The sequence below is a fragment of the Dasypus novemcinctus genome, chromosome 23 (genome assembly GCF_030445035.2).
Source record: "Dasypus novemcinctus isolate mDasNov1 chromosome 23, mDasNov1.1.hap2, whole genome shotgun sequence".
NCBI classification, from domain to species: Eukaryota; Metazoa; Chordata; class Mammalia; order Cingulata; family Dasypodidae; genus Dasypus; species Dasypus novemcinctus.
In genome coordinates this window covers 30334814-30395761 of record NC_080695.1, presented here as the reverse complement: position 1 = coordinate 30395761, position 60948 = coordinate 30334814, and the positions used below count along the sequence as shown (strand labels likewise).

Genomic DNA, 60948 nt, shown 5'->3' with positions numbered 1-60948 from the left:
TGGAATGCTCCCTCCTCCGGCTCTCACTGCCCTACCTCACCGCGCCTCCTTCCTGCCTCTCAGTCTACCGCACATCCCTACGTGCCTCTGAGCCTTTGCACACTCTGTTCTCCCTGCGGGTGATGCCCCACTCTTTAGCCCTCTGGAAACCTCAACCCACTCTCTGCAGCTCCTGTGTCCCTTTCTCCAGCAGCCGCTCCAGCTCTTGCCTCTGAGCATTCGCACCTGCTGGTCCCTCTTGCTGGAACATGCCCCCTCCAGACCTCTGGCTGGCTCCTCCTGGTCCCTCGGGTCTCAGCTCTAGAGTCACCTCCTTCGGGGGTTCCCTGAGCACGCCACCTCCCCACCTCCCCATCAGCCTTTCCCGCGCCTCTCGGTTTTATTTTCTTCATTCCACTTTTCACAGTCTGAACTCCATCTTCCTTTGTTTATTGTTGCCTCAAGGGCCGCTGTGCCTGTCGTGCCAGCCGCAGGGGAGGTGAGCGGGGTTTGAGCCCCAGCCTGCCGTCCCTGCTGCAGGCTGGCTCCCCTGCCTGCCGTCCCTGCTGCAGGCTGGCTCCCCTGCCTGGGGGCAGGCTCCTTTCTCTAATTCGTACAATGGCACCGGGTCCCACTTGCCTCTCCCCACCACGGCAGGAGGGGCAGCTGCCCAACACCGTGGGCCCAGCACCCAGCATAGGGGCTGGCACATAGCAGGAAACAGAGTCCACTTGGATCCCTCCACTGCCAGCTCTTCCCACCCTCCTCAGTAGATACATGGAGGGATGTATCTGCCTCGTCTCCAGGTCCCACAAGGGCTGCTGTGGCTCCTCTGGGCCCCACAGGGAATTCAAACGTGGAGCTGGGCCCAGAGTAGGAGAGGGGGCTGCTTGTTAGGGAATGAGGGTCTCCCCTAACAAAGAGGCGATGGGTGGACATAGGCGTGGATGTGCCCCACGGATGCTGCCTGGAGCACAGAGCCCTGCCATTCCCAGGGTGCTGCCCAGAGCCACCCAGCCCCGTTCTCCCTCCCCGGCTCCCTGGCGGTGCAGGTGAAGGGTGTAGGTGGCCAGGGCACCCCGACCAAGATGCTGTCATGCCCAGAGCCCAAGACCCCCTGGGCCCCGAAGCTGGATGGAGATGCGGGCAGGAGGTGGCATCCGAGGAGGGTCCTGCTGAGGCCAGGCCAGGCTCAGGGAGGGTCTGGCATCGCGGTGCCGCCCTTCCTGCTGTCCCTTTGGCTGCCTGGCCTCCCGGGCCCCACCAGCCGCCCTCAGCTCTGGCAGGGAAGGAGTTAACCTCCGGGCTTTTCAGCGTGAAAGTGGAGCTATTAATACCCACGGCCAAGCTGAGCCGCCAGAGCAGCCACCGGAGTCGCAGGGAAGGGAGCCGACAGAGCCAGCCTCCAGTCGGAGCCGGGCCCGGCTCCCCGGGCCAGCACTGTGGCCGGGGGCAGCGCCAGCGCCGTGCCAGCCTTCCCCGGGGCTGGCCCACCTCTTCGCTTCAGGTCCAGCCTTCTGTTCCGGAGTCCACCCGGGCCTGCTGCCCCAGCAGGGGAGCACAAACTTTCTCAAGGAACCCGCTGCCACCGTCGTGCTGGCTGGCCGAGGAAGACAGGTGGCAGGACAGGTGGCTGGACAGGTGGACAGATGAGCAGGCTGCCTGCGAGCCTGTCCTCCCAGTCCTGCCCCTGACAAGCGGCCGCAGAGCGGGCAGCCGCGGGGCCTAGGGCTCCGCGCGGAGCAGGGAGAGGTCCTGCCGGACCTTTGTCCACCGGCCAGTCACCTTTGTGGCTGGGAGCTGCTGCCTGAGGCCCAGCGCTGCGGCCGGAGCCCTCTGTGGGTCAGGACAGGCATCCCCAACAGCCAGAGCCGCGGGCTCTTCCACCCACCGGGGCGACGGGTAACCTGAGCGAGAAGGCACAGGTGGCAAGCAGGCAGGCACGGGGCCCCGAGGCCGGCAGGCTGCTGACCCTGGAGCGCGCCGGCTCGGGGACCCCCGCCCAGGCTGGGGACAATGCCGCCGCCGCCAGCCACCCCTGCCCTGTCCTGGAGCTGCCCCCGGTCTGGCCCACGGGCTGCGGCGTGGGCGATGTGCCCGCCTTCTGCTTCGTCTGCTTCCACAGGGAGGAGGAGGAGGAGCTGCTGGAAGAGGTCCCGCTGCGGAGGTCAGTGCTCACGGTGGGCCGCGGGTGGGCGGCGGGAGGGCAGGGCGAGAGCACAGGCTCAGACCGGGCCCCCGGGCCTCAAGCCCCGCCGCGCCTCCCCGTCCACCCGAGCTGGCCGCCCCACTCTCTCCTGACGTCCCCCTTCCTGCGGCAGGCACTCAGGCCTCTCACCTGGTCACTATGACCTCCTCCCCGGCTCTCGGCTCCCATGTGGTCACGCCCCTCCCTGCTCGGAGCCCTCCAAGGCTCCCCGCTCCCAGAGCACGACGCTGGGCCAGACGTTCAAGGCTTGCACGCGCCAGGCCCACGCTTCCCACCTGGTCTTGCTCTGCTCCTCCGTAGTCACCCCCTGGAACTGGTCACGTCGGCCTCTGCCCACACTTCCCTTCCTCTGGCTCTCCTCCATCCAGGCCCAGCTGAAATGCCACCTCCTCCTCCAGGAAGCCCTCAGGGAAGGCCCTACCCTTTGCCCTGCCCCACCCTGAGCAGAGAGGTGACTTTTCCTTCCTGCCCTGTGCTGGCTCCTATTAGGTGTCGAGGCTTTGTTGAATCACTAAAAGTGAATGTGTGCCTATGTGTATGCTTGTGTGTGTGAGAGAGAGAGAGAAGAAGGAAGCTAGGAAGGAGGGACTGAAGGATGGAGGGAGGGAGAAAAGAAAGAGAGAATACAGATTTGTGTGGCTGTGTGGCTGTATCTGGGGGTGAGTGTGTGTGAGTGTGAGTTCTAGGCACCTATATGGGGGGAGGGATGGGGGGGTCACGCTCTAGGAACCATGGTTCTTTTTGCCAGCTCTGCCCACCCCCACCTGCAAGGAAAGCCTGGCTCCAGCCAAGTGCATTACCCAAACTGTGACCACAGGTTCCAGGAATGGATGGCAAACCTGCAGGGGAGACGGGTCACTTCTGCTATGGCCTGGCCCCCCCAAACTTCCTGAGACAGCACTGTCCTGTCAGGGAGAACGGCAGGCCCAGGCGGAGCCAGGGGCCCCCTCCAGGCCCCTGGCGGGAGGATGGGGTGGGGGCTCCTGCAGTCCTCCCTTCGTCTCTCTACTGGACCCTGGGCCATTTATTTCCCCAGCATGGGCCTCCACCTCCTCATCTGTGAAATGGGAGGATGCCCGGGCCATGGCTGTTGGCTTCTCATTGGACAGGCAGGGACCGAGCAGCGACAGAGGGTCAGGCTCTGCGGCGGGGGAGCGATGGGCTCTCACAGAGTCACAGCCTGCACAGAGAGAGGCGAGAAAGCGGATCCTTTCAGCACGGGATCGGATGGCGGCGGGCACGTGGGCTCAGGAAGTCAGGGAGACACTGCCCTCCTGGGCTGCAGGGGCCCACGGAGACCCCACCGCAAAGCACGTGTCCTCTTCCAGGTGGTGGAGAGAGTTGAGGAAAGGGCAGCACGGGCAGCGGGTGTGGCAGAAGCAAAGGCCCAGGGGCATGGAAAAGACATTGTCGTGGGGATGGTAGCGATGCGGCTGGCGAGGGCAGCGGGGCCTGATCACACAGGGCCGGGACGCTGAGCTGCAGGAGCCGGGGCGAGCCCCGGGAGGGTGAGCGGCACAGCAGAGGCCAGTCAGCAGCCTCCAGGGAGATGGGGGGCGGCAGTGCTCTTCCAACTCCAAAGCAATGGGTTTGGGCTATTTTCACAGGAGGAGCTCAAAATGCTTGTTAAATGAATGAATGAATGATCAAATGAATTAATATGGCATAGGAAGATAGGACAGCAGAATCATCTGCGTTTACTCTTTAAAAATGCACATTCCCAGGCCCACCTGGGACACTCTTCAGCCTCAGGTCTCGGAGGGGCCGGATGTGTGATATTAACCAGTTCTGCGGGTGAGAGACTCATCCAAACGGGCATTTGGGAAACTCCAAAATGAGATGGCACAAGCCTTAGAGTCTGACAGCCATGAGATCCTGCTCTCCTCCTTCTCCCCCTAGCTCTCTCCTCCAACTTTGGGGACCCTCCCCCCCCTGCCAGAGGATGCCCTTTTGCCTCCTTCCCTGTGCAGGGGCTCTATTTGGGAGCCAGTCTCCTTTCTAGCCAGAGGGCAATGGCCCTTTAAGGCCTGGGGAGGGGGCACTGCCACGCCGGGCAGAGACAGTGACCACAGGTGCCAGGTGGTGGAGCTAAAAATACCGAGTGATGTGGACGCCCAGGCTGCGGGAGCCGGGAAGGCTGGTTGGGGAAGGTGGGAGGGAAGGCTCTGGAGGAAGGGCAGTGGGGCAGTGAGGCGGGGTGGGGTCACCTTGGGGGCAGTGCCCCCCCCGCACCCGGGCTTGGCCCAGACCTGCAAGGCACCAGCACTCCCCCCTGAACAGCCTGCCGCTCTGTTAGCAGCAGCGGGGCATGCCAGTTCTGCTAGTTCTGCCTGACCCTTGGGGAGCCCTTTCTTCTCTTTGGGGCTTTGTAAAATGAAGGGGTGAGACTTTCCCAGGCACTTTCAGGGACAGAGAAGCAGTGACCGTGAGGGTAACCAGCTCACTCACTGGTGTGTTTAACAAACTTCCCCTGAGGCCTCCTGGGGACCAGATGCTGAGACTCTAGGGGTGAACAAGGCAGAAGCTCTTCCCTGGGGGAGCGCTCCTTCTAGCGAGGACAAGACGGGCACTCCCTTGAACAAAGACACGCCGTGCAGTGGGCCGTAGGAGAGGTGCGAGCGCCCAGCCCTCGGCTTCTGTTGTGGAATGATGCAAGAAACAGCCCTGGGAAGAACACATCTGCAATCGATGACAAATTGTCAACCAAAGTATCACCCCGCCACCTACATAGGGTGCTTTGATGCATTCATTAAGGTGAGACTAGCTGTTGCAACAACAAAAAAAAAACCTTGAAATCTCAGTGGCTTCACAAAGCAGAGGCTGATGCCCTACTTATGCAAAGTCTAGAGGCTGGTTCTGCTCCACACAGTCTTTCAGGGACCCAGGCCTCTCCCGTCTGGTGACGTTTGCCACCCCAGGCCTCAGAATCCACTGCTGGATCCTCGGCATCCAGCTGGCAGATGATAAAGAAAGGAGTGGAGATCAGGCATGAATATTTATTTTAGCAGTTGTATTGAAATCTACTCACACTCACGCATGACTTTTTACGGGCCAAAGCTGGAAGCTCTCTCCCTCACTGCTGCCCACATTCATTGGTCAGAACACCTAATTGCAAGAGAAGCTGGGAAACAGTCAGCCTGTGACACAGGGTGCTTGTAAAAATGCAATAATTTGGTGTACCTGAAAGCACTGGCACATCACAGGTGCCCAATGTATTCATTCACTCATTCAACAAATTTAACAGCATCCCTGATCTCATGGGGCTTATAGCCTAATGGGAGAGTCAAACACAAAACAAGGAAACAAACAAATAAATAAGATCATTTAAGTCCAAAAGCCACTGATAAGGAACTAGAGAGGGATGGTGGGGAAGGCACTGTCTGAGACCTAAAGAATGGGAAGGAGCTGGCCTTTGGGAGTAGGGGGCACATTCCAGGCAAAGGGAACAGCAAGTGCAAAGGACTGGAGGAGGCTAGAGTTCAAGGAAGTGTCAGGTCAGGTGGCTAGGGGGATGTCGGGTGAGGAGAGAGGGGCAGCGAAGGGCAGAGCACATGGGCTCTTTGGCCACGGCGAGGAGGCTGGGTTTTATTCTGGATATGACCAGGAAGCCTTTGGGGGCTTTTAAGTGGGGGGAATGATAGAGCCTGATTGGCACTTTAGACAATCCCTCGGTTTGCTCTGGGGCCTGTCGACGGCAGTCAGGCCAGAGCGGTTGTGGGAAACCAGCGTGGAGCTCACTGTGATGGACCAGGGGCCCGGACCAAGGCAGGGCACCAGAGGTGGGGGAGTAGATGCCTCCTAATCACCCTTCGGGGACAGAACCCACGGAATTTGCTGATGGGTTAGAGAAAGAAAGGAAGGATCTGGGGTTTCTCGGATGGATGTCTACCCTCTCCCCCGACCCATGCAACCTATTGTTGCGTAGATGATGGGGAGACTCAAGGGGAGGGGAGAGGTCTAGTGAGAAACTCAAGAACTCTACCATGGACATTCTGAATTTGAGCAGCCTGTGAAGACATCAAGGGGGGAGGTAGTAATAAGAGTCTGGGGCTCAAAGGAGGGGTTTCTTGGCTGGCACTAGAAATATGGGTATCCTCAGCACAAAGGTGGCATTTAAAGCCATCCACTGGATGAGATCATCCCAGTAAGAGGGAGGCTCCCGGATCGAGGCCCGAGGCCAAGGATCGAGGCCAACATTGAAGAGGCTTTATAGGGAAGCCAACTAGGGTGGCAGAGAAGAAACAGCTGGTGAAGTAGGAGGAAACCAGGGGCATGTGGAGTTACAGAACAAGAGAAGAGACCCTCAAGAAGGAGCAAGGGAGGGGCTACCGGGCTCAAAAGCTGCGCAACAGTCAAGGAAAACGAGAACAGTCCCAGCAACACAAAGTCACAGGGCAACTTGGAGAACAGTTCAGGACGGGGTGGAGGCAAAATCAGATTTCAGTGGAGAGCTCTGGTTAAAGATGGCAGATTGGACACTCATCGAACTCCTCTATCTCCTGAAACCGCCCTCAAAAGGACAGTGAATGGATTTTTCTAAGGTGTGTGTGTCAGTCATCTCTTGCCTCCAGAACACAAGACCACACACTCGGCGGTTTATAACAGGCCACGCTTGTCACCGTCTAGTTCTACAGGTCGGAAGTCCGAGGCCGCTCTCCCTGGGCTAAGATGGAAGTGCTGGCTGGGAGGCCTCCCTTCTGGAAGCTCTAGGGGAGAATCCACTTCCTTACCTTTTCCCGGCTTCCAGAGGTCACTGTGGCCGTCCTTGGCTCTTAGGCCCCTTCCTCCAGCAGGGTCTACCCCTCAGGCCCGGCTTCCGTCATCACAGGCCCTTTCTCCGACCGCAGCTGGGGAAAGGTCTCTGCTCTGAGTGATTTATGTGATTAGAGACTCTCCACGTCTCAAGGTCTTTAACCTTAATCGCATTTGCTAAGTGCCATTTGCCTTAGGAAGTCACTTATTCACAATTACCAGGCACCAGGCCGTGGGCATCGGCGTGGGGGGGGCATTAGTCTGCTATCCACAGTATGAATCAGCAAGAGCAAATAAACTGAAGGAGGAGGCACGAGCGACCACGTTTAGGACCTGCGGGGCAGACGCCGGCTGGCTAACTGAGCAGACCCACGGGGCAGACGCGGGCTCGCTAACTGAGCAGACCCAGAGTTGCTCTGCAGTGAACTCTAACCTGAGATCAGAAAAGCCAAGGGACAGCAAAACTTACCCCCCCAGACTGTCTCCCCACCCCCCACCCCACAAGGTGCTGGTCTTAATGGACTAAGTATCTCTGGAAATGGGAGGAAAGCTGGGGCTTAAAAATAAGCACAGGAGGATTGGCTTAAGAAGGGCCTAAGCCTCATATTTTCTTCCCCATTCAGCTCCTCTGGGCCGCTGCCCCTCCCCCACCGCGACAGAGCCCAGAGGGGACAGGACCGAGGGTCTCTGGACCCGGGAACCTGGGCACCCATAGGGGGGTCACTGTACCCAACGCAGAGATGAGGTGAACGTCACGGGATGACCGTGGGAAGACCCCGCCCACCCCCACCCGGAGCCCCCCGTCCAGTCTTGGCTCCCAGACGCGGGAGTCAGGTCTAAACTCTCCAGGCAATGCCCCCCCCGCCCCTCCCCCGCCCGAGTTTGTTCGCTTCCATCTCTGAATATATTCATGATGGGTATTTTGTTATCGCTGTTTTGTTTCCCGTCTCTTTGTTTCTTTTCGTTTTCTTCTTGCATAGTTTCTGTTTCCTCCGAATTGCTTTTCTGATTTTACTGGTTCTGTCTTTTATCGTACAGTCCAACTAGCTGAGAGTACACCTGTGTGTGGACAAAGGGATTTCCCAGTGAACCGCCCCCGGAATTCTCTGTATTAAGCCCCTGAATCCACAAGCCCTACTCCACACACACACACCCCCACCCCAGGGCTTCCCTTAGGCTTGCTTTAATACATTTTATTCTTATTGTTTTAAAATAGGGCATAGTTTACCTACAGAGAAATGCAAAAAGCTTACGTGCTCAATTTGCTGAGTTTTGACAATTGTATATACCTGTGTGTTTCATGCTGCCATCAAGATAAACATTTTCCATCTCCCTAGAAAGCTCCACCCCACTCAATGACCCACCCCAAACACACACAGAGGCAGCCGATTTCTATCAGCTTTTCAACTCTCTTCTAATGAGCGGATAGCCAGGGATCATCCACATTTGAGAAGAGCCTCTAAGACATGAGGCAGAACAAAGACAGGAAAACACAATTTAGAGGGAACCAAGAATATGCAGGGAAAAGAAAACTTAAAAACAAAACTATGGTTAATATATTCAGAGATTCAAAAAAATATACTGCAATCATGAAATAAAAACTAGATGCTATTTAAAAAACTCAACTTCAAATAAAACAAAACAAAAAACCTCTTGTAAATGAAGACATCACAGCAGAAAGACTTAATTTTAAAAAAATGTATGAGTTAGAAAAGGGTTGACGAACTCTAGCCCATAATACCTGTTTTTATAAATAAAGTATTATTGGAATGTAGCCATTCCCATTGGGTTATATGCTGCCTATCTGCTTTTCACTGCAACGGCAGATATGAGTAGTTCTGACAGAAGCCATGTGGCCCACAAAGCTTAAAATATTTACTATTGTTTCCAGGAAAAAAAATTGCTGCTCCCTGGGTTAGAAGATAAAGTTGAGTTAATTTCCCAAAAAGTAGAGCAAAAACGTAAACACACTTGTCAGTTCAGGTCCTCCAATAAAACAGATGCTGAGATGGAGTTAGGAGTGCAAGAAACTTGTTTTGTTCTCTTTTTTTTGCGAGGAGAGGGAGATAATGCATGGGGAAAATAAAGAAAGCGAAAGCAGCCTTGGACCAGGAGAGTCATCAAGCCATAATGCAGATGTGACACCTGCGAAAGAAAGAGGGAAGGAAATAGAACTGCGCAGGGAGCACCTCAGAATGCCATGCAGATGTAGTGAAGTCCCAGCCAGCACCGTGAGGAGCTCCCCATCAGAGGCTGCCCACCAGAAGAGCTCCACACGGGACGGAAAGGGTCAGGTCCCGTGTCTCTGCCGTGCTCAGTCATTGGCTGGGGCTGTCCAAGAAGTCGCTGGTCCTGCCTCCAAAACCAGCAGGTCTTGAAGGCACAGCCATTGCAGGCTGTCAGCTACCTGCACTCCTTGCAGATGAATAAGTTCTTTCTCAAAGAGGGAACCAAACAGGGTAACTCCATGGCTGCCACAATGTGGAAGGTAGAAAAGAAAAGGCCAGAACATTAGAGGGCTGGTCTAACACCTGAACAAAAGAGTTTAGAAAGAGAGAACAGAGAAAGTAGAGGAGAGCACACAGTCGATGAGACATTTCAAAAATTTACCAGAACTGAAGGATCTGGGTTTCCAAATTGTTGAGTGCACAGCCAAAAGATAAAAATAGAACCATATCAAAGCTAATCACCGGTAAATTTCAGAACACAGGGACAAGAAGAGAATTCTGGACGAGTCTATGAAGTTTCAAGAATCATAATGGCATCAGGCTTCTCAACAACAAAACCAGAAGACTATGTTTATAAAAGTATGAAAGAAGCTTATTTCCAGTCTAGAATTCTAACCCTAGCCAAACTATTAATAAAGTGACAGTAGAAAAAAGATATTTTCAGTTTTGCAAAGGCTCCAAAAATTTACCTCCCAAGCATCTTTTCCTCAGAAAGCTACTAGAAGATCTGTTTCACTAAAACAAGGGAGTAAACAAAAAAAGAGTAAGGCCTGGGGTCCAGGAAACAGAGGATCCAACACAAGAGAGAGGTGATGGGACTCTCCAGGATGATGGTGAAAGAGAATCCCAGGATGATGGTGAAGAGAAAGGGCAGCTTCTCTGGGCAGCAGGCCTGGAGGTCAGGCCGTACCCACCGGAATAAGTCAGGAGGTTCTAGAGGCAATTTCTTCAAGGAAATGAAATTGATAGAATGCCTAATGCATTTGTACTTTTTAAAAATAATAGCCTTATTGAGATACAACTCACATGCCATAAAAAGTCACCCTTTTAAAGCACACAATTAACTTCTGGGAAGACGGCAGACTAGAGAGACATGGGACTCTCTTCTCTCCCAGAAAAATAGCTAGAGGACAGGCTGAAACAGCCTGGAAAATGATTTTCTAGGGTTTAGAACACCAGGCGAATGCTGGACACCACCCAGAAGAGAAAGGGACAAAGAAGGGGAAGCGCAATGGCAAAACTGTGAGTTGAAACCAGCAGCTGCTACTGCCGGCACCCTCCCCCACACTAAAGACACTTTAGAATTCTCAGGCCTCTGAGCCGACTACGGACAAAGGGGAATCCAGGGATCCACTGCCCCCAGAAAAGGAGGGACACAGCCTAAGGCTGATGCAGCTTTTGACCCACAAACTTAGTCTACTGTGTCCCACTAGCCCTTCCAGGCCGGTGGGGGCCACACCATTATTTGCCTTGTGGAACTAAAGAGATCCGGCCCACCCAGTCTCTCTCTCTACTAACCAGGACTGATTGTTGAGGATGCAGAGGGGAGTGGAATTATTTCCTACCCAGGAAAAGGGACAGGGCTGCGAGAGAAGGCTGGAGAACTGCCTCTGAGAAAGTCTGAATTACAAGGCTGCTAGCCTCCAGGAAGAAACCTCTATCACATTGATCCCGTCTGGGTTGCAGTAAACACACTCCAAGCAAGCGTTTAACTGAGAGGGCTGTCCAAGCTCGCCATCTGCTGGCAGACCAAGGAAGTGTGTGTGAGAAAATTAAAAGTTTAAGGCTTTTTCCAGCCTTTATAACCTCCCTCCTCAAGACCTTAGGAAGCAGATCTACAACCCATTACTGGGTCCAGAGCACAGTTTTGAGCAACTAACAAGGGACAATCCTAAGGATCCAGATTCAACCAAGAATCAAAGAGCAGCACTAACACACAGCTTCCCTCCACTAAATCCCTATGAAAGACAGAGAAATTGAGCATTTGAGTAAACTACCATCCTAATCAGATGCCTAGACATCAGCAAAAAATTATGAGCCATACTAAGAAACTGAAAGACATGGCCCAAGAAAAGGAATGCATCAAAGCCCCAGAAGAGACGCAGAATTTGAGACAATTAATTAACGAGAAGCACACAAATTTCCTAAATCAAATTGAGTTGAAAAGCAATATGGTAAAGAGATAAATGACATCAAGAAGACATTGAGCATCAAAGAAGAATTTGAAATCCTGAATAGAAAAATAACAGAGCACATGGGAATGGAAGACACAACGGGTGAGATCAAAAACACATTAGAGGTGTACAACAGCAGACTCGAACTGAGAGAAAAAAGTGTAAGTGATACCTAAGACAGACAGTTGAAATTAAAGAGAGAAAAGAAAAGAAAGAGAAAAAAAAGGAAAAATTGGGGCAGGGGATCAGGATGTTGAAGGACAACATGAAATGCAACAACGTAGGTGTCATAGGAGTTCCAGAAGGAGAAGAGAAGGGAAAGGAGGCAGAAAGAGTATTTGAGGAAATAATAGCTGAAAATTTCCCAACTCTCACAAAAGAAATGAGCTTACATGTCTAAGAAGTACACCGTATCTCAATCAGAATAAATCCAAATAAACCTAATCCAAGACACATACTTGGATACATACATGTCAAATGTCAAAGATAAAGAGAAGATCCTGAGAGCAGCAAGGGAGAAGCAAAGCATCACATATAAGGGACACCCAGTAAGACTTAGCATGGATTTCTCATCAGAAATTATAGAGGCAAAAAGACAGTGGTGTAATAAAGTTAGGACACTGGAAGAGGAAAACTGCCAGCCAAGAATTCTTTATCCAGTAAAATTGTCCTTCAAATATGAAGGAAGTATAAAATATTCGCAAACAGAAACTTAGAGAGTTAGTAAACAAGAATACATCTTTGCAGGAAATAGTAAAGGAAGCCTTAAAGTCTGAAAGAAAAAAACAGCAGAGAGAGGCTTGGAGGAGAGTATAAAAGAAAGAACAGTAGAAAGGATAGCCAAAAAGAGTAAAAAGACAGAAGAAAATATGACATATGAAAACCAAAGAATAAAATGGTAGAAGTAAATAATGCATTTACAGTAATATCATTGAATCTGAATTGATTAAACTCTCCAATCAAAAGATTTAAGCTGAGACAATGGATTAAAAAAAAATGAGCCATCCATATGCTGCTTACAAGAGACTCACCTTAAACCCAGGGGATACCAACTGGCTGAAAGTGAAAGGCTGGAAAAGATATTCCATGCAAAAAGTAACCAAAAAAGAGCAGGGGTAGCTATACTAATATCAGACAAAACAGAATTTAAATGCAAATAAGTTATAAGAGACACAGAAAGCCATTATATAGTATAAAAGGGACAATCCACCAGGAAGATATAACAGTCATAAACATCTATGCACCTAATCAGGTGCCCCAAAATATGTGAGACAAACTCTAGCAAAACTGAAGGGAGAAATAGACATTTCTACAATCGTCACTGGAGACTTCAATACCTAACTCACATCATTAAATACAACAACTAGACAGAATATCAACAAGGAAACAGAACTTGAACAATATGATAAACAACTTAGACCTAACAAGACGTGTTCGGAACATTGCATCCAAACTCAGCGGGTTAGACCGTCTTCTCAAGTGCCCATGGAACTTTCTCCAGGATAGACCACATGTTAGGGCACCATGCAGCTCTCAATAAATATAAAAAGACTGATATTATACAAAGCACCTTCTCAGATCATAATGGAATGAAACTGGAAATCAATAATAGACAGGAAAAAGGTAAATTCACAAATGTGTGGAGGCTAAACAACGCACTCCTAAATAATCACTGCGTCAAAGAAGAAATTGGAAGTGAAATCAGTAAATATATTGAGACAAATGAAAATGAGAACACAGCTTATCAAAACTTGTGGGATATAGTGAAGGCAGTCTTGAGAGGGAAATTTATAGCCCTAAACGCCTATATTAAAAAAGAAGAAAGAACTAAACTCAAAGATTTAACTGAACAACTAGAGAAACTAGAAAAAGAACAGCAAACCAATCCCAAAGCAAGAAGAAGGAAAGAAATAATAAAGATTAGAGCAGAAATAAATGAAATCGAAAACAAAACGAAACAATATAGAAAATCAACAAAACCAAAATGTAGTTCTTTGAGAAAATCAATAAAATAGACAAACCCCTAGCTAGACTAATAAAGAAAAAAAGAGAGAAGATGCAAATAAATACAATTAGAGATGAAAGGGGGGGTAGTTATGATTGACCTTACAGAAATAAAAAGGATCATAAGAGGATATTATGAGAAACTGTATGCCAACAAACTAGACAACCTAGATGAAATGGACAAATTCTTAGAAATGCACAAACAGGGAAGCGGCTGTGGCTTAATCATTAGGCTCCCGTCTACCATGTGGGAGGCCCTGGGTTCGCGTCCCAGGGCCTCCTTGTGAAAGCAGGCTCACCCGCATGCTGCGGAGGGCGGCTGGTCCGGGTGCCACGGTGTGCCGCTGGCCCACAAGCACACGGAGAGCCGACTCAGCAAGGTGACACAACAAAAAGGGAGACAAGCAAAAATGCAGAAGAATGTACAGCAAGCAAGCCGCAAGAGCGGGTGGGAATAATTAAATAAAAATTTTAAAAACCTACAGACACAGAAGAACGCACAGCAAATGGACACAGAAAGGAGACAGCAAGCAAAAAAGCGACAAAGGGGTGGGGATAAAAAAATTATTAAAAAAAAAAGAAAGAAAGGCACAAACAACTACACCAACACTACGAGAAATATAAAAACTTAACAAACCAATCACACATAAAGAGATTAAACACATCATCAAAAATCTCCCAACAAAGCAAAGTTCAGGACCAGATAACTTCACAGGTAAATTCTACCAAGCATTTCAAAAAGAACTAACACCAATCCTGCTAAAGTCTTCCAAAAAATTGAAGAGGAGGAAAAATTACCTAACACATTTTATGAAGCCAGTATCACCCTAATACCAAAGCCAGGTAAAGATACTACAAGAAAAGAGAATTACAGACCAGTCTCTCTAATGAACATAGATGCAAAAATTCTCAACAAAATACTTGCAAATTGAATCCAACAGCATATCAAAAGACTTATACATCACGACCAAGTGGGATTTATTCCTGGTACGCAAGCCTGGTTCAGCATAAGAAAATCAATCAATGTAATACAACACATTAACAAATTGAAGGACAAACACCACATGATCATCTCAATCGATGCAGAAAAGGCATTCCACAAAATCCAGCATCCTTTCTTGATAAAAACATTTCAAAAGATAGGAATAGAAGGAAAATTCCTCAATATGGTAAAAGGCATATATGAAAAACCCACAGCCAACATCGTACTCAATGGGGAAAGGTTAAAAGCTTTCCCTCTAAGATCAGGAACAAAACAAGGATGCTCACTGTCACCATTGTTATTCAATATTGTCCTAGAAGTTCTAGTAAGAGCAATTAGACAAGAACAAAAAAATTAAAAGCATTCAAATAGGAAAAGAGGAAGTGAAACTCTCACTATTTGCTTATTACATGATCCTATATTTAGAAAATTCTGAAATGTCTACAGCAAAGCTACTTGAGCTAATAAATGAGTTCAGCAAAGTGGCAGAACACAAGATCAACACACAAAAATCAGTACACTAGTACTAAACAATCTGAGGAGGAAATCGGGGGGAAATCCCATTTACAATAGCAACAAAAAGACTCAAATACTTAGGAATCAATTTAACCAAAGAAGTACAGAACCTGGGAAGTGGATGTGGCAAAAAGACTCAAATACTTAGGAATCAATTTAACCAAAGAAGTACAGAACCTGGGAAGTGGATGTGACTCAAGTGATAGAGCTTCCACCTACCATATGGGAGGACCTGGGTTCGATCCCTGGGGCCTCCTGGTGAAAGAGAAGAAGAGAAAGCGTGCCTGCACGGCGAGCCAGTGCCCACGCGAGTGCCCACACAAGCGCTCGCGTGGTGAGCCAGTGCCTGCGCACGTGAGTCACACAGCGAGATGATGATACATCAAAAGAGAGACAAAGGGAGAGTCAAGGTGAAGTACAGCAGAGACCAGGAACTGAGGTGGCGCAATTGACAGGGAACCTCTCTCCCCATCAGAGGTCTCCAGGATCGAATCTTGGTGAATCCTAGAGAAAAGAAAATGAGAAATGAAGACAACACAGACAACAAAAACAGCAGGCTGGGAGGATGGGAAGGGAGGAAAATAAATAAATAAATCTTTTTTTTTAAAAAAAGTATAGGACCTATATGCAGAAAATGACAAAACAATGCTAAAAGAAATCAATGGAGATCTAAACAAAAGGAAAGACATTTTGTGTTCATGGATTGGAAGACTAAACATTGTGAAGATGTCAAACCTATCCAAAGGGATTTATTGATTCAATGCAATGCTAATCAAAATTCCAACAGCTTCTTTACAGAATTAGAAAAGACAATTACCAAATTCATCTGGAAGGGAAAGTGCACCCAAATAGCCATAAGCATTCTAGAAAAGAACAACTTGGGAGGAATTTCACTGCCTTACTTTGAAACATATTACAAAGCTACAGCAGTCAAAACAGCATAGTACTGGCATAAAGAGAGACACACTGATCAGTGGAACAGAATTGAGAACCCAGAAATAAACCCTCACTTCTACAGTCAACTGGTTTTTGACCAACCTACCAAGACCATGTTAACGGGACAAAACAGTCTCTTCAACAAATGGTGCTGGGAGAACTAGATATATATAACCAAAAGAATGAAAGAGAACCCCTATCTCACTCCCTGTACAAGAATCAACTCAAAATGGATCGAAAACCTAAATATAAAAGCCTGGACCATAAAACTACTAGAAGAAAATGTAGGGAAACATCTTAAAGATCTTGTGGTAGGAGTAGTTTCTTGGAACTTATACCCAAAGCATGCACAAGAAAAGAAAAAATAGGTGAATGGTACCTCCTCAAAATTAAACACTTTTGCACCTCACAGGACTTTGTCAAAACGGTGAAAAGGCAGCAGACTCAATGGGAGAAAATATTTGGAAATCACATGTCCAATAAGGATTTAATATCCATGATATATAAAGAGATGTTGCAACTCAACAATAAAAAACACAACCCGATGAAAAAATGGGTAAAGGACTTGAATAGACATTTGTCTAAAGAATAAATAAAAAATGGCAAAAAAAAAAAACACCACATGAGAAAATGTTCAACATCACTAATGATTAGGGAAATGCAAATCAAAACTATAATGAGATATCATTCCACATCTATCAGAATGGCCACTACTGACAGACAGAACTACCAGAGCTGGAGAAGATGTGGAGAGATAGGAGCACTTATTCACTGTTGGTGGGAATGCAAAATGGCACAGCCACTGTGGAGGACTGTTTGGCAGTTCCTAAAGAAGTGGAATATACATTTGCCATGTGACCCTGCAATGACACTACTAGGTATAAAGTGTACAATTCATTGTTTTTTTTTTGTTATTCACAGAGTTGCTGTGTGTATTTGAATCTTTTGAGAGATTCACACAACTGAGAGAGAATGTGCAGTTGAATTAGGCATGAGCACATAGAAAACCAAGCACCCTCCTTGCCAAAAAAGTTATCAAACCCAGGAGAACAAAACTTTTGTGCAGATAAGGGAAAGGAATCATAGTATAACACACAGAGCTGTAAATAATGTTTCCACAATACGTAAACACTACTGAGCTCACCAATGCCGAGATGCACCTGTATTGGAAGGGTGGGGGGCAGGAGGAGAGGGTAGGAGAGGAAGCTGATGGAAGGCAGCTAAAAACAACTGTCATCTTCCAGAATCAGAAGTTGATAAATAATGCCTAAAACCGAAAAAGAAGCAATGTAGGCGTGTTTTGTAGGAGACACGGGGGTAAAAATGACGACTACTAATCAGCTAAAGAAGTTGAAATGGTTTATTTCTGAGAAGTGGAAAATGGGGTGAGGGCTGCCTATGTTTATTGCTTCTAAACTATGGGCATGCTTACCTTGAACAAAAATTAAAACTTTATTTTAAAGAGGAAAGTGAAGACCATCATAAGAACAAACAGCTACTGGGAGGTGACAGAACAGAGGATAATGAAGAAGTCTGTGCAGGAGACGGAAGATTTGGGTGGAGATATGGGGCCAAGGAGGAGGCCAGAGCTTGGGTGCCCAGTGGGATGCTCCTGGAGAAGGAGGCGAGGCTGACGGAGCTGGGGAGAGCGGCAAGTCCAGAAAACGCAAGTTTCCTGCCAACGGGGAGGGTGGGGTATTGGCCTCCCCAGGAGAAGGGGCTTCCCCCACGGCAGCAGCTGGAAGGAAGTCGAGGAGGAGCGGGGAGCTGGGTGGGCTCATGGTTTGATGCAGGCGAGCACCGGATCCATCTGTCATCTCGGTGAAGTGGAAGTCAGGGTTCAGGAGGGAGGAGAGGTGGGAAAAGAGCCCTCCAAGACCCTGTCGCTAAGAGTGGGGTCCACCGACCGGAGCGTTGGCACCACCTAGGAGCTGGTTAGACGCGCAGCGCCTCAGGCCCCACCGAGAGGCCTAGGAGAGTCAGGGCAGAGCCAGACTCGAGCAGCGCGGCTCAGAAAGAGGCGGGGAGCTCCTGGGAGACGGCGGGGCGGGGGGCGGCGAGGGGGGCCCCGACGAGACTCGCCGCCGTGAGTTAAAGGCGCACACCCGCCTGGTGCGTGGCTTTCCCGAGCAGCGCCGGCGGACGCCGGCGCCTTGCCAGGCAGGCACCGCACCGGGAGGTGGCACAGGAGTCGGGGGCCCCCAGGGCAGCGGCTGTGGTGGTCTGCAGAGCCCAAGCAGGACGAGGCGGGTGGTCCTGGCAGAAGGGGACTGACGAAGAGTGAGCAAGTGACGGGGGTAGTGGACTGGCAGTCCCAACGAGTACCAGGGCAAGTGACGAGGGGGACGGGGTGAGGGGAGCGGAGAGGAGGGTGGCCGGGGCCTCAGAGGGCCCGCGGGGTGCCCGGAGGGTGGCGCTGACGGAGGAAGTCAGGGAACCGAGAGGCCGCCGCAGGCTAGGGGACTCCAACGCCCGAGATCAACCCTGCCCTCCTCTCTGAGGCTCGTACCCCGCAATCGACGATGGCGAGAGAAGGGGCTCTGGCCCATCGTCGCTCCGGGGCGTGCCCTGGGCCCGGGGGGATTTGAAAGCTCTCCAGATGCTAATGAGCAACAGCGAGTGAGAACCCCGGGTGTAGACAAAGGGACCCAGGCTATGACAGAGAAACTGACAGGCATAGAGGGAGCCCGAGACAAAGGCACCAGCCGCGTAGAGAGATAGTAAACAGGTGTGAAGGGTGTGTGTGTGTGAGTGTGTGTGTGTGAGAGAGAGAGACAAAGAGCGCGCGCGCGCGGCGGTCCGGGGTCCCGCTCTCCTGCGCGGTCCTGTCGCAGACTGGCCACTAGAGGGAGCGCTGCGCCCACACATGCAGGGACCGGTCCAGCCCGCACCTGGTTCTGCGGCTTTGGCCTCTTTTTCTGATCGTTTCTGTTCAAAGTGCAGATTTTGCAGCCACTCATCCCTGGGTTCCACTCCAGGTCCGACCACTTACCGCCGTGTGACCGTGGCCAGATAACCCAGCAGCTCCGTGCCCCAGACAGTCCGTCAGGGGCACAGCGACAGGCAGCTTCGACCTCCTAAGGTTGCTCTGGCCGAGGTCCCCCCGAGAAGCGCAGCACCTCAGAGGGGAACGGCAACCCCGACGTGAGGGTGGAGGGGGTCTGGCCACGGCCTCTGTCTGTCTGCTTCTCCCGCAGCCCCTGGGCCCGGCTCTGTCCAGGCAGGATTCAGGGAGAGGTGGAGGTTGACTTCTGGGGCTGGGGGAGAGCGCGAGCTTGCGGGGAGCGGGGACCCACGGGACAGGGAAAGAGAACTTCAGGGGCCCGTCGTGCTCAGTCTTGCTGGTTCTCTTGTCTGGGAGCAAACCTGCCCTGGGCTCTTTCCTGGCCCTGGTCTCTCCTCTGGCCCTCAAGTCTCCTCCAGCTCCAGCGAGCCTTGCCTGGCAATCACAGCATCCCCGGAGCCGCACCTTCCCAGCCAGTCTCCCAACCCTCCCTCACCGCAGCCCCTGCCGCAGACCAGCCAGGAGCTCGTTGCTGCTCTCTGTCCTCTGGTCCTAGCAGGCCAGGGCCCCCTGATGGCCATGTCCCCGGGTTTGCAGCCAGCAGGGCTCAGAGACCCTAGGTTTGGAGGTGGCTGTGGACAGAGCACCAGAGGAGAAGCCCCTCTGTCCTCCATTTTAGAAACAATTTGCCAATGATTTAAAAATCAGAGTAGGGAAGTGGACTTGGCCCAGTGGTTAGGGTGTCCGTCTACCACATGGGAGGTCCACGGTTCAAACCTGAGGCCTCCTTGACCCGTGTGCAGCTGGCCCATACACAGGGCTGATGCGCACAAGGAGTGCCATACCACTCAGGGGTGTCCCCTGCGCAGGAGAATCCCACGTGCAAGGAGTGCACCCCGTAAGGAGAGCTGCCCAGTGTGAAAGAAAAAGTGCAGCCTGCCCAGAAATGGCGCCACACACAAGGAGAGCTGACACAACAAGATGACGCAACAAAAAGAAACACAGATTCCTGTGCCACTGACAACAACAGAGGCGGACAAAGAACACGCAGCAACTAGACACAGAGAACAGACAACTGGGGCGGGGGGAGAGAAATAAATAAATAAATCGTTAAAAAAAATAAAAAATGAAGCTGAGCCCACCTTCCCCCCTATAGCAGCAGTGGGCCACAGAGGGGAGGCGGCCCACCCAGAGGGACTGAGGTCTCCAGGTCACCACTGTCCCTGCATGGCCACACCACCCATTCACACTAACTGCCTGGCTATGGGCTTGAGGGGAGCTCCGTGCTCCCTTCCACACTGCCACTGGTCCAAGGCAGGAAATGCAATGCTTGAGGGGTGGGGAGAACCCCAGAATGGACAGCAGAACCCTCAGGGACAAAGGCATCCTGGAGGCCAGCCTGGAGGAGAGCTGCTCCACAGTAGAGGGAACTCCATGGTTCAGGAGCCCAGGGCAAAAACCCAGGGGCCTGACTCCTCGCAGCCTCTCAGCCCCTGTTATCCCGTCTTCCAGCAGATCCTGCTGGCTGTGCATCCCAAGAGATCCAGGATCCGGCCCTTCCCACCACCTCCACTCCTACTGCCCTAGTCCAAGCCATTGTCTTCTCTCCCTGGCCTGGCTCAGGAGCCTTCTCACTAGTCTCCCTGTTTCCACACGGTCTATTCTCCACATGGCAGCCAGAGCCTGTTAAAACATACCCACCCTTCCTCGGCTCAAAACCCTCCAATGGCTCCTACCAGAGGCCTGCGAATGGCCACAAGGCCCTGCGAGAACTGTCCCCCCCCCCATTATCTCTCTGTCCTCATGTCCTCCCATGCTCCCCCAGCCAGACCAACCTCCTTATTCTTCCTCAACATCCCAAGCACACTCCAGCCTCAGGGCCTTTGCACTGGCTGTTCCCTTGCCTGAACCCGCTCTTGTCCCCCGTATCTGCATGGCTTCCTCCCTCGCCTACTTCAAGTCTCTGCTCACATGTCACCTTCTCCATGACACCCCATCTGAACTCGCAACCCCTCACGCGACATACCCCCGGCCCCTTCCCTACTTTTTCTTCCATCACACAAAACCCTGGAAAAATGCAGTCATTTGTTTCTTTATCCTATCGGATGTTTTCTCCCATCACCAGGATGGAGGCTCCCTGAAGGCAGGGATTTTTCTGTTTATTGAGAACAGGGCTTGGCACACAGCAGGCGCTTGATAAATACTATAATTGGATGGATGGATGGATGGATGGATGGATGGAAGACAAATGTGTACAGTGAAGGGAATGACAGTACCAAGAGTGCAGGTGGCTGTGAGAGGCCAGTCAGACCAGGTGTGTGGTGCAGAGCCGGCTTTGTGGGCATGAGAGCAGCACATCCACACAGCCCCGCGCTCCCAAAGGCCCAGCGCTTGGGCTTGGGGCTCTGTGGCCGCCATCTTGAAACCCTCGACACTGCTGTCTTTGAATGTGTAAAGTGGTGGGACCGTGGAGCCTGCTGCCAGAGCTGAGGGCCTGCCTCGCCCTGGTGTGGTCATACCTCCTCTGGGCAGCCTCAGCCACCAGCTCCCCCCACCCATCCAGCCCCTACTGCTGCCCTCTGCCCCCAGCAGGGGTCCGAGCCCAGGAAGGACTGGGGCCCTGTGTGCAGTGGGTGACCCTGGGCTCTTACGGGGGTCTGCAGCCACCCTGCGAGTATCCCCGTGTCCAAGGGAGTGCCTCATTCACTACCAAATGAAAAACGCCAGGACTCGTTGAAAGAGAACGATGGCAGAAGAAAGGAAGAAGTTAATTTCCCGCTTTTTGAACAAGAGGTCCCCCATTTTCATTTTGCCCTGGGCACCCCACATTCTGGCACAGCCCTGGTGTCCACAAGAGCTGCTGCTGGGGGCCTCAGATTAGAACAGAGGCCCGGTGGGAGAAGGCCTCGGGGCTCGAGGGCGGGGTCCCTGTGGCCCTGCCTCCCGCGCTGTGGGCAGCAGGCTGAGGGCCAGCCAAGGTGAGCGCCTTCCTCCCTGGCCTCGGCGGACCCCACCGCGAACCTGGCCAGGCAGCTTCCCGTCCTGAGGGGACAGTGGGCGCGGCCAGGCTCTGCGAACTTGAACCTGACAGGAGGCGTGGGGGGCGGGGGTCCTGGTTCCCAGCCCTTCACAGGGATGTGGCGACCCCGCGTCAGGACTCGACTCCTGCCCCGCAACGTTCCCAGGGGGCCCCGGCTTTAACCCCCGCCTCGGTGGGCCTTTCAGGCGTTGATATCGTCCATGGGCCTGGGTGGCTGCGGCTCCTGCTGGTCACTGCAGACAGACCCTGGGGTGGCGGCGCGCACACCTGGGGACTCCCGGGAGGGGCCGGGCCTCTTTCCCCTCCCCCTCCAGCTAGTTAAGCCCCCGTCTCTCCTCCAGCCACTAGAATTCAGCCATTCTCCGGGATCCACTTAATTAGCCAAGCTCATTAACACCCACGAGGCTTCTCCTCCCCACCTAATTAACTGACTTAATTAGGGCTTGCAGGCCCGGCTCCACCCAGCCCCCTCCCGGCTCCTACCCCTGCCGCCTCCTCCAGGCCACTGGCTCGGCTGATCCTCCACCAGACCGGGACTGGGGAGCGGGCCGCCAACACCCAGGCCTCCACCCTGTGCTCGCCACCCCCACCCCCAGTGCAGGACACCAGGGTGGTGCCCAGCCCCCCACCCCCACCCGGCCGGAGCTCTCTGCAGCAGCCCACGTGCGGGAAGGGAATGCGAATAAAAGGGCAGGGGAAGAGGAGGAAGATGGAAATGAGACAGAATGGAATGAGGAATGAGGGAGGGGCCTGGGCGGTGCACAGCCCCTGGAGTCTGTCTGCTTCGAGTCCTGGCCAGTGTGTAAACGCCAGCAAATTCCCTAACCTCTCCGTGCCTCAGTCTCCCCATTTGTAAAATAGGGCTAACGATAGCACCCGCCTCCTAGGTTGTTGTGAGGTTTAAGTGAGTTAAAGTGTGTAAAATGTTTGGATCCTGGCCTGGCACAAACTGTGTGCTGGTTACGTAAGTGGGGAGCAGATGTAGCTTAGTGGGTAAGCACCTGTTTCCCATGTACAAGGTCCTGCGTTCAATCTCCAGGACCTCCTAAACATTTTCTTAATAAATAAAATAAAATAAAAAAGTGTGTGGGGATGAACAGAGGCTTCCCTAGGGTAAGGGACAGCCAGAGGGTGCCCGTCCCCAGTGGCCAGGGGACTAAGCTGGAACTGCACTGAAGGCTGCCACCCGGGAAGGGCCTTTGACCTGGAACAGACAGACAAGAGGGACTCTGGACAGGGTGGCCGGTCCCTCCTCCAGGCAGTGGAAGAGGCTGAGCTCGTTAGCTCAGGACCTCTGCTCTCCGGGCCTTGGTTCCCTTACCGGGGGCAGGCCCTAGCCTTATGACGTACCTGGCACACCTTTGGTGTCTAGAGACTCATCCCTGAGAAGGGAGCTGCTCAGAAAGGGTTTGGAGGGAGTTGCTCCATTCCAAGTCTGGTCATTCGCCGCAAACACTCTCAGTTTCCCGCCCCTGTCTCCTTGGACCCCCTCCCAAACTGGGCCTGTCAGTGTCTTCGTCTGTTTCCCTGAGGGCCTCTTCTGGTGTATAAATACTCCAGCTGCTTTGCCATCGGGTGGGTAACGCTGAATCGTCTCCGAAGGTTTCCCAGTGGGGCTCCCCTCGAGCTGCCCATAGCAATAGGTAGCTTGCCTGACCACCCACCCATCGGCTGCCTTCTTCTCTCGCTTTCCCACTCTCCTCCCCAGGTGTCCTGGGATCACCCACCAAATAAACGGTTTGGTCTTGAATCTCAATGTCTCCTTCTGGGAAACCCACACTAGCACGCGGTTAAAGCAGGACTCCTAGGGATGTGTACTTCCCGATGTGTACACCTCGGGGGGCGGCCTCAGCGACCCCACATGCTCGCCCTACGCAGGCATTCTGGACCAAGCTGGCAGTCTGTGTGGGTGGGAGGTGGTCCAGGGAAGCCAAACATACTGTTCATTCCTAGCGATTCTCAGAATGTGGCGGGTGAAGGAATTTTAGATAGTTCTTGGACCGGACTTAAAAAAACACAATATCAGAGTGAAAAAGTCCTTTTCTTTTCCCCCTAAGACATTTACAAAACACCTCCACTGAATGATTTTTGTTTTGAAAAAGAAAGAAAATATAGAAAAGTGTAAACCTGTGCATATCCACAGCTGGAATCAACGTTAACATTTCATCACAGTTGTATCAGATATTTTTAATTAAAAAAGAAAAACAACACGGCAAATCAAGATGAACCCTCGTTAGTCCCTTCGCCCAGTCTCATTTCCTGGATTCCATTCCTAAGGGCAGCCAACCCCCCTCGTGACCGGGGTGACATTCCTTTAATGGCAGTTGCCATTCTTTCAGCTGCAAGGAACAGAATTCCCAACTCCAAGTCGCTTCAAGTACAACTCTGTCGCCCTGCAGTATCCTAAAGAAACAGGTTCTTTCCTTCCTCTGCAATGCCAGCCCCATGGACAGTGTGGCACATACAGTGGACGTACAGTGGCATCCTGCTGGCCCCGATCACAGAGCTGTAGTTCGTGTGTTGGGGTGGGGGTGGGGCTCGCCAGCACTTGCTGGAACGCTGTGTTTCTCACTTCAGAATACAGTCTCCAAAAAGGCATGGAGAGATTCCAAGCTCCACTGCCTCCAGCTGCTGCACATCCTGGGTGCTGCGCGGTCTTCTCTCTGATCCAGTTTTCTGATCCGTCTTGGGTCAGGGTAGACCTCTTGGTTTTCCTTCCCAGCCATCACTTGACCTGTGTCTCCCAGTCAGCAGCTTCCGTGCTTTTGTCCCAAATACTATTACCTTCAGCATCCTAAACCTGGTCGGTCCTCTGAGCTACCCAGGGACCAATGCCACCAGGGTCCCTGATCATGCTGTCCGAGCAGGTCACCAGCTCCAATGTCTGGGGCATGCTGGGAGCCACCCTGGGGGAGGGAGTTCCTCCTGTACAAGACCCTTGTGTGATGCAGACCAACGAGGCCGGAAGCACCTCCTCTCTCTGCTTGCTGGGGACCCAAGCAACAAGGAGCCATCATCCCGAACACAGTGGAGAAATCCCCAAAAGTCATCATTCCCCCCAGCATGGAGACTACCAATGAGGCTGAGACAGCATCTTAACAGGTCACTTAGAGCACAGTTAGCAGAGTGACCCATATGCGGGCAGTTTGTCATTCTGGTGTGTTGAACCTAGAGGATGGGAACAGACTCTACTACAAATCCTTTCTCCCTCCCCCAGCAGGAGCCAAAACTTTTGACACACGGTGACAATAAACTGCAGCCAAAGGGCAGCATGGTAATCAGAAGTCCCTGGGGTTCCTGGGCTCACGGTGCTTCCTTGTGCCTGGAGCAGACACTAACTGCCCCAAGCAGGAAGACCTGCCTGCACTGGAAGGGTTGTAGGCTCCCGGCAGATCTCTGTCCCCAAGGTTTTCCGATGAGCCTGTCATCTGGGGCTGTGTCACTATGGAAATCATGGCCAAGTTTTGTTTGGGTTCTGCCATCCGAAGCCCACCCATTAAGACCCTCCCTGGGAAGCCGGCCTTGCTGTGGCTACAAACCTTTGAGCTGTGAGTAGGTGTCAAGGGGGAAAAAAAGAAAAGCAAACTGTAGCAGTACAAAACAGCCTCTTTCATTCTTTCTTCAGATAGGTTGTGTTGGCTCGAGTTCTCTGAGAAGCAGGCCAAGATGGGTGAGATAGGCCGGTGATGTACTGGGGAAATGCCTGGGCAGGGTATGTAGGGAAAGACCCAGAGGAGGCTGGGAGAGCCTTCAGCCTGCAACAGAGCTAACACACGGAAGAGAGAAAGGAAAGGGAGGTGGGGCAGGGCAAGCCATCAAGTCTCCGACTGCAGTGCAGTATTGAGAAAGTTTGGCAAAGCCGGCACGGAGGCCTTGATCCAAAATTGTCCATCAGAGAAGCCGCGCGTCTCCTAGGAACAGGCGTGCCTGAGCAGCTCTGCTGTGCTCCGCAGCTGGCTGGGCGCAGCTGGCGGGAAGGCGGGTGAGCCATCCATACACAGCTGCTGCCCTGGTCAGCGACTGTCCCTGAGGTCACAGAGCTGAGTGGGCATTTCCTAGCTGCTGCATTCCACTCCTCGTGCTGCACAGCTTCTCCGTGGGTCCACACCCTCAGCTATCACCTTGGCAAGTTTTGATGGGTTACCTGATGGTGGGACCCAACCTTTCAGTCCTTAGATTCCATCCTTCTCAGGCTGGGATTGCTGTACCTGTGCATTCACATCGGCAGTGGGGCACTCCGGTGGCTCCACGGATGTATTTCTCCCTGATCCCACTGGTGAAATCAGCCCTGCCTCCTTTGATTGATCAGGGCCAGTTACCCCTGCCAGGATGGTGACTCCTCTTCTTGCCAGCTAGTTCCAGGACGCATGGAGTTCAAAAGGCCCTAGCAGCAGTTTAGCTTAAATTTTAATGAGACCCCCTTGCTGTGTCCCCTGCCAAGAGGGTGCTCTCTTTGGGAACAAGGTCTTCCCACCCTGCAGTGCTCAGGGTGGGGAATTTAATTCCCCACAAGGCATTTTGGCAAACATTTCCTAATTGCATTGTGGAGAATCAAATTCCCCAGCTGGGGGATCAGGGAAGGCTGCTTGTAGAAGGTGGCATTGAACTGGGTTAACCTTGATAGACATGGCTGGGAGCATTTCACAGCCCCATTCAACTGCTGTCGCTCTACAGGCCGCTCTCCAGTTTCTTATGTAAAAAATAGGAAAATGCTCTTTAAAGCCCAATGTTCTGGGAGAGATGCAAGAAAACACTCCCACCCCCTTCTTCCCCCCTCTGTCTGCCAAATAACACAGATCCCTCCGTTAGTTTGTCTTGGGCACTAGGGCCTTACTTAGAGAGGATTAAGCAAAGCTAGGAGGAGCAGGTGTAGCTCAAGTGGTTGAGTGCCTGCTTCCTACGTACCAGGTCCCAGGTTCAGTCCTGGTACCTCCTAAAAAACAAACAAATGAAAAAACCAACACTCACTGGGGAGCAGATGTAGCTCAGTGGTTGAGTGCCTGCTTCCCATGTAAGAGGTCCAGGGTTCAATCCTTGCTGGTACAACTAAAAAAAATTTTTTAAATCAAGACTAGGGTGAAATTTGAAACTCCGGTACATTGGTCAGACAAGGAGGGGTGGCAGAGGGAGAGAGGGAGGGTAGACACAGAGGAGGTGTCGAGGATAACTTGTTTGGAAAACAAAGAAGAGGGGAATAGTGCTGTAGCCAGAGGGAACAGAATGTGCAAAGGCACAGAGGTGAGAAAGCAAATGTTCTAGGAGCAGCAGCTGAGGCGGGGGCTGAATGGGGAAGAGGTGGCCCAAGTAGGAGAAAGGTAGGCTCCCAGTGCTAAGACCTTTGATTGCCTTGATCAGGAGGAAGATTTTGCCCTAGAGGTCACAGGGAGTCATGGGCAGTTTTACATAAGGGAGCAACCCAAACCAGTTTGTATTTTTACAGAGTTGATGGATTCTAGAGAAAAAAAAAAGAGTCTAGATAGAGGCCGGACCAGAGGCAAAGTTCTCAAAGCAGAGGTTACAAACTGATAACCTGTGGGTCGCTGGCCCCAAAGCATGTTTCATTTGGCCCATGCAGTATTTCTGACTTTTGGGAATTAGTTCCAAACATTTAAAAGTTGGAGGATTTTTACATGAGAATAAAGATTTCCTGTTTCACCTGGTGGTGCTAGGTACGCCATGCTTTGTTTGCCTCATCTCCTCCACTCCCTATCGCTTTACACTTGACCCCAGCCACTATACCATGAGTTTGCAGTCCTCTGCTCTAAAAGTTCTAGAAACAGCCAGGGTGGTTGGGAAGGGCATGCTGAGAGGAAAAGCCTGGCTAAGGCTTAGAGAAAATAAGGAAGGAGCTGGATTGTTGGGACTTTCTCATTTGGGAAAGAGTGAGGCCAGGGCTGCAGGGATGAAATGAGAGGGGGGAATCCGGGCAGGGATCCTCATCCCCTCCCCCCTCCTTCCAGGCCACCAGTGTCCAGTTATCGGACAGTGCTCCTTCACACCCGGTGCCCGTCCCCCTGGGACCTCCTCTCCTTCCCTCCAGCTGGTGAGCGCCGTCCACTCCCGGCTGCAGCCTGTGACTTGTCAATGCTTACTTACATCTGGAGCCGCAAACACGTCCTGGGCTGGACACGGTCCCCAGGGCCCCAGTTCACCACCTCTTTCTTCCCTGAGTAGACCCTGAGTTCTCTGAGGTCTCGCTCCGAATAGAATGGATGGAAGCATGCATGAGTGGGTGCAGATCCGATGGCAGAGCTTGGACTTGTTTTCCTCTTTGAAAGAGCGAGACGCAGGCTCCGCCCCACAAGCCCAGACTGGGACAGTCTAGGGCAGTCTGGTCCCGCAGGGGCCAGGAGGCTGGACGAGGTGACCCTCTCAGATTCCCCCCGAGTCCTCGTTAACCTCGTTCTCGCCCCCTCGTGGGCTTTGACCCAGAAAGTCGGGGGTAGGAGGCTAGCGAGGCAGCCGCGGACGCTAGGACCCAGGGCGGCCGAAAGGCGGGGCGCGGGCGCCCCCCGCGCGGGGCGAGTCTGCAGCCCGCGGCGCGCGGCGGGAGGGCGCGGCGAGCCGGGGCGCGCGCGGGGGGCGGGGGCGCGCGGGCGCGGGGGCGCGCGCCGAGCGGGGCGGACAAAGGGGCGGGCGGCGGCGCGCGGGCCGGAGGGCGGAGCCGCGAGGCGGGCGGGCAGGTGCGCGCGGGCCGGAGGGCGGAGCCGCGATGCCGCGATGGAGCGCAGCCCGGGCGGGCGCCGGGGCCGGGGCCCGAGCGCCGGGCGGAGCGCGAGCCGGAGCCGCAGCCGGAGCCCGGGCCAGGCCGGGGGCCGGGACCGCAGGGCCGGGCTGCTCGTAGCGGCGGCGACGGAGCCCCCCAGCGGCTGAGGGGCTTCCTCCCAGCGCCTGCGGGCGGCCGGGACCCAGCAAGCCCCCGCAGCCGGGGGGCGCGGGCATCCCCCCGCCGCATCCAGGACCCGACGATAGCTTCAGCACCGAGCGACTCCCCAGCCGGGAAAGCGAGGTCCTCCTCCGGATTCGGGAGACAGCGACCCTCTACGGCACCGCGAAGACTCCCCCTCTTCAGTCTGGGCCCCCTAAGACCTCGGACGCAGTGACCCCTCCCTCCTGTCCGGGGTAACGGGGACCCCCTCCCCAGATCCTGGTCATTACAACTGCACACCTCCAGACACGAAGACCCAGTTCAGAACGCCTCTAGCTCAGGGGGGTCCTAGGGCCCCCCAACTCCAGTACACGGAGACCCCAAATCTAGAACAGCAAGAGATACCCCTCACCAGCAAGAGGCCTCGGGGACCCCCTCCTTCCCCAGAGCTCCAGGACCGGGCCCCACTGAGCCCCGCGCGACCCCCCTCGCATCCCGGCCCGTGTTGTGGCGCCCTGAGCCCCCGGGGCCGGGCTGACGAAGACCGAGACGGCTCCCAGACCCCCTGCCGCGACGTCCCCGCGGCCCCAGCCCAGGTAAGCCGGGCCCAGGTGAGGGGCGGCAGGTGAGGGGCCGCCCTGGTCCCTAGACCTGCAGGTGGAGAGGGAAGCACTGGGTGCGCGCTCCCCCCTCCCCAGCGTCGCCATGGAGCTGAGGCTGAAGGACGTCTCTTTGTGTCTCGCTTGGAGGAGCGGCCCCCTCCTCCTCTCCCTTCCCCCACCCCAGCTCAATGGTTCGGGGCGCAGCTCCTTGGCCTCGGGGAGAGGGGTGACAGAGTCCCTTGCACCACTGAGGGTAGGGGGGCATAAGGGAGAGAGTGCCCCCAAAATCTAAAAGCCTGTGGTGTGGGACCATCTATATACACCCTCCCTGCCACCCCCCAAGGCCAGGCTAAGTTCTCAAGTGAAGTCCCCTTGGAAGCAGGAAATTTGGAGTGTCCACAGGTGAGGGGGCCTGCGGTGGGTGACTCTAGGGTGATGGCTGGGGTCTGCATATGTGTCTCCTTTGTCTGTGCGGGAGCAGGGAAGGGGTGTGTTTAGAGTGGCGGTGGGAATCCTTTATTTTCTCTGTGACTCCACTGCCCCCTACCCGTGCCATAATGGGGGGTCTTCCCCCAGGCCACACTTGGTGCTTCCTGCGGGCCAGGGAGGGCCAAGCCCTGTCCAAAGTGAGGTGCAGTTTCGGTGGGTGGGTGGGGGCAGTCTCACTGAAGAAGCCATTTCGGGTCAGCGCGCTTTTCTGTCCCCACGTGCCCCAGGGCACCCAAGCCAAAGCCTTCTGTTCTCCGCCTTCTGATCTCCACAACAGCCAGCACCGAACCCGGGTTGGGTCAGTGTGTCCCAGGCAAGCAAGGGGCGATTTCAGGTTCTCACTTTAGTTTTCCAGGCAGTGTACAGAGTGTCGCCCCCACCCAGATGTCTGTGAGATCCTGAACCCCAGATCCTGCAGTTCTTGGGGGAGCTGAGAGACCCAGGGGGTGCTATTTCCTGAAATTCTGGATCTGAGGTCCTGAAAGGGCAGGACTGTTGCAAAGGAACACACTCCGGCTGCCCAGCCTTGGGCATGGGTTTCTCTGGGCCTTCACCTGGTGTCTCTTCTCTGAGCCTCTGCAGATAAGCACCACTGCTGACTCCATTTGACAGGTGAGCGGACCGAGACGCAGGAAGGCAGGCGGCCCCACCAGTTTCCTCCGTTCATTTACTCATTCAGCACCCTTTATTTAGTGTCCTTCAGTGCTGGTACTGGAGTCAAAGTCCTCCTTCCCACTTCCCACTTCCTCCTGACCTCCTTTCCTCATCTGTTCCATTCACCGGCCCCCTGGGCTGTTCTCGACTGGCCCAGGTCAGGCTTGGCCCAGCTGACCTACTCTTGACCCCACACTTAAGGCACCTGATCCCCGTCCTGTTGCAGACTTTGGGTCCTGAGCCTGGGACAGCCCAGTCCCCTTCTCCCTCCTCCCCAACACCAAGTGCCCCTACCCCCACCTGCTGCTGGCATTGCCCAGCAGGGGAAGATGTGACCAGCAGGAGTGGAGAGCAGGGGTGCCTCAGGCCAGACCTCCAGCCACCCCTTCAAAATCAAGGACAGTTGAGGCAGACTCTGAGGCACAGGCTGTGGGGGAGCCAGCTGCCCTGAGGACTAAGTGACCTTGGACAAGCATGTGGCATTTCCCAGAGATAATGACAGAAGCAAGCCACTCACTCTGCAGCTGGTGGGGTGGACACAGCTTGAATGGAGCTGGGAGAAGCATCCAGGCATGTCCTACCCATCTCGGAAGCAAGTTCATTGACCCCTGTGGGTTCTCAGGAGCCCGGGACCTTGTCACATGACCCACTAGCCACCAAGTGGAGCGAGAGGCCAAAGAGTCACTGTGACCGTGACAGGGGAAAGCTGTTAAGAGGCCAGGGAGTAAGAACTCACCTTCTCACTAACCTGCTGTGGCTCCCAGTTAGTCCAGTATAGAGCGCAGCTGTCAAAGCCCTTTGCGACCTGACCCGAAGCCCGCGTTCCCGGGCATCTCGCCTTCCTCACTCGCCCTTCTCTGCTCCTTGCTGTCTACTCCATGTCTCCTAATTCCCTCACCCCGTCACGACTGTGGGTGTGCTGTTCACCCCACCCGAGAAGCCCCACGTCGGTCTCTGCCCTCCACCCCCCCTGATCTGACAGGACCAGCACATAGTAGGGAACCAAATTTGATTGGTTGGTAGACGGGTTGTCTTGGAGACAGTGGCGTGTGTCTACATGTGCTGCAAGAGTTTGTCTCCACATCCAGACTCGGCTTCAGATGAGCCAGGCGCTCATCCACGCAGCGTCAGCTTGTCTAACCCAGAGCCCACATCTCACAAAGCACAGGCCATAAGCCAGTGTGGCCCCCGGGCCCAAACCAGCTTAGAGACGCACTTTCTTGGCCAGAATAATGTTCAGTATGTGTGTGTTTGTCCCCAGTTGGGAGAGTTTACATACAAATACTGAAGAACCAGATGATCTGGCAGCCCCGGGCTGGAGCTGAAGAATGACCGCCTTCCTGGGGCAGCTGGCCTGTTTGCCCCTTTACTGGCCTGCGCCCCTGCCGTAGGTGTCTGGGTCTGGAGGCTCAGGGTGGAGGCCAGGAAACGTTTGCTCAGAGGATGACCTTGGCCTGTGTGCGTTTCTTGCGCAGGGACATTGCCGGCCTCCACCACAGCCAAGCCAAAATGTGCTCAGAGCAATGTCCATTCAAGGTCCAGGGCCAAAGCGTCACCAGCCTGGCCCCGCTCTTGGCCCTGCCTGGCCCCACCTCCCCACCCCACCCCGTCCCTGCGCTAGAGGGATTCAGCTACCAAAAATCTATTTTCACTGTCCCACTTACCAGGAGACGAAAGCCTGAGGTTCTAGGCTCAGGGCTTGCCGAGGACTCAGGTGAGGACTGCTCTCTGGCCTCACTTTACCCGTCTGTCCAGAGAGGAATTGGACTAGAGGCTTCCTCAGCTATAAGCTTTCTCCTTTCTAGGAGTGAGTCCAAATTTCTGTAAGTTTGGGTCAGAGGGGAGGGGTGGGGGCCTGGGAGTCACTCAAAAATATCGACGTTCCCTAAACATTAGTGAAACTGATGGATGTTGCAAGTAGTTGGGCCAGGGGCCAGCGTTGGGCCCCAGCCCCCGGGCGTGGCCCTGGAAGGGACTGTGCCACCTCCCTAGATGAAGGTCCACGGCTATCCCAGGTCAGAGGAGACATCAGAGCACCGTGGTCGAGAGTGCAGGCTCCGGGCCCTGTAGGGGCCTGAATCCCACAAAATTGCTGTGTGATCCTGGGCAAGTTGCTTCACCTGTCTGGGCATTAGTTTATGCATCTGTGAAACAGGGATAAGACCTCCCTCATCAGGTCATCAGGGGGATTAAATGAGCTAAAGCTGGAAAAGGACAGGGTGTAGCATGAAAAACTGCCCATAACTATTGGCTCTTAGTAAAAGGGGTGTTGACAAGTGCGTCGCTAACCCTCGGTGGTTTCGCCTCCTTGGTTTTCCCACAACTGAACTGGCCCCCCAGCCAGGCTGGGGGGTGGGGGGGCTTTGGATACTCCCCCAAGAAAAGGGAAGGGGATCTTTGAGAGGTAGAACCCTGTCGTGCGCCAGAGCCTAGAGTTTGCCGCTGCTACAGGGCGGGAGTCCACGAGGACCCTTCCAGGGCCTTGTCCTGTGGCTCTGCTGGAAGAGTGGGCACCGGGGTGGCCTGGCAGAGGTTCAGAAGAGAGGGCCTCTTCCTTCTCAGCCTCTGCTTTCCAGGGGAGGTGCCAGCCTGGGCTTTTTGCTGGAGTGATTCCTAGAGGCTTCCTGCCCCAGGGATATGGGCCTCAGGCCAAGCCAGGACAGCAGCTCCTCCAGGCCTGGAGACTTCCCCAAACCGCCCTCCCCTCCCCCACTCCACAGCTTCTGCCCTGACCCTCCTCCTGGGCTTCAGGAAGCAGCAGCAGCTAGGACTGAGCTGGGAGTCTGGACCTGTCCCCTCTCCTGCCCACCCCTGCTCCCCCCATCCCCCTGCCACGGCCAGGAGTGGGGCAGGTCCAGACTCCCAGCTCAGCCCTCGCTCGTGTAATGCCGGGGCTAGAAGGAAGCAATGGTCCATTTTTCAATGTCAAGTGCTTCAAGTCAGGCCCTGGACACCATTTTCTCATTTAGCCCTATAGAAATGGACACTGAGAGAGGCCTGGGTAACATGGCAAGTAAGAGACAGAGCTGGGATTTGAGGCCAGCTCTGAACTACCAAAGGTTTATGTGAGGCTGGCGCCAGACTGCCCAGGTTCAAATCACACCTCTCCTATTCACCAGCTGCTTGACCATGGACAGGTCATTTATCTCCTGTGCCTCAGTTTCTTCTGATGTATAATAGGATTAATAAGAGCTCCTATGTCCTAAGGTTGTAAAGATGAAATGGACCTGTTGCTGGTAAAGCACTTTTAACAGAGCCTGCTACTTCTGTGTCTGCTTATTGTTGCTTCTACACCCTCTTAGGGCTTGCAGATGAGCTGGTCTGAGGCCTGGGGAGCCACTGTGGCACCCCACTGCACCAGCACCCCTTCCCTATGGCGTTAGCCGGTCACAGGAGGGGCAGAGAGGGTTCCAGCTGCCTCCGAGGGGCAGGCAGACGGCAGGGGCGGGGTCCGGACTGGAAAGGACTGAGCAGCCTCCTCCTCGTCATCAGGGCTGGCCCCAGAGGGGCTGCTCAGCTCCCCGGCCCACCTCCTCCAGGGCAGCTTCCCACCCTCCCAGGCAGAAGGGGCCCACCTGCCCTTGAGGACAGGGCTTCAGAATCTGTGCCAGGGCCTTTCCACCCGGAGCTCAGGTGCCCATCAGGCCTGACCTTAAGTGTCTCCAGGAAGGGCAGTGGGGCTGCAGTTCATGACTAACCACTTAGCTTCCTGGTAAAACCTCCAGCCCCTGGGCCTGGCCGTGGGACCTTGGACCCTTGCAGGGTCCTCGTGAGGAAGAAGTGAATGGATGTAAAGGGGTGTGAAGGGTGCCGGGCACCTCTGAAGTGTTCGTGTTAATATTAGTCCTCAAAAGCCCCGAGATGTGGGCCCCACTTTTGCAAATGAAACAACTGGAGGCTCAGAGGTGAAGGTGTTTGCTCAAGGTTCCATATCTGGGACTCAGGGAAGATTTTGCCTTTCTCCACCCACACCCAGTCTGCTGTACCAGGCCAGAGAGCCAGGAGGACCCGACGGGACCTGCAGCTGGGCTCAGCCCCCTCCCAAGCATGCCCCTCAGCCTTCCAGCCCCCACGCTCTGCTCACCCAGGGCCGGGACAGGTGAGAGCTGCAGCAGGGGGGGACGCAGCTCGGCCCCCAGGCCTCCCCCAGAAGCCTCGAAGGCTTCCTTCACCCCTTCCTCACGCCCACTCCAAGGCCAAGTGGTAGAATACTGCCAGGGACGGGACGCGGAATTTCCAAGTGCAGGGCCCAGGCCTGGTTCCCTTGCCTGTGCTTGCCTCTTGGGGCCTGACACAAAGGTGGGCTTCAGGACGGGCTTGCTCAGGGCTGGGGTTTGCAGCGCCGTGGCTCCCCGTCTCACTCAGAGTGAATCCAAATCGGAGGCCTGCAGGCTGCCACCTCCCCCTCGCCTCCAGCCTCAGCCCCACACCTATGAGCTCACCGCTGCCGGCGCACACCACACACAGCTCCGCCTCTGGGCCTTCACATCTGTTCCCTCTGCCAAGAGAGTGCCTCCACCACGATGTCCTCTTGGCTTGCAGCCTGCTCAGTGAGCCTTTCCTGACCACCCCATCTAAAATTTCACTCCCTCTCCCTGCGTGTTTTTCCTCGTAGGACTTCTGTCTGACATTCATCTCTCTTATTCATCTTTCTGGCTCCAAAGCTAGAATATAATCTCCTTGAGGGCAGAGCTGTTTGTTTGGTTCATGAATGTATTCCAGATCTAAGAACAGTGCTGGCACATAGTAGGTGCCCAACAAATATTTATTGAGTGAATGAATGAAGTAATAAATAATAGTTACATGGAATGTTCTGGAGCCAGGCAGCCTTCATTCAAATAGTTCCTAAGCATCTTCCTAGCTGTGTGGCACTAGACATACCATTCAGTCTTCCCCTCCCTGAGACTCAGTTTCCCAAGCTGCAAAATGGGAATTATAATAGCAGCTACTCTTGAGGTAGTTGTGAGCTTTGAGTGAGTCGATATATATAAAGTACTTGTACTTTAAGTGGATCTTAAATGTTGGCTATTATTAATAAGATTTTTTTTTGGAGGTACTGGGGAGCAAACCTGGGACCTTGTACATGGGAAACAGGTACTCAACCATTTGAGCTACATCTGCTCCCTCTTAATAAGGTTTTTGAAAAACATATATATTATTTTATATATTTCTCCCCACCCCCATCCTTGTGGTTTGCGCTTGCTGTCTGCTCTCTGTGTCTGTTTGTTGTGTGCTCATCTTCTTTAGGAGGCACTGGGAACTGAACCCAGGACTTTCCATATGGCAGGTGGGTGCCCAACTGCTTGAGCCACACCCACTTCCCTATTAATAAAGTTTTAATCCACACTGTAATTACCCCATTTTATGTAAGGAAATGGAGGCACAAAGAGATTAAGTGAATGACCCAAAGCTACATGGCTAGAAATGGTGGTCACCAAGTGCTCCCCTAAGTCTGTCTGAATCAGGGCCCCGGGCTGCTAAGTTAGGCTGCGTTCCCCAACCCCATCCTTCTGCAGGAGCCCAGGAGAGGAGCAGGAGGTGAGGGCTGTCACCAGGAAGGCCATCTCTTCTGGGAGCCTCTGCCCACCACTCCTGTTGATGCCCCTCGAGCACTGGGCTACCTGCCTGGCCCAGGCAGCAAGGCAGGGCATCCACCAGAAAGCTTCCCAGCTTGTTCCACCCCTCAGGCAGGCTGGGAGGGCTGAGGCCAGGACTCCCACCTCCCCACAGGGCTGTGCTGGGGAGGGGGAGAGGAGCGCCTGTTCCAGCCCTGGGCACCAGCTGCAAGGAGACAGCGTCACAGGCTATTAATAACCAGCAAGGATGTGCCCCAGGGGAGGGGAGGGGAGGCTGAGGGAGAGGCAGGAGCCAAAGACAGTGCTCACGGAGCAAGGGGAACCCCAAGCTTGCCTTGGTGGGGAGGGCAGGGAGGAGGCATGTTTGTTTCCAGTTCTGCTGCTTGATCGTAGAACAGTCCCAGCTCCTCCTCTCTGACCCTCAGTATCCTCATCTGAGAAATCTCCTCAGTCCATTCTGGCTTACGTGTGTTCACGGGGTGAGAATTGGCAGAGCCAGAATGGCTCCAATGTACAGAATAGGAAACTGAGGCACACTGAGGGACGGCCTCACCCAAGATCACCTGCAGCACCAGCGGCAGAACCAAGGCCCCAGGCCCCTCTCAGTCTGACAAATTCTTCCTGAGCATGTAATCTGTGCCAGGCACTTTCAGCAATGCCTGTTTAATTCTTTCAGTGGGGAGAGGGTATAGCTCAGTGGTTTGAGCACCTGCTTCCCATGTACAAGGTCCTGGGTTCAATCCCCAGCCCTTCCTGAAAAAATAAAAAAGTAAAAAAAAACACTAATTCTTTCAGTAGCCCAGGAGGTGAGATGGACAGCCCAGCCCCATTTTACTGGTGGGCTCAGGAGATGGCCCAGCCCACCCAAGTCACCTGGCTAAGAAGAGGCAGAGCCAGGATTTGCAACCTGAGGTGACAAAGAAGAAAGGGAATTGAGAACATTCTTCTCCTTTTGAACCAGAGTGGAATGTATGTGGAGTCCGCGTTTGTGTCGAAGGACTGAGAGAAGAGCATGCCTTACTAGCATCTAATATTGTGGGCTCTGCAGGGCCCTGGCCCCCTGATTTTGCATGAAGTGTGGTGTGTGGGGACATTTCTCAGGCGAGATGGTCCTGGGCCCTGGCTGACCCATGAAGGGACAAAGACCCCTGCATTAGCCCACTGCACAGACTGGAAAACCGAAGAGAAGGAGGGGTTTGGGCCAGGGCCTTCTCCAGGCACCTCGCAGGCCTCCTGCTGGGGCCACAGGGGCCAGCCCTGGGACCCCCCCCTTGTTGCCTGAATAGGGGTCAGCGACATCCTTCAGGGAAGGGGATGAGAGGCAGAGACCAGACTGCGGCACTGGAGGAGGGCCCTGGCTCGGGGGAGGGGGGGGGGGGCGTCGAGGGAGTCCACCAGTGCCCCCGCCCGCCCGCGCCCTCCCGTCTGAGCCGGAGGACACGACCTCTCCCGGATCCAATGGGACGTTCCAAGCGGGGAATTCCCTTCCCACCCCTGCCTCCATCCACTCAGTTCCCACGCCTCTCCCCAGAGGCTCACTTGTTTGCTCATTCATTCAACAACTATTTATTAGGCACCTGCTGGGTGCCAGGCCTGTGCTAGGTGTTGGGGGCTACAGGAATGAACAAGACCATCAGAGTCCCTGCCTCTCGACACTTAAGTTCTCGCAGGAAAGAGACAGTCACCACAGATATCCTAAGTCGGTAAATTATATAATATGGTAGAAAGTGATTTGTTCTATGGAAAAAAATAGAGCAGGGTAAGGGGGGCTGGGAGGGAGCTCTAGTCGAGAAGGTGTCATTTGAGCCAAACTTGGAGGAAGCAAGGGAGCGAGCCGCGTGGACGTCTGGGGGGAGAGCAGTCCACGGAGGGAATGGCCTCCAGGCGGGGAGCACCGGGGAGACCAGCGTGTCTGGAACAGAGAGGCGGAGGGAGAAGACAGCGGGGGTAAACCGAGGACCACTGCAGGGACTTTGGAATGAGGTGGAGCCATTGGAGGAGCAATGTGATCTGATTGGACTTGACGGCTCTCTGGCTGCTGGGGGCGGGGGAGAGCGGGGACCACTTAGGAAGTGACTGCAGTAGCTGAGAGACCACGAAAGCAGCCTGCGCGAGCAAATGACCCAAGCAAGTGCCAACGGCCAAGCACTTGTATTAACTTCTGCTGCATTATTCCAGAGTTATTTATGCAAATACAAGAGGACATCTATTCTTATTTCTCCCATTTCGAGGTAGCATACTAAACGTCAGGGGCATTGTCTGGTCTCATCCCAAGGTGATGTGGAGGCCCTGAGAGGCCGAGGCCCTTGCTCTAGGCTGCCCAGGGAGCCGGTGGCAGCTGCTGTGCTCCCCGGAGAAGCAGGCCTCTCTGCATGGCTCAGGGAGGGCCAGTGGCATGGCCTCTGGGGGATCCTGGGCACTGAAATTTCATATGCACTTGCCCTTTGTCCCAACAGCCCCATTTCTAGAATTTTCAGAGATACCTGGAAGCCGTGAAAACAAGGTGACTCATTGTAAGGCAAAAGGTGGGGTGTAACCCAAGGGTCGCAGGACAGAATATCTGTATTATCCATATGTGCCTTTCCAGCCCTGGGGCCTGGGTTCTGATTCTGCAGCAGTTCCTCCAGGCCTGTGGCCTCAGTCTCCTTCCCTAGTTCCCACCCCCATCTTTGCCCTGAGTGCTGAGCTGACCATGGGTGCTGTCCATTCCTGTGGTGCTGAAAACAATGGGGCCGGAGGGAAGCCTGGGGAGGCGGCAGACCAGGAACCCAGAGTAGAGAAGGGAAGATATAGTAGGACAAAGTCAAGGGTTCTCTGTCACTCACCAACTGAGGGACCCTGGGCAAGTGGTTTCACCTCTCTGAGCCTCAATGTCCTTATCTGTAAAATGGTGTTGCTAGGAAGATCAAACAGGAGCAGCCGTTTAAATAAAGCCTTGGCAAATTGAGAAAATAATTGGTAGTTATTATGATACCAATGTAAACAGTAAAGCTTAGTGGTTAAGCCTTTGCACATCAGAGTGGTAATGCCTGGATTTGACCCCTGGCTTTGCCACTTACTGGATGAATGATCTTGATCAGGTGACATGAACTCTCTATGCCTCCGTTTCTTTATCTGTAAACTGGAGTTGATAGTAGCCCTATATCATAATGTGGTTGTGAGAATTAGACTAATTAATTTAAGTGACACACTTGGCACATGGCAGGGTTCCCTAAGTGTAAACTATTAACACCATTTTCGTATCCATTATTGTCATCATCATTCTCATCGTAGCACCTCTGGCCTCTCTGTTCACGGCGACCAGTGTCACGCCCTGCTACTCCCATCTGAGCTGGAGAGTAGGGCTGGGGCTATTAGAAGAAGGCGGCTCCTTGCCCTGCGATGCCCCAGCTTCTAGCCCAGCCCTGCCACTGGCTTTCCATGTGACTTTTTGAACAAATCACCATTCCCCTCTGACCGTCAGTTTCTGCATCTGTAAAACAAGGCTAATGATACCTCCCTCACATCCCTGGGTAAATAGCTATGCACCTACAGGGTCACATTCAGGAAAGTCATGATATAGAGGTTACAACTTCCCAAACATGTAAAGAATTATTCACCCAGCATTTGTCACCCACTGGCTAAGTGCTAGAAATAGCAAAATGATTAAGAAGGCATGGGGTTTGCTTTAAAGGAGCTTAAGGACCTCTCGGGTTTCTTAGTGGGTTGTTAATCCCCTTCAAGACTCAATCAGGTGTCACCTCCTCCAGGAGGCTCCCCACTGCCCAGTGCCATCTTTGGAAAAGCTGGAGCAGTGACCACTGCCTGCCTGACTTCATGGTTGTCTGTGTCCAAAATTTATCTCCTTGCTTGTAGGCTCAATGTCTCTGTCTGATGCATTGCTCTAATCTACCTGACCCCCGGCAGCACCCAGCATGGCGCCTGGGCCCGAGTAGGTACACTTGTCTGGAATCTTCAGGTTGCAGATTATATTAACCCAACTCAAACTGGCTTAAGCCAAAAAGAAAACACATTGATTCATGAAACATAGGAGTATAACTGGCTTTAAACATGCATGGGTCCAGGTGCTCACAGTCATCAGGAACCTCTCTGCCTTGCAGCTCTGTTATCTCTCTCTTGCTTTGTTCTTGGGCAGGCTCTCCCCTCATGGGAGCACAGCCAGCCCCCAGCAGCTCCAGGCCTGTGTCCTCCAGCTTTGCAGCCCAGGGGAGAAAGAGCATCCCTTTCCTGATAGCTGCAACAAAAGTTTTAGGGCTTAGCCCTCAGTGGGTCACTTTGGGTCACATTTTCGTCTCTGAGCCAGTCATAGTGGCCCGGGTGATGGGATGGATCTTCTGGTTGGCCGGGCCTGGGTCACCCCTGCCCTGAAAGCTGGGGTTGGGACAACCCCCTTGAAGCACACGGACAGAGAGAAGGACCATTACCTGAAGAAGGGAGAGTGGATGCTGGGCAGGATAAACACGACACACCCATTCAAGAAACCACCGAAATATGTGTGCAAGGGAAGCCCTGGGTCAAAGCTGGTCATAATACAATTATCTGACTGCAGGTATAGGGAGGGACTGGGGAGGGTGAGCCCGGAGGCTGGGGAGAGGGGACTGTGGCGGGCAGAGAGCTGGCCCAGCACACAGGCCAAGGGAATGGAGCAAAGGGAGGCAGTGGGAGAGGCCAGAGGAGCTCCCTGAACCCCCACTGCCTGAAATTCCACCACGATGGCTACTTTTAGTAATGAAAGAGGGGAGGTGGCCCAGCCTGGAACAATCAGCCAGGCAGTTCCATACTTCCAGGCTGGGGCTCTTTTGAGGAGACCTTGCAGCTCACTCATGCTTTGAGCCTAGCATGGGTGCAGGGTCCTGAGGAAGAGGACCTGGCCATGGGACAAAGACACAGACTCCCAGGGCGTCAGCAAGGCCTCCTGCCACCACTGATTCCCCAGCAGCTGGGCCCTCAGCCTCTGCTTCTCACCGCGGTGACGGGGAACTCACCCCCACCCGCCATGACCGTGAGAATCATCTTATTTTGAGTTGATATCTGCCAGCGTTTGCCTTCAGGAGTCTCACAGGACACAATGCATAGGGCAGGGGACCTGAAGCCTGAGAGCCTGAAATTGTGTCCCAGCTCTGCTACTTATTAGCTGTGGACCTTGGGCAATTACTTAGCTGCTCTGTGCCTCAGTATCCCTTTCTTTAAATGAGGATGGTAATAGCACCTACCTCCCAGGGTTGTTGTTAAGTGAATTAATCCTTGGTGTTTAGAAGAGAACCTGGCATAGTCACCAGTATTGTTCTCCCACACAACAGGCTGAAAAAAGGCCCCCCTCCCTCGGCAGGCTCGTCACCCTCCATCCCTCCTATAACTGGGTCCATGTGACTCGGATCCATCCTGGTTAACCTCCTCTGGTCACATTCCAGGCAGGCAGACACACTGAAGTTTAAATCGTAGCTCTTTTGCTTGCTTGCTCCATAACCATTGGATTAGGGTCATGCTAGCTGCTATAACAATTAGCCCCTAAATCTGAGAAGCCTAACAATAGACATTTGCTGATCCCCATCCCTGGGAAGCTGCCTACACAGTGATTTGGGGACCTTGGCTCCCTGCATCTTGTGGCTTCGCCATCTAGGGTCTTGGAATCCTCTGCATCAAGCCGGGATACAGAAGAAGAGAGACTAGAGAAGCCCCTACTCAATTTTTTTTTTCATCTTTACTCATGGGATACGCAACCTTCTTGGTTGGCGCACCCGCTTTAATGACTTCAAGAGGAACAACATCCACACGAATTCTTAAAAGCCCCAGCCTGGAAGTGACATGCATCATGTCTGCTCATTCCCTTGGGGGAGACCTGTCATGTGGCCACACCTGGACGCAAGGGAGGCTGGGAAATATAGATCCCTGCTGGATAGCCACTTTGTAGCACCAACTTTAGATTACAGAACAGGAAACATGCATTTCTGGCAGACAGTTGGCTATCATTCCCATACCATGGCAAATCGTTAAGCTCTTAGGGCTCTGTTCCTCATCTGTAAAAGAGAAAGCATCACTGGATTGTGGCAATGGTCGCACAGCTCCATAAATGTGCTATCATCATTGAATTGTGCACTTCCAATGGTGGATTTTGTGGTATGTACATTATACCTTGATAAAGCTGTTTTTAAAAAAATAGGAAGCATCTTGGCCACTTCACAGGGTGGCTGTGAGGACACCATGAATGGAAGTTTGCCCGGCGCTGGGGGTGGGGGAAGGGCCTCTGTTGGGTTATGAGGTGGGTGTAGTTTCCACAAGAATGGCGCCCGGCTAGAGCCGCTTGCCAACAGGAAGTGGTAGGCGGTTCAGTCTTGCGTCTTGCTTGGGCAGCCCTCTCCCCGCCAACTCCGGCCTCGGGGCAGGTGGCTGCGCACCCGCCCTGCCCAGCCCAGAGAGCCAGAACTGCAGCCTCTACGAGTGGGTGGCACCTACCTACCCTCAGCAATGCAGAGGGGAGATGGGGGGCTTGACTTGGAGCCAGGGAGGATGCAGGCTTGGGGTGCAAGGCCCGAGGGGTCCCCCGGGGCAGCACAGCCCGCCAGGGTGTGGGCAGCTGCGGTGCCTCCCATAGAGCAACCAGAGGTCAGCCAGAGGAGTCCACCCCCCGGGCACTTGGCAGTGCACAGCCGTCCTGTCCCCAGCTGTTCTTTCAAGTGACAGTGGTGATGATAATGATAATAAAACATTTTATGACCGAGTTCCCACCAATGCCAGACACCTACCTTGAAACCACTCTGCGAGGTCCACGAGGTCCGCGTGGCCAGCTTGACTCTCTGGCCCTCGGCTCCTCCTCTGTGAGAAGGAGCTGTCCCCACCGCGTGGGTCTGCCATGAGGATTAAACCAGAGTTCACACGTGAGGAGCACCCAGATGAGTGCCCTGCACCCAGTCAGCATGTGGCAGACGCTGAATGAAGGCGTGGGCGTCCTTGGCCGAGGCTCTGCTCTGTTCAGGGCCTCAGTTTCCCCACCTGGCTCCTGAGCATGTTGGACGAGATGTTTCCAACATTGTGACTCAGAAAAGCATAATGGTTAAAAGCACCAACTTTGGAGCCAATCCCAGTCCTCCCTGTGTGACTTTGGGCAATTTACTTAATCTCTCCATGCTTCAGGTTCATCTCTCAAGGGGGGTGATGATAATACCTACCCGTGGAGTTGTGAAGATTAAATGAGTTGATTCCTGGAACAGGGCCTGGCACATAGTAAGGGCTGCGTAAGTGCTAGCTGCTATTATTACTGCGGTTGTTATTGTTGATGGCATTTTCTTCACTGTATGACTGCAAAGGCTGAGGCCCAGAGAAGTGACGTGACTTACTCAAGGTCACCCAGCCGAAAAGTGGCGCATATGACGATCAGGGCCAGGCCTGCTGAGCCTCAAGGCCCGAACTGTTTCCGCTGCTCCCCACTGCGCCTCCTAAGTCACATGCATCGTAACTGGGTCAGAGGCAGCGTGTACCTGGGGGCATGACGCAGCGGCAGGGACAGCGTGTGGACTAATTCCTGGGCTCCTGCTGGCATCTTGCGGAGAGCAGGCTTGGAGCAGGAGGCCCCGGGGAGGAGAGGAGGGAGGGAGACCCCCTACCTGGACCCTAGAAACCACAGCCCCTGGCCCCGGGGAGCTCTTGGCCTGTTGAGGGGACACAGCTGAGGCCGTCCCCAGACATTCAACAGGGGCCCTTGGAGAGGGACAGGCAGACCCTATCTGATCCTGGGGGTTCGGCGGAGGCAGAAAATGGCACTTGGTAGGGCAGCAGGGAAGGCTTCCTGAAGGAGTGGGCCTGAGGGTAAGCAGACCTAGGAGATGGAGGTGTCGGGTCAGGGGAGGTGAGGGCAGGTAGCAGAGGCTGTTCAGGAAAGGGGAGGGGGGAGCCTGGAGAGGGACATGAAAGCTGGGAGGCAGAGAAGCAGTGCAGGGCGGTGTCAGCGCATGGAACCTAGAGGGGGAGGGGCGAATGTGGGGCCCACCCCACCCCCCACACTGTGGCTGTGCCGGCTGCAGATCAGACAGGGACCTGCACACACGGCCCGCCCACCTCAGCAGCCCCTGGGGAGTCCAAACACATCAGGAGAAGTCGGTCAGGAGAGCAGCCCAGTGTGTCTCCCGGACCAGCAGGCGACAAGGGTTCCCCACGGCGAGGGCGAGGGCTCCGCACAGCCCCTCCCGGCTCCCACGCACTCCCCAGCAAGGGCCTGAGATGCTTCTAAAGAAACAGCCTGACCTGTCCCTGCTGCCATCAAAGGGAGCCTCCTGTTTTCTAACTCAGGTTCTCCTCCCCCAGGTAGTGGGTAGACACTTAACAGGGGTTGACGAGGCGACCTCTGCCAGTCCTGAGACCAAGAACGACTCTCTGGGGGAGAAGCCACCCCGTGTGGGCCCCTTTGGTGGCTGCAGCGGAGCTCCCGCGCGGTGCAGCCCAGATGCAGGGCTGCAGGGCTGCAGGGCCTCCTCGCCCGCCATGCGGGCTTTGGTTGAACGCGGGGAGGGTGGCAGCAGGAGGGGATGCAGGGCTAGACTCAGAGGGCAGTGCTGGGGCCGTTTCGGACAGACCACTCCCCCCAGCCTGTGCTCAGATGGAGCTCAACCGGGAGAGGAAAAGCAGTGGCTGGGGGCGGGCAGGCCCTGGTAGGATCGGGAGGCTCAGCTGCTTCATGAATGGAGAGGAAAGGAGCTGAGAGGGGGCTGGACGGGAGCAGGTTCCTGAGGCAGCAGAAGGGGTGGGCGCCAGAGCTCAGGGGAGGGGAGGGAGGGGATCCCGTCGCCGCCAGCGGAGAGGCTGGTGCAGATGGCGCTCCGCTTGTGGCTGGGTGGGAGGCCAGGAAGTTCCCTGCTGACGTTTCCTCCTCCCCGCGTGAAGTGGGAGGCTGGGTCGTGCGGAGAGGAAAGGGGAAGGCAGAGGAAGAGAAGGGGGTTGGGGGCACGGGGCGGGGGAGCCAGGACGAGGACGCTGCCCCCAGCCTCCAGCCAGGCTCGGCAGCCCTGGGGGAGGGAATGCAGATGACCATAACCCCCCCCCATCTGCTACCTGACCCGCACCTGGCGCTTCACGTCCGTTAACTCATTCAGCCCTCACACCAGCCCTAGGAGGAACGGACTGTTCTCATACCCTTTCTAGAGATGAGGAAACGGAGGCACCGGGACATCCAGCTGGCCGGAAGGAGCCATGGGGGCTGTCGTGGAGGGAGCCATGGGGGCTGTCGTGCAAGGAGCGGGGGCCGAGGGGCAGGCTGTGGGGTGCTGAGTGCTGGGGTGATACGCCTGGGCCTAGAGGCAGAAGGTGAGGTGAGGGCAAGCGGAGGTGCGCTGGGAGGCGGGCTGCCGGGCGCGGGGCCAGTCCCGGGCCTCTCCTGCGAAAGGTGCCCCCCCTTCTGTGGAATGGGGGGTTGATTTCCACAGATGAGACACGGACGTCCCGGGTGCAGAGTCACCCACTTGGCGCCATCAGGAGTCGTGTCTCCCGGCCCCAGTCCTGGACACTACCCACTGTAGCTCTCTGCTCTCAGCACCCAAGGGTGGATACAAGGACACCCAGCCCACGTGGGGACAAGTCAGGAGCTGTGAGGGACGCCTCCAGGAAGCCCACCCTGGCTTGTGTAGACACTGGGCATGTGGGTGAGGGCTGGGCCTTGTGGATCAGGAACTCTCTGAGCCCTGGCCCTCCCCCTGCAGTCATGTGTGACTGTGAGATCCTGGTGTCCTGGCGTGGCCAGAGCTGCCCAGCCTGCAAGGGTTTTGTCGGGGTGGTGGGATTAAGTCCCAGGCTCCATGGCCCAGCCGCGAGCCCTCCACCTCCCCTTCTCCCCTTGCCTGCTGGGTTCCCTCTCATCACATGTCATTCTGCATTTGCTGTTTATGGCCCATCTCCCCTCAAGAAAGGAAGTCCACTCTTTGGCCAGTGCCACGTCCCCGGGTCTTTGAGTAGTGCCGGACAAAACAGCAGGTGCTTGATAAAGACTTGTGAACGTGTGGACAGCATAGGGCCGTGTCTTTGGGGGACAGGAAACACGTGGGCTTTGCCTGACACTGGGTCTGGATGACCACGTGAGACCGATGGGCCGGTGGTACCCAAGAGTGTGAGGGGACAGGGGCTGGTCTGCGGGGTGTGCTGGCTCAGGCCTGGCCCCTGAAGCTTGAGGGAGTGATGCAGCAAGGGTGCTTGTCTCCCCCTCGTGGCCGCCTGGGGCCTGGCATCTGGGCCCAGCCCCAGGGATCCTGGGTGCTGGAGAGGGAGAAGGTGGGCGGAGGGGGGCCTGATGTCACACTCCATGCCACACCCCTGCAACAGGGAGAAGATGAGCGTGGGCTGCCCAGAGCCTGAGCCGCCCCACTCCCTGCCCTGCTGCGGGCCGGGGGCCGCCCCCGGGCCGGGCACAGGCGTACCCCTCCTCACCGAAGACATGCAGGCGCTGACCCTCCGCACGCTGACCGCTAGCGACGTCACCAAGCACTACGAACTCGTCCGGGAGCTGGGCAAGGGCACCTACGGGAAGGTGGACCTGGTGGCCTACAAGGGCACGGGTGAGTGTCAGCAGGTGGTGGGACTTCAAGGTTGGGGTGGGGGGCGCGGTCGGGGAAGAGGAGACTGGGCAGGTAGGGCAAGGGAGGGATCGGGGGTTGTTCTGGGTCCTCCGGGGGTTCTGAGGGATCGCCAAGCGATGTGCCCAGGACCCCTGGAGCGCAGGGGAGAGGCCGGGGCTGGCGGTGGCAGGGGAATCACCGGCATTGGTGGTAGCTGATCCCAAGGAGGTGGACAGGGCTGACGGTGGGTCCTTGGGGACAGGGCACCGTGCGTAAAGGGGGGTGCCAAGGACCCATTTCCTGGAGGACACCGAGGCCCAGACAGGTTCCGTCACTTCTCCGAGGTCGTGCAGCTGCTGAGGGGCTGAACTAGGATGAGAACCAGCAGGCAGCCCAGGGCCTTCTTGATTCGCAGCTGATCTCGAGGCCTTCTCCACACCGCGGGCTCACAGCGGTGCCCCTCAGCCAATCAGGGATGGAAGCGGGGAGCTGCGTGGACTCCCGCAGCTGCTCCCACATGGGGCAGGGAGCCAACTGAGGGCAGCAGTGGGAGCCCTGGGCAGGTTCCTCTGAGCGTTGCTACTTGCTTGCTGTGTGACCTTGGGCAAGTGATTTCTGTGCCTGAGTTGCTACCTTTGTTAAATAGGGTGCCATTAGAGCGCCCCCTGTCGGGCCATTATGCACAGTGAGGGGTGAATGGGAGGTGCTAAAGGCAGGGTGAGCCCAGGGCAGGACGAGCTCCGTGGAGAGGTTTATGGGTATCACCCGGCTCCAGGCGCAGGTGAGGACAGGTGCACCAGGCAGGCCCTCACCTCTCAGTGTCTAGTTTCTTCTTATTCCTTCATCCATTTAATGAGTATTTCTTGAGCACCTACTGTGTGCCAGGCTCTGTTGTGGGCACTGGGGTTACAATAGTGATGAGACAGGTTCCTGCGTTCAGGAAGCCACGTTCAAGGTGGGGAGACAGACAAGATAAGGAGAAAGGTGGGCGAGGGTGGACGAGGCAGCAAATCCTCCCCACCCCCTGCCCCACAGAGGGCTGCAGGGAGCCCCAAGTCTCACCCCCGCCCCACCTGCGAGGTGAGGATGGCCACGCCCCCTGGGCAGGACTGGCGGGCAGGCATGGGTGCGGTGCAGAGCAGGGGTGCTGGGAGAAGGGCTCCCCACCACTGTCGCTGCCCCTGTCAGGCACGAAAATGGCCCTGAAGTTCGTGAACAAGAGCAAAACGAAGCTGAAGAACTTCCTGCGGGAGGTGAGCATCACCACCAGCCTGTCGTCCAGCCCCTTCATCATCAAGGTCTTCGACGTCGTCTTTGAGACCGAGGACTGCTACGTCTTCGCCCAGGAGTATGCGCCCGCCGGGGACCTGTTCGACATCATCCCTCCCCAGGTACTTGGGTGGGGGGGGGGGGGGTGGTAAGGACGGGAGAGAGTCTTCAGGGCCCCTGGCATGTGGGCGGAGGGGCCAAACCACTTATTTAATACTACAAGGATTTATTGAACACCTGCTGTCTGCCAGGTGCTGCTTGGGGGCTGACGAGGGTCCTGCGTTGGTGCTGGTGGGAGCAGCCATAACTACACAATAAGGCAGATGACGGGTGGAGAGCAGCACTGCGGAAAGGGCCGGGGTGGGGGGACGAAGTCCCACCGGCCCCTCCTCTGGAGCGCAACAGGAACTAGTGCGGGGTGCGGGGTGCTGGTGGAGGGGGGTGCTTCCCAGAGGAGGCGGCCCCGGAGCAGGAGAGTGTGGGGAGAGGGATTCCAGGCCCCCGGCAAGGGCGAGGTTGGTGGACGAGGACGCGGCTTCTAGGAGCCTCGTGTGCTTCCCCGGGGCAGGGGCAGGACAGTAGCTACTAGATGCCAGGGCTGGAGGAGCCAGTGCAGGGGGGGCCTAGGTGCAGCACTGGCCCAGAGTAGGTTCTCGGTAGGTGGGCGCTGCGGTCACCAGGGAAAAGAAGGCGGGGGGAGGCAGACACCCGCCCGTCGGGGGAGCCGGCTGCGGGGGCGGGGCGGCGCCGGGAGGGAGGGCGCGGGGACCCGGGGAGGAGCCCGGGGGCGGGCACGGCCGCCGCGGCCACGGAGCTCCCCGGGCCCTGAGCGCGGCTCTCCCGCCCGGCCCGGCAGGTGGGGCTGCCCGAGGACACGGTGAAGCGCTGCGTGCAGCAGCTGGGCCTGGCGCTGGACTTCATGCACGGGCGGCAGCTGGTGCACCGCGACATCAAGCCCGAGAACGTGCTGCTGTTCGACCGCGAGTGCCGCCGCGTGAAGCTGGCCGACTTCGGCATGACGCGGCGCGTGGGCTGCCGCGTGAAGCGCGTCAGCGGCACCATCCCCTACACGGCGCCCGAGGTGTGCCAGGCGGGCCGCGCCGACGGCTTCGCGGTGGACACGGGCGTGGACGTGTGGGCCTTCGGCGTGCTCATCTTCTGCGTGCTCACGGGCAACTTCCCGTGGGAGGCGGCGTCGGGCGCCGACGCCTTCTTCGAGGAGTTCGTGCGCTGGCAGCGCGGCCGCCTGCCGGGGCTGCCGTCGCAGTGGCGCCGCTTCACCGAGCCCGCGCTGCGCATGTTCCAGCGCCTCCTGGCGCTCGAGCCCGAGCGCCGCGGCCCCGCCAAGGAGGTCTTCCGCTTCCTCAAGCACGAGCTCACGTCCGAGCTGCGGCGCCGGCCCTCGCACCGCGCGCGCAAGCCCGCCGGGGACCGCCCGCCCGCCGCGGGGCCGCTGCGCCTCGAGGCGCCGGGGCCGCTCAAGCGGACCGTGCTCACCGAGAGCGGCGGCGGCGCGCGGCCCGCGGCCCCCGCCGTCGGGCCCGTGCCCGTGCCCGTCCCGGTGCCCGTGCCCGTGCCCGAGACCGGCCTGGCGCCCCCGGGGGCCCCCGGCAGGACCGACGGCCGCCCGGACAAGAGCAAAGGGCAGGTGGTGCTGGCCACGGCCATCGAGATCTGCGTCTGAGCCGCCCCCGGGCCGGGCGCCGAGCGCGCAGCCAGGCGGGGGCGGGAGGCCGCCCGCGGCCCCTCCGGAGCCCCCTCCGGCGGTGGCGGGGAGTCCCGACCGGCCGCGTCGGTGGCGGGAGGGGACAGTGGTAGCCTAGGCCGGTGAGACGGACAGTCGGCCGAAGACCTCTCGGCCGGCCCGGCGGGGCTGGGGCTGGGCCCAGAGGAGCCGAGTGCCCCAGAGCCGAGGATTCCGAGGTCGCCTCCCCCGCCCTCGACTCCAGGAGCCAGGGAGCTTGAGGGCCCTGACCCCCGACATCTCCCTGAACCCCGGAACCCTGACTGGTTGCCCCAGGCCCATCGCACCCCTCGGTGGATCGCACCGCAGCCCCACCCCAGGCCCTGCCCGCGGCTTCACCCCGCTCTGTCTCACCGCCCCCCCTCCTTGGGCACAGAAAGTGACTGAAGCGTTGGGGTAGAAAAGGGGCAGAAGGCCCCTGGGGCACCGGCTGGGCTGAGGACAGTGAGCTGAGGGCGGCATTGCTCAGTACGCCCCCTTCCTGGGAGGGGCCGTGCCCCTGCAAAATGTAGCAAATGCTGGATGTTGGCACAGATGTCTGTGCGCAGGCACCGGCCCCTAGAGTCTAGTGACACCCCCGCGACCCCAATCTGCCCATGAGGACCCTGCACCCATGAGAGGGGCCTCGGGGCCCACAGCCTCTGAGAGGCGGAGCTCTCACAGGGTCCTCCCCACACACACAACACACAGCTCCCCCCCCCCCCCTCCGGTAGCGGGGCCCCAAAACGGGGTCTCAGCTGTCCCTGCATCCCTAGAACCCGGGAGTGAGTGCAGAGCCACCTGCCTGACCAGGGACCCACAGCTGGCAGCACCCTCTCTCAGAGCCTCTGGATCCTGGCTGCCCCCGCCCAGGTGCAGGGGTCTGGGCTCCGGCAGGGGGCCAGGGGGTGAGCCAGGAATTCCACCTGGTTTTCTAGTTAGAGTCAAAGGTGTCAACCCCCAAACCTGGGGCTGACTGCTCCCCACACCTGCCAAGTTTCTGGGACCGGTGTTTTCAGGGGTGGGGTGTCGCAGCTGTGGGGGGATGCGGATTGGGGGGTTGGGGAGAGTGTGAACAGGCGTGTGCGTGGGTGACTGCGCATCAGACGCCCCAGCCCCGCCCTACCCCGCCCCAGGTTTCACCTGAGGCAGGGGCCTGGAGGGGCGCCTCACCGCGCACCCCTCAGGGAATCCCCGCAAGGAGGCCCAGGGAAGGTCGGTTCCCGCCCCAGGCAGCCAAACTGAGGAGAGGGGCCTCACCTTCCCCAGCGCTCCTTCGTGACCCCTGCCCACCCTGTGGGAGCCCAGGACCCTGCAATAACCTCAGCACAGGTGAGGCTGCGCCCTCCCCACCGCCACGGTCCTGGGCTGCCCCTGCCAGGGTCTCCCATGGGGTTTGGGAGCACTTGAGGGGGCTTCTGGATGCACCAGGCTGGCTTAGAGGTGGCGCCACCCACCCTCAGGCCTGGAGCCCCCACCTCCCCACTCACCCCTCCTTCCCGCCGCGCAAAAGGGCTATAGGTCCCTCTGCCCTGCCCGGGTCCAGTTTACACAGTGTGCGGCCGCCCCAGGGCTCAGCCCCACTCCGCTCGGTGTGCCCAGCCCTCTCGAGACCCTCCCTCCCCCAGCCAAGCATCGGGGCCCTCCACACGCCAAGTAAGTAGCAAACCCCCTCCTGCCGCGGGCCACATCTCAGAGGAGGCCCCCCCATCACTGCCCCTGGCCCACCCGGAGCCCGCCGGGCCCACCTCTCCCAGCCGCGACTTCTCCTTTTGCCTTAGGCCTCTCGACATCCTGATCTCTCCTGCAATAACAAGGGAGCGCGAATCCGCAGTAGACCTCCTCCGTGCACCCTCTCTCTGTCACGGTCCTGTGCGGGAGCTTGCTCCCTCGTCATCGTCTCTAGGGTGTTAGAGTTGGGAAGCGACGGTAGTTGTGTAGGCCAGCCCCGCTTATCCCCGGAGCAGAGGAGGCCGAGCAGCCGGTGGCAGAAGCAGGAGGGGTCCCCGCCCTCGCCTCGCAGCCCGCCTCCTCTCCAGTCGGGGTTGGGACCCTTTGCCCTTTAGGAGAGGTGTTGGTCACAGACGTTTACCTCAGTTTATGTTACTGTCGAAGAAAAATAAATAGCAAAAAATTAATAACAAACGTAGACATGAAGACTTCCTTAAAAGAAAAAAAAAATCACAAAAAAAGACACCCCCCCCACCATGATTCTTCTGTGAAGGTACAGTGTGTGTGTGTGTGTGTGCGCGCGCGTGTGTGTGCGTGTGTGTCCGTGTCCCACCCTGGGCAGGTTGGGTCATCCCTGACCTCTGTCCCAGCCCCTGTGCCCCCTCCACTCCCCCCTGTCCTTCGGTGCTTCCCAGAGGCCCCTCTGAGCTGGCCTGTGGGGTGTGGGGAGTTCCCAGGGTGGGAGGTGGGGCCACAGGTCGGCCAGAGGGACTCCCACCAGACCCCACCCAGCAGAGCCCCGAGGCTGCGCGACGCTCCCTGAGCCCTCGCCGTGGCCAGTGGGACAGTCCTGATGGCCCGCCCCTGACTCGGGGCCTGGGTGAGTCCCGCGCTGGAGCCCCAGGCCCTTCTGTCTTGCCGCCCCTCCCTCCCCCTCTGTGTCTTTGTAAATACTCTGGCATCCTTTGGCCCTGAGCAGGTTTTTAAGTGTGTTATTTACTTCTCTACTCATGACAATTGCTATAAAATAAACGAAAGTTTAGAAAAATGACCGCTGGGTTACTGTCTTGTTTCGACTGGGGGTGGGGGTGGGTGGGAGGCACACAGCATGGGCCGTCACAGGGTCGCTCTGGGCCTTGATCTTGATGTTCTCAGGGAAGATTGGCTGGGTCAGAGGACGGTGCCTTCAGGCCTGCTGGGAGCTCTCGGGGCCGGGAGCAGGCACAGGCTCCCAGGGAGTTGCACCTGAACTGGAGTCCACCCTCGGCCCGGAGCCCTGGAAACAGAGGCCAAAGGCCGGAGGGACAGAGGAGCCGGTTTATCCAAGTCACCACCCACCAGGTATTTACTGTGCACCTTCTGTATACTGGCCCTCCTACCAGGAACTAGGGACCAGCAGTGAGCAAGAGCTACGGCCCCTTGTCCGCACAGCTTGCCGCCTAGGGGTGGAGACAGACCATCTCCAAATAGAAGCCTGGGCGCTGTGACAGTGGGCCATGGGGAGATCCCAGAAGAAGGGGCCCTGGAGGATCAGGATCAGGGCACAGGGTAGAGTCGAAGGAAAGAAGCCGATGGGTGGTGGGGTGCAGACTCCCAGGCAACAGCCGAAGCCCAGGTTCTAAAGCAGGGGCAATTGGGGTGGAACACAAGGGGCTTCATGGGTCGACATTCCTTCTGCACATATTTATGAATTATCTACTGTATGCCAAGAGAACAGGTCTGTTGGCAAGCCCTTCAAATACAGGCATATGCTGGCCCTGCCTGCAGCCCACCGCCCACGTGGCTACCCGGTGCAGCTGTGCCTCGCCGGGCTCCTGCAGTAGCCTCCTCACTATCTCCCACCTGCCTCTCCTGACCCTCTTCAGTCACTTCTCAGTGCAGCAGCCAGAGTGACTCTTTCAGTAGATAAGATAATGTCAAACCCTCGCTTGCTCCCTATTCCACCTCCCACATCCCGCGGGCTCTGAGCTCCGACGCCCTCTCTTTCCCAGGACACACTAAGGCGCTGTCCCCTCGTTTGCTCACTTGCCTTGGAACCCTCCCAGATGTCCCTGAGGCTTCTTCCCTCCCCCCCACTCTTCCTTCAGGTCTCTACTTTGATGGTAACAGACCCCAGAAAACTTCCCGAGTACCCCACGTGGAGCAGACACCCCTCCTTCACTCCCTCTTCCCCTCACCCTGCTTCACATATCCTGGGCGCTCACCACCACTTGCAATATCATAATTTGTTCGTTTTCCATGCCCCCACCCCACCCCACTCCATCAGCATTGTAATTTCTGGGAGCAGATGTGGTTCAAGCAGTTGAGCGCCTGCTTCCCACATGAGAGGTCCCACATTCGGTCCTGTTGCCTCCCAGAAACAAACAAACAACAAGCAAACAAAGAAAAAACCAACTCAAGGTGGGGCTGATGTGGCTCAGTGGTTGAGTGCCGGCTTCCCACATATGAGGTCTCATGCTCAATCTCTAGCCTTAGTACCTTAAAAAAAAAAAAAAGATTCCATGAGAGCAGAGACCTTGAAAGTCAGTTGTTCGGCAAATTACTACCTGCTACTACCTCCCCCCCTGCCTGGTACAGGAGCTGGTGCGTAATTAGATAATTAGCACTCCATAACTGCTTGCCAGACAGACGACTGACTCTCAAGGGCTCTGCTCTCATTCCGTAACCAAGGAACTCCCCATACTATTTCTGGGGCCAAGGATACAGCCATAAACAAGACCAATGAGCCCTACCTCCTACTCCCTACTTTGTGACAAAGAAAACAGACCACAAATAGGGTCCATACTTATCTAGGAAATAGGAGAAAGAAAGAGGAAAAAAATGAAGAAAAGACAAAAAGAAAAGTAGCAGAGAGGGATAAAAAGAAAAAAAAAACCCACAACAACCCTGACCAGATCAGAGAGGGAAAGACTGCTACTCAAGAAATTGTTCTAGAAAGAAAACACCACCATTTCAAAACTTCTGCCACTTCTCCACCACAAAAAAAAAGTAAAGAGGAATGCTTTCCTTAGCAAAATGCTTTAATGGATATAGTGGTCGAGCGATGATCTTCAAGCATAACCAGTATTACCGGGTTCCCCAGGTGGCTGTTAAAGTTAACATCACCTCTGGGTAATTCTTAACACAGCAGGGAATTCCAGGACTCAGCACTAGGGGGCATCGGTTTTCTGCTTTTTTCCCTTCTTCGCAGCCAGCATCACTGCTGAACTCGGTCCTCTGTGTCCACAATGCCCTTGTGCCATACCTAGGAGGCGAGACCCTGAGGGTTTCCCACAGCCTCACCCCTACACCGAGTGGGTTCCCCATCACCCCCTGTAGCTCCCTAGGTCTTTGATTTAGCCTGGGCCACTGTCCCCCTTGCTCATGGTGAGTCCCCTCTCCAGGGGCCTTTCCTGCCCCTAGTCTTCAGCGAGGACCAACTCTGTCCATCAAAGAGGTTCTTAGAACGCTGAACCTCAGAAGGGGAGGGAATTGTATCCTTGCTGAGTATCCTTCCAGGATGCTGCTTGAGCCCTGTGAAAATGTCCCAACTCCTTCCCAGGGACAGCTAAGCGTGCCAAGGGGTATTTTAAAAGGCAGCCTCAAAGGTTTTCGGTGACTGCTCGACTTGTATTTACATCACTGAGGGAGAGTCCCCAAATGGCGATGACGTCCTGTCTGCACCTACTCTCTCAAAAAAATGTCAAGACCTACCCATCCCTCTACTGCCTGCTTTGGGGTGGAAGGATGGGTTGAAGAAAAGTACTTTAGAGGTACTTATTGGCAGCTGAGGGTAGAAACATGGACGTCATCTAGTCTTGGGTTAATGAAGCTTTGGAGTAATGGGGAAATTCAAGAGTTGCCATCTGGAGGCAGAGAGCAGCAGAAAGAAGGTGGAGACTCCAATGGCCAAGGGCATAAAGGGACAGCCCAGCAGTAGACGGGGCCTGGTCTGACTCAGGAGACAATGGACCCCAACTTGGGAATCCTCAGAGAGATCGTGGAGGGGCCTTGATTTTCTTACTAGTATGTGGTAAGACATGTCATTCTTCTTGACATTAAAGGAAAATGGGGTTGCAAAAGGCAAAAGGTTTGGGGTTATATATATTTCATTACAATTGTGATAAAGGCCACAGGATTAATAGAATAATATAAGTTGTAGTAGTCACCTGCTATTTTTGCCCGTTCAACATCCACTCCCCCTTCTTGGGTAATAGCACCCCAAGTTCCCTTTGGGGAATCAGTCCTTTCATGTTCCTGATCCATGTGGTCGCGTGGGGCTGACTCCCTGAGCCAGGGGGTGGACATGTGACCCAGGTCTGGCCAACCAGCACATCCCATCACTGAGCCACAGTGATTGGGTGGGGCACGGACCCACAAAAACAGGCAACTTCTGGCCTTTCTCCAGACCTGTTAGGAAAATGTGTTCTCTGTTCACTGGAATTGCTAAGTTTGTGGGACGTGAGCCTAGACCTGCTAGTGGCCATCTTTGCCACCACTTGGGGAGATTCTGGCCAAGCATGAAGTTTACACAGAATGAAGCAGGGCCAAGAGATGGAGAGAGGTGAATTCTAATGCATTAGTTGAGCACCAGGATCCATGCCTGAAAGACAGATCCAAATGGGTTTTTCAGTTACATGAACCAATATAGTAACATGAGTTCGTTTGAGTTTAGTGTCTTGTTTGCAAATAAAGGGGTTCTGACTGGTACCCAGGAAAACCTGAAATGTAAGATCCCTGCAACCACCCGTATCTGTGGGTTCCTGCCTTGTAACAGCTCCTGATCGATACAAGTAGCCTTAGTCAATACAAGCCACTGAACCCTTATGTGACAACACTAACTGAGGCTGACATTACTGGTGTTTTAATCAGGACCCATTTGGTCCCAAATGACAGAAAACCCAACCCAATGACTGATTTGAAAAAGATGATCCAGGAATAGGACCAATTTAGGAGTCCAGGACAAGTTTCTCTCTTCATCTCTAAGCTCTGCTTCTTCTGGCTGACTTCTTTCTGGGACAGCCCCTCTCCTCATGGAGTCAGAATGGCTACCAGCACCCCCAACTTTACATCCCCAGAGATTCGCGTCCAGCAGGAAAAAGAAATGAGCCCCTTTCTCAGGGTCCTTGGTATTTGCATGGCCCTTGGTTAGTTCCAGTTGGGCTCTGTGTCTGTTGCTGCTCCAATCACCATGGCCAGGCCAATGCAATTCTCTGATTGGCTGAAGTCTAGGTCACATGCTCCATCCTGAACTGGTTGTAGAATTGCCCTAAGAGTAATCAACTGAGAGAGGATGTTCTCCAGAAAGAAACTAGGTGAAGGTTACCCTAAGAAGAGTGTGGCAGTTGCATCATTTGGCCCCAACTCTTCGCCCTTCCCTCTCCCTATGCCCTGTGTCATGTCACCTATGTGCCTATGCCACCGTGGGCAGGGTGCCCTGCAACCTTCTCTTGAATCTGGGCACAACTGTTTGACTTGCTTCAGTCAGTGGGATGTCGTACAGCAAAAAAATGTGATACAACCAAAGGCTTAAAATGAGGTGTGTACACTGGTGCTTGCTCTGGTGCCTTCTGCCATTGCCTTGAAAACATGCCTGGCTAGTCCACTGAAGTTTATGGTTCATGCTAGGAGATGGCCTCCTATTTGAGGCTAGCCTGATCAACGGACCAGCCAGCTGACCCCCCGACCCGGGAAGGAATCCACCCATGATCAGCAGAGCCTCATATCCAACCCCTGGCTGACACCAGACCCCTGAGCAATAAGCATTCACTGTTGCCTACCGACGAAGGTTTGTGGTTGTTTGTTACACAGCGAAAGTTAACTGATACAAAAGGTAACAGAAGATAGATGTTCAGCACTTTGTAAAGTTGTTTGTTCTTAGGTTTGTATTAGTTTCCTAAAGCTGCCATAATAAATTACTGTGAATTTGGTGACATGAAAACAACAGAAATTTATTGGCTCACAGTTCTGGAGGCCACGAATCAGGTTGCCAGCAGGGCTTTCCTTCCACGCTCCCTCTAAAGGCTCTAGGAGAGACTCCTTCCTCGCCTGTTCCAACGTCTGCTGGCTCCCGGCCATCCTTGGTGGTCCTTGGCTTCTAGGGGCACCACTCCAATTTCTGCCTCTGTCTTCACATAGCCTTCTTCTCAGTGTCCCTGCATGTCTGTGTCTTCTCTTTACATAAGGCCACCATGCGAGGGCCCGCCATGAATCCAGTATGACCCCATGGTGGTTTGAAGTTGTATGTACCCCAGAAAAACATGTAGTCAAATGTAGTCCATTCCTGCTGGGTGTGAACCCCTTGTAAGTAGGACCTTTGGATGAAGTCACTGCAGTTAAGGTGTGACCCAGCCCTACCAGGATGGGTCTTAATCCTATTGCTGGAGTCTTTGAGAAGCAGAATGAAGTTCAGAGAGAGCTTCTCTCCTAGAGGTTTAGAATTGAGATTGAGAAACCAACCAGTGTCTGCTTCTCAAATAGAAAATGTGGGAACTTGGAAGTCGTGGGACAGCTGTGTTTGGCTGTGAGCCTAGAAAAGCAGGGGAAGCCAATGGGTTAGTTAAGGTAATGCTAGCTGCTGTAACAGAGGGTATGAGTCTCAGTAGCTTAATGTTACAGAAGTTTATTACTTGCTCACCTACCAGTCTAAGGCTGATCTTCCATGTGGTGATTCAGGGACCCCCTTCTAATGGCTCTGCTCTCCCCTGGGGGTCCTCAACTGATGGATGGCCAAAAAATCAGAGAGGAGAAGACACATCTGCTTTCTTAACCATCCCTATCCCAGCAGTGGACCATATCACTTGCACTTATATTTCATTGCCAAGAACTAGTTACATGACCACCCCTAACTGCAAGGGAAGCTGGGAAATGTGCCCAGGAAGAAAGGGAACTAGGTTCTTTGTCACAGTAGGAAGAGAGAGAGAGAGAAGGAGGGAGGGAGGGACGGAGAGAGAGAGAGAGGGAGGGAGGGAGAGGGAGGGAGAGAGGAAAAGGAGGAGGAGGAGGAGGAGGAGGAGGATTTGCTATAAACTAATTTGAAGTGGTTTTCTGTCACTTACAACCAAAAGGAACCTAAGACACTTGTTTACCATTTTGTATCTTGCTTTCACTAACACTGCTCGTAAATGTCCCTGAGTGGCCATGGAGGCTGCCTCCTAACCATCATTTTAATGGCCTGAAGAAACTCTGCAGAGTAACTGTCCTGTAATTTACTTAACCATTCTCTTCTTGTTAATTACTCAAGGTACTTCTAATTTTTCCATATTACAACTGACCTTCCAGTGAAAATTCTCATAATCTGGCCTTTCTTTGGATTCTTTCTTTAGGATAAATTCCCAGAAGTAGAATTTCTAGGTTAATGGGCATGAATATTTTATGGTTCTTGACAGATGTTGCCAGCCTGCTTTTCACGGGGTTATACCTAACTATTTTGGGCAATCTGGCAGTGGTAATTTGAAATGCATTAAAATGCACAATTGGATCTTAACAAAATTCCAGGTCTTTATGGGGTACCAGAGAACTGAGGGGAGGCCCACGTCCTTGGAATGTGAAGGTCGCCTGTCTTTCTCTTGATCCCACTGCCCTGGGTGGAGACAAGGATGCCGTCCCCACCAACCGCAGCCCTTTCCTCTTTCAGCCACGCCCATCTGGGGTCCCCACGTCCCTCATCTTCTCCCAGTCCCAACCATATCTGCTTTCTTCTGCTTCCCCTCCCACCCCATCGGAAAGAACTCCTTTCAGTGACCGTGGAGGTGCAATGCCAGCACCCTTCCCGGGGTGGTGGTGGGGAAAGAGCGGTTTTCTCCCCTTAATGACTCACCGGTGGCAACTGTCATGGGCCTGCCCCCCTTATCCCTGTGCCCAGCCAGAGAGCTCCATGGGAGTCCTGGACACTAATGGCTCAGATGGGTCTCAGATCTCAGCTGGCCAAGGCCAGAAGTTCATCCCTGCCATTCCTTCTTTTTAAAAATATGTGTTTTAGAGCAGTTGTAGATTTACAAAGAAATCATGCTGAAAGTAGAGTTCTGGAAGAGGATTTGGCTCAACTGATAGAGTGTCTGCCTACCACATAGGAGGGTCAGGGTTCAAACCCAGGGCCTCCTGACCTCTATGATGAGCTGGCCCCCGCGCATTGCTGATGCACACAAGGAGTGCCCTGCCACACGGGAGTGTCCCCCGCATAGGGGAGCCCCATGCACCAAAAGTGTGCCCTGTAAGGAGAGCCGCCCCGTGCAAAAAAGCACAGCCTGCCCAGGAGTGGTATTGTACATACGGAGAGCTGACGCAGCAAGATGACACAACAAAGAGAGACACAGATTCCTAGTGCTGCTGACAAGAATGCAAGCAGACACAGAAGAACACACAGCGAATGGACACAGAAAGCAGACAACTGGGAGGCATGGGGCAGGAAGTGGAGAGAAATAAATAAAAATAAATCTTTAAAAAAAAAAAAAGAAAGTAGACTTCCCATATATCCCCCACAATTTCTTCTATTATTAACATTTTGCATTAGTGTCCATATATTTGCTACAATTGATGAGCCAATATTATTATACTTATGTTATTAAACTTTAGATCATGGTTTATATTCGGGTTCATTCTTTGCGTTGTACAGTTCTAGGGCATTTTTTTTTTTAAGATTTATTTATTTATTTAATTTCCCCCCCTCCCCTGGTTGTCTGTTCTTTTTTTCTTTTTTTTTTTTTAAAGATTTATTTTTATTTATTTAATTCCCCTCCCCTCCCCCGGTTGTCTGTTTTCTGTGTCTTTTTGCTGCGTCTTGTTTCTTGGTCCGCTTCTGTTGTCGTCAGCGGCACGGGAAGTGTGGGCGGCGCCATTCCTGGGCAGGCTGCTCTTTCTTTTCACGCTGGGCGGCTTTTCCTCACGGGTGCACTCCTTGCGCGTGGGGCTCCCCCACGCGGGGGACACCCTTGCGTGGCACGGCACTCCTTGCGCGCATCAGCGCTGCGCATGGCCAGCTCCACACGGGTCAAGGAGGCCCGGGGTTTGAACCGCGGACCTCCCATGTGGTAGACGGACGCCCTAACCACTGGGCCAAAGTCCGTTTCCCTCTAGGGCATTTTTTAAAAATTATTTTATTATGGTAACATATACACAACCTAATATTTCCCATTTTACCCATCTTCAAGTGTACAATTCAGTGGTGTTAACTATATTCATAGTGTCGTGCCACCACCGGTCACAGCAGTTTTCAACCTGGCTGCTACTTGCAGTCATCAGGGAAACAGACTTGGCCCAGTGGATAGGGCGTCCGTCTACCACATGGGAGATCCGTGGTTCAAACCCCGGGCCTCCTTGACCCATGTGGAGCTGGCCCATGCGCAGTGCTGACGCGCGCAAGGAGTGCCCTGCCACGCAGGGGTGTCCCCTGTGTAGGGGAGCCCCACGCTCAAGGAGTGCACCCCATAAGGAGAGCCGCCCAGCACAAAAGAAAGTGCAGCCTGCCCAAGAATGGTGCCGCACACACAGAGAGCTGACACAAGAAGAAAACAACAAAAAGAAACACAGATTCCCGTGCCACTGACAACAACAGAAGCGGACAAAGAAAAACACGCAGCAAATAGACGCAGAGAACAAACAGCCGGGGTCGGGGGGAAGTGGAGAGAAATAAATAAATAAATAAATAAATAAAATATTTTTTAAAAATAAAAAATAAAGGTACAGAGCAGGCCTAGGCACAACGAGAGGAAACAATCCAACAAATCCAGCAGGGGGTGCTATTATAGGACAACTGAACT

At 54.8% G+C, this 60948-nt stretch overlaps 1 protein-coding gene across 2 annotated transcripts; it reads left to right on the top strand.

Annotated features, from left to right (window-relative positions):
• The first annotated feature begins 1349 nt into the window (after positions 1–1349).
• On the top strand, positions 1350–52262 carry SBK1 (SH3 domain binding kinase 1). 2 transcript variants are annotated; one of them, XM_058286150.1, is made up of 4 exons: positions 1350–2146; positions 46316–46548; positions 47737–47939; positions 48674–52262. In XM_058286150.1, the coding sequence occupies exons 2-4, from the start codon at positions 46323–46325 to the stop codon at positions 49499–49501; spliced, it is 1257 nt and encodes a 418-aa protein (XP_058142133.1). In that variant the 5' UTR covers positions 1350–2146; positions 46316–46322; the 3' UTR covers positions 49502–52262. The 2 variants fall into 2 exon arrangements, with proteins under 2 accessions (XP_058142133.1, XP_058142131.1); XM_058286148.2 differs by lacking the exon at positions 1350–2146 and adding an exon at positions 28574–29288.
• The last annotated feature ends 8686 nt before the right edge of the window (positions 52263–60948 follow it).

What these genes read in the sequence shown, in the direction of transcription:
- SBK1 (XM_058286150.1), top strand. Translation starts at nt 46,323, where the DNA reads ATGAGCGTGGGCTGCCCAGAGCCTGAGCCGCCCCACTCCCTGCCCTGC. An exon ending in GGTGGCCTACAAGGGCACGG is followed by an intron (nt 46,549 to 47,736) that starts GTGAGTGTCAGC and finishes TGCCCCTGTCAG; the next exon opens with GCACGAAAATGGCCCTGAAG. An exon ending in TCGACATCATCCCTCCCCAG is followed by an intron (nt 47,940 to 48,673) that starts GTACTTGGGTGG and finishes CCGGCCCGGCAG; the next exon opens with GTGGGGCTGCCCGAGGACAC.